The sequence below is a fragment of the Nuphar pumila genome, chromosome 13 (assembly GCF_984573655.1).
Source record: "Nuphar pumila chromosome 13, dmNupPumi1.hap1.1, whole genome shotgun sequence".
In the NCBI taxonomy this organism is placed as follows: Eukaryota; Viridiplantae; Streptophyta; class Magnoliopsida; order Nymphaeales; family Nymphaeaceae; genus Nuphar; species Nuphar pumila.
The window spans coordinates 97,989,640-98,047,482 of record NC_143261.1 but is presented as its reverse complement, the minus strand read 5'-3'; the positions used below and the strand labels follow the sequence as shown (position 1 = coordinate 98,047,482).

Here is a 57,843-nt window from a genome sequence, read left to right as displayed (position 1 = left end):
TCTCTCTCTCTCTCTCTCTCTCTCTCTATATATATATATATATATATATATATATATATATATATATATATATATATATATATATATATATATATATATATATATATATATATATATATATATAAGGTGTAGTTAACCCGTTTTCTAGTTAACTGCCATGTTAATTGGCTTTCAAAAGGTTTCTTCATGTTTTCCTTAAATTTGACCATATGTCTTCTAGATTTTATGTGAACTGAATCTTGGATCATCCGATTTTGATACACAAGTAGGTTTTATATAAAGTTTAAAAAATTGATAGTTTAAGAATTTTTTAAATATTAAAGGCTTAAAAAAACCATATTTTTTATTTAAAAAACATGATCCAAGTGTCGTTTACTAGTAAATCAATTGTGACAAACACATCTGTATAGTCAAATTTAAGCAATACATGGAAAAAACCCTTTGAAAGCCCGGTTAACACATCGGTTTGCTAAAAAAGTATTTAGCAACTACCACTTTCTCTCTCTCTTTATATATATATATATATGAGAAAAAAACTACTAAATGAAAGATGATAGTGGATTTTCAATATTTTTATCAAAATTACGACCCCCAAAATTTACGAGAAATCAACACTTGCGTCATGCATTTTGAATGAAAAAAATGGTATTTGGAACCTCAAAATTTTATAAAAATTTAGATCACATCTGTTCCAGGAAGTAATTCAAATGTTCCAAAAAGTGATCCTTATAAAAACAAGCATATAAAACACATCTATAAGAATTTCGAAAAAAACACCAAAAAATCATGAAAATTCAATAGCATGTTACATTTTGTATGTTTTGTATTTTGTAGGTTTTCATTATATATATATATATATATATATATATATATATATATATATATATATATGTGTGTGTGTGTGTGTGTGTCAGGGGCGGCGGGGTGTGTAGAATAAAAAAATCTGGTTTGGTAATAATAGCTCGAAGCATATAAGTTTAGATATTTTTGAAATTTAAGAAAACAGTAAGGAGTTTTGGGGTAACGAACGATTCACCTTCTACACGTAGCAGCATTAAACTTCAGGCTTATTTTCAAGCGTGCTACGTTTTGATCAGGCATTTCTTTTTAGAAACCAATGTTGTCGGCCCATACGTATCATATCGGTAGAAAATCGATTTTTAATAAATGTAAAAAAAGTTTGAAAAATATTTTTTATTATTATTTTAATGATTTTAACATGTGTCATGTTCTGATTAACCCAAAATATTTTTTATTATTTTTTAGCTGATTCACTTGAGAATCGATATCGGCCCGATTCACCTGAATTTTTGGCCAAACGATTCAGGGCCCATACCCATACTGGCAACATTGCTAGAAACAGTACCTGACTAGATGCTAACTTTAAATGTTTTGGCCTTCCTACCATGGTCGTAAATCTGGTTATCTGGATTTTTCTTGGCAAGGACGATCTTGTAAGATTTTAAAAATTTTGATTTTTTTCAATCAAGTGTTGAAAGAAATATCATTGTGACTCACTTTTTGAAAATAAAAATAAAAATTTGCCAATCAAAGCTGAGTTGCGTGTCCAGTTGTACCTATACCATTGTGACAATAGTTTTCCACCATTGATTGCAATTGGATCTATGAGAAAGTACTCTTTGAGTCAAAGTAAAGGCTACTCTGAGTGCCAATTAAGACTCAACAAATATATAGATCCCATGGTGACCAACAAAGGCTAAGACCTTGGGCTGGGGAATTAGGCCCCCCTCTCTTTTACAGTCATTGTTTAAGCCAACCCAGACAAGACAGAGGCCTGTTTAAACTACCAAGCCGTTATTCAACCACTCTTATACAAGTGGGGTTCTAACTTGCAATGTCCCATCATATGGTGACTTGCACAAACTGGTCCTACCAGATGCATCTGTGAGATAAAGCCAAATTACTTGTGTATTTGGTTGATGTTATTGGTCATTGGCATCTGGACTTGAGGGTGCTGATCAGGTCAAGGGTATTCATAAACTCTGCACAACCTAGCCTGGTCGACTTAGCCTAGCTCACCTATCATAATCATCTCTATTTAGCTTAGTCTAGAACTCAGATCTCCTATCTCACATTTTTTTTCGGAGCCCGTGCCTAACAGAAGTGTTGTTTGTGCTCCTCCATGCTCATCAAACATAGATAAGGTTACATAAACTCAAGGTGAGATTAAGTTTGTTTTAATCGTTATTTTTTTAATTTGATATATTTTTTTTAAGTTTTGATAACCCTAACATTCATATATTTTTTTTGTCTTTTATCTTTTTCCAAGTCTTGGTGGCTTATGTCACCGAGCTCGCTTTTTCTATAAGATTAGTGTACGAGGTACGAGCTTTTGCAATGTTATTGCTAAAAAACGAAGATTGAGAGTTCATGGTTTGGTTGATCATTGCTCAACAGAGGAGGAAAGACATGTGACCTTTGCATAATGGACACCACAACAATCTTAAATTCAGATCTGATTTTTGAACTCTTTCCTAAAACTATTTTTTCATGAAAACCCTTGGTTTGTTTTCAAAAAATTGAGAATCCACGTCATGCCATTGGAACCTTGTGATCAATAGTCTAACATCATTGTTTTGTATGAAAGAACATAGGTTTATTAATATGGGACAAGTGGGGTAACATTGATTTAAGCTAACGTGGCCTTTATAAGGGTTGCATCTTTTGGTATGAGTTGCATCTTTTGTCATCTTACCAAGAGGTGCTAAAGAAGAGTTACACATTTTGGGTAAATGGTTGTTATAGCCCTAGGGTTGCAACTTTAAGATGCTAGTGTCTAGCCATGGTGGGTTAAGTGCCTATTTGTATTAAAGAGGTGCATCCTTTCACATACAATAGGTGTTTTCTTTATGGGAAGATCACTTGTATAATTATAAATAGGAGGGTTCTAGAGGCAGGCATTGGGATGGGCCTGGGCCAGTAAATTTGGCCTTGGCTTGACCCAAAGTGGGCCAGCTCAGCCTAGCCCAAATATTATATATATATATATATATATATATATATATATATATATATATATATATATATATATATATTGTAAAACCCTAAGATTTCAATCTTTAAAAAATACATGAAAATTAAAACTTTTTCTTTCTTTATTAAAATCATCAACGGAAGCTCTTTTTTCTTATTAACCTTTGAGTTCAAAACCTCAGGCGGGTTACATTTCACTCAAAGATTATACAAAATTTAGAAGCAAATAACATTATTCATTTAAAATAGTTAGATTCAAATAAATGGAGTAATGCAGTTTATTCAAATTTAGTGCCTGAAAAAGGAAAATAAATGGCTCATTTACAATACCACAACATCCCACGTTTGCTCTGCATCTATATCATTATTCTACATCTGAAATCATTTGCCCATAAGAAAGGTCAGCGGGCGGGGGTCCAGGGGGGACCGCCCCTGGCGGGGGGTCATAGGGGGCAGCGCCCCATGGAAGTTTTTGTTTTTGTTTTTTTTTTTTTTTTTTTTGGGGGGGGGGGGGGGGGGGGGGCTGTCGGAGTTGTGTTGGGACGTTGCAAATTCAAACCCCAAATGGTTTCTAATTTATAGAACGATCAGGTCATACTTATAAGATCCATTACAACAGTTAAAAACAGAATAAGATAAAAACAGTCAAACTCTCTTGAAAGAATGTAATTACAATAAAAAAAGAATAATACCTATGATAAGAAAAAAATGGCTAAAATACCTCGACTGCAATATGTAAAATAAATACAATTTAATTCGTAAAGAAATATGCAAGCTGGCATTTTAAGAAAATATACACTGTACAGTAAAGAGATAATACCTTGTGTGAGAGACAAGAGGGAGGCAGGGCAGGGGTTGTGCCCCTGCCTGCTGGAGAGATTGAAGAGAGGGAGGCAGGGGGTCGGGGTTACTTGGGGTCTGGCAAAGGTTGCTGGCGTCGCGGCTGCTTTCGACGAAGAGGAGGCCGAGAAGGGAGAGACTGTGAGAGACGAGAGAGAGAGGAGCTGCGAGAGATGAGAGAGACTGTGAGAGAGAGAGAGAGGTGCTGCGAGATAGAGAGGTAGAGACATAGACGAGAGAGAGGTGTGATAGATAAATTAAGCCCCTCGACCCTCATTAGGGTCGGGGGTAACATTTTTATTTTGGTCAAATGAGGGCTTTGACCCTCATTTGACTAGCAACATGAGGCGTGTGTGCCTCGCCTCGAGGCGTATGCCTCAGAGCATATGAGGCGTACGCCTCGATGGTTTTGTGTTTTATGCTTGCGCTTCAAGGCACAAAGGCCCTCGCCTTGAGGCGAGGCACGTTTTTAATAACACTGGTTGGACCCTACATAACATAACATAAAGGTGCCTAGTCCAATAGGCAATAAGTCAGACTATTATAAGCTCTGCCTCCAATGAAACTACACTCAGCACATGGATGCATGTGAAAGGTTTGAATGTTTAAAAAAAGAAAAAAATAGTATATCCCCAAACACAAGCTAAGGGTGAAAATCAGCGTAAGAAATCAAAATTTTCCAGTAGATTATGTTAATGACCATGAACATCTTCAGAAACAGCCAGTTCATCTTGTTGTTACACACAGATGACAAGCACTTACTGTATCAAAGAAACATTTCCAAAATGATAAGAGTAGCCCAAGAAGTTATCTTGGAGCCTCCCATTCTGCAGCTAGAGCTTCTAAAAACATGACCTCTGTCAAACAACAAAATTCAAGAACCTGTTAGAAGTAAATTCAGAAAGGTGAAATTAAGAATAAGCCACTGTGGTCCCAGACAGTCAGTTCCAAAGTGCTGCAGTGCTGCTCCATGGTGCGGAGATCGTGTTATAATGCACTTAAGCTTGCAGGTAGATGTGGACTAATAGTTACCTGAGTGATGGGAAAACCTCAAGCTTTGATATGAATGTGCAAAAATAGCTATATGCTACATGCATTCTAAAAATAATAGGAGAACTATCTAATTTCTTCATGCCTGCATCCCTGCCAAAAAGTAGTCAAACTTTTAACTAGCACATATGCGATCTGCATAAACTTACTAACCATTTCAATTTTCAACCAAATGGTCTCCTAACAGCATGTTGTAGCTTTGAACTAATTTTGCAAATGAACTTGCACCCATTTCTTTAAACCAAGACACCATTAGACATAAAGGCACTTACAAGTAGTGGCACTAAATCTGAATAGAAATGTGGAATATCATCATGTGGTCCCACTACTTGTGGTGGCATTTTCTTTTCTTTCTCCTTGGCCATGCTCTCCTACACCAATAAAAAATATATATCATCAACCAATAACATAATCATATGAATAAACTGGATACATGCAACAGAGAAAGAGTGACCTTCCCTAGTGACAGCAGACAAGTCAGGCGATGAGGACATTATGTTTGCTCAAGCAGGCTTTATAGAGGTCAGCTTTTTGACAAAACTATATTTCACAATATACCTAATTATTAAACAATCTTGAAAAATCTATTGTAAGGCCTCAAATTTTAAACCAATTTTTTTAGATTTTTTTTTTAAATACACATGAATGATTGTATGAAGTTGGAAAATCTTGAGGAATTACAAATCAATGCATCTTGGATCAAATTACTAAAAATAAAAACATTCCAAAAGTTATCACATCAAGGAGTTCCAAATTTAATAAGAGACTTCAAATTAAATAAGGGTGGATCCCCATATCGGCAAGGAAGAGGAGAACACTATGACTCCGGTTTAGCATCTCGCAACAACTCTCATCATTCTTCCTAACCTAAAAAATAGTAATTGTTTGGGGGTTAAATTCCACAAGCCCTATTATAAAAACTTTTTCCAAGGTACGTAAATAAAGTGCCAAAATATAAGAGCACGATGGAGTTAAACAAACCATAAACACATTTGGATTTCAAGCAAATAGTATTTATCACAAACATAACAACAATTATTTTCGTTCATGTAAACATGGTCATTTGTAGAAAATAAAACTAAGCAGTAATAATTATGTTTCACTTGATTAAACCCCTGCGAGTACGCGTAGTTCGAATACATCAATACAAATGCGATCAAGTAGGGTTTATGATTCTTTAGGTGATTTAATACCCCAATTTACTATCTAGATCAGACTCCAAAATGGGCGGTATAATGACCGAGAGGTAACCCCTAAAGGCCTAGATAACATAATGCATTTGACTTCTACAAAAGTTTTAGGACCTACTCACCTAGGATTTAATTTTGGTAGTGCGGGTCCCCTAAATCTTGCAAGCAAAAGACTGTTGAGCCATTGTCACTCGTAGCATGATAAAAAATATTGTATGTTTCAACAACAATAATTCATAAAGTTTGTACCATCTACCATCTCCCATCTCCAAGGTAGTGTGATACTATATGGGTATCCAAATTTTGTTAATTTGATTTGTTTAGAATCACATTACTTGCCTCTATTAGGCAACCCAGGGTTTCAAGAATCCAAGTACCATACTCGGGTACAAAGAAAACATGCTTGTAAGGCAATAAAGTCGACTACTCAAAAGAGTTAGTCAGTCAACCAGATTTTCAGTTGGTATATTAACCACACCCACCTAGTTGGCTCGTGGCGCATTTAAACCAACGAGTGTAAAAATCAATGGCCCAATATATTTAAACCAGACAAACATTTTTATTATATATGTGTATATGCAACTTATCAGATTTTATATCTTGGATGTACCCATGGTACGCCATAAGTCGATTGGTGTAAGTTTTATGAAATAGATTTTTAAAATATATTTTTTATGAAAATGGCTTATGCAAGCCAGACATCAAATAATAAAAACTAGCTCACACTAGGGTGGAGTCAGGGTCGAACTCAGGGAACGGGAAAAATTTTTGTATTCCACACAAATTTACTCTTTATTGCTTTGAAAATAAAAATAATTAATTAACTAATCAAAGAAGAGTACGACCCTTTGCGGAGGGCTTAAACAAATAATAAAAGAATAATTAAACGATCTTATTACAAACCCAAAATGTAAATGAATAAATCCTAAGCTAAAATAAAAGAAAAAAAGGGTCTTCAGTGCTTGAGCTTCTAGTCCCTCCTTTTTTCTTCTATGTTTTAGCTGGGTTTTTTTTTTAGGGCTCCTTGAGGGGCTCAAAGGGACCTTTTGAAGGGTTGTTTGGGGACCTCAAAGGGCTCTTTGGGGGCTCGTTTGAGGGTTCACCGCACGTTCAATCGCTTCTCTGCAAAATAAAAACACAAAGAAACTAAACAAAAATCTAATGTTAGTTTAGGCAAAAATCACAAAAACATGAATATAACTAACCTATAACAACTAATTACATGTAACAACTACTTCATTAAAAGACAAAATAGCAAAACTAACTAACTAACAATCAAGAAACTAATCAATTATGAAACTAACAATCAAACTAACTACTTAACACTAAGAATCAATGTAACTAAATGAAAACAAACTAAACAAATTAATCAAACTAATTAACAAGAAAGAAAATAACTAATGTAACAAACTAAGAACACATTAACTAAAAGACAAAAAAGACTAAATGAATCCAACAAGAACTATATGTGGTCCGAATTTCCAGAATTAATCAATAAAATTGTAAAGTAAAAATTAACCTAAGCTATTCAATAATCAAATGAAATAAGCAAAAATCGGCTATCTATTCATTTAACTAAAAATGCATGATAAATAATAAAAAAAAATAAATCTAAAGTGGTTAACATGAATTGAATCTGATCTAAACTAACTAAAATTAATTAAGAATTACTCTAATAAAAATGTGAGTAATGAAATATTCTACACTAAAAATTTGATAATTAAGAAAGAACAAAAATTGGCTAAAAAAAATCTAATTAAAAATGATAATGATGATTAACACTATTTTCTAAATTAAATAAAAGAAATACATATTGGAATTAAAATAACATGAATAACTGATAAAGAACATCAAATCACATGGTCTCTTAAAATCGGCTGAATAAAAAAAATCTAATTATTCTAATCTACTTTAACTATCAATTATCTAGATTGACAATAATTTAAGTAAGAACTAATTAACCCAATTAAATTTACTAAACTAATATAAGAACATGATCTAACTAAATATAAATTCACCTAATGAACGTAAATACATGCATAAAAAAAATCTAACAATCTAATATTGAAAAGAATCAAAACTAAAACAAGAAACCCTAATCGGCTAACATGATTAAATATAAACTAAATTTTAATTACACTAATTTATGTCTAATGAAAGTAACTAGTTTATTTTGATAAAAATAGCAACTAACGTAAATTTAAAATTATGAATTAACTATATAAAAAATACTACTATCTAACTGGGCATGCAAATCGAGAAAAATGGATACACTAAACTATTTTATATTTTTTTTTCTTTTTATATTTTTAGATATTAAAAAAAACTAATCTAATCTATATGCATTAAATATGCAATGATCAAGTAAACTATATGCAATGATATGATGCATGTATGTAGGAACTAAAACTATGCAACTACAAAGAGACAGGGGAGAAGAAATGTACATTTCAATCTATTTTTGATGAAGGGGTTGAGAAGAAGAAAATGGTCTTACTTTGAGCTGCACGTGCCTCTGTCGAGACAAGGTAAGAAGAATTGGCGTTAGAAAAATATTAGAAGCAAGACAAAACTAGGGGAGAAATGAAGAGAATGAGGGAGAACTGGTTAGAAACAAGGAGGGGGAAGAGAAGAGAAGATGCCTGCATTTTCTCAAGAGGGAAAAATGTGTTTCATAGCTGAAAACATATTATTTATACTAAAAAATTAAGTTACATGCTTTTTTTCAGAAAACTCTAATTATTTTTCAAAAATTTTAAAATAGTACTTCTAAAAAAATGTGTTTCACAAAAAAGACTCTTCTAAACCGAATAAAATACTAATTAAACACTTCTAAACTAATTAGACTAAGAATTAAAAAGTTCTAAACAAAACAAAATACTGAAAAATACAGGAAAGAACTTGAAATATGCGATTTTTTTTTAATTTAAAGCAGTTTCTCAAAAACACTGATAAAAATGAGTTTTTAATACAATTTTTCACTGGATCATGCATAAAATAGTATGAATAAAATGCAAAATATGTGTATGAACAAATTCTCCCATACTTATTGTTTGCTAGTCCTTGAGCAAACTAACCCTGAACAAAAAGTAAAAGACAAACTAAACAAAACAAAAACCTAACTCACTTTCGTAGGAATCATGGTTGTATTTAGCATATGCAATAAGCCCTTTAAACCCCTGGGTTACCTTAGTGGACGAGTAAGGTCTTGTGAGGGTTTGCACTGATCCTACTCACAAATATCTCTATCATGTATGTATAATGATTTTAATTCAAGAAATATTAGATAACTAATGAGTTTGTTTTCACGAATATTTCATGATGTTACACTTTTAAAACATATTTAGAGTTTTTTACATGCCACCATAGAGTAAAACTTTTTCTTTTACTTTTCTAAGAAAAATTATAATCATTTATGCTTTATTCTCAAAAAATCGAATACACATGCCATTGTTTATTTCTCCTCACTTACATGTTTTCTGCACAGGCTTCTCAAAAAATATTCCTAAACAGTGAAATTTATCTTTATGCTCTTGATTTTCTTTGTTTTTCATTTTTTCAAATTTTCAATTTTTTCTTTCTTTTTATTAAGCACTATATCAAATTTCCAGTTTTTATGACCCGTGTAACGAGCTTTGGGTCAGTGACTCTCAGGCCAGACGACCTTAGGGCACCAGATACAAAATATCCCTCGAACTTAATTGCTTGAGTTACTAGACCTTCAATTTTCATAGTTTTACGTATAACTTGCTTCTTATCATGTGCAATGTCAACATCTATTAGGCGCTCTATAAAGTTCATGTAACGGACTTTTGGGCCGATGACTCTCAAACTAGATGGCTTTAAGGCACTAGGTGTAAACAACCCTAAGACTCTACTCATTCAAACCAAATAGGCCACAGATATCAACTTAGACAAAAAAGTGATTTCCTTTGTTATCTTTTTCGACATGAGAATCAAATACTTCAACTTGTATTTGAGCCCAACTATTAGGGAATACTAAGAGATCAACCAACTAAATGTATGCCCTTTTTCACTTTTTGAGCTCTTCTTTTCAATGTTGTTCATTTGCTTAGTTTTCAAAAATAAGTCATGCATATTCATACTTGTGATTCAAGATAAAACTCTAACATGCATCTACCATCATTTCTTTAAAATCCACATAAGTGACCATGTTTTCCTAGATTAGTGTCAGAAAAAAAAAATTTGGGGCTTAAAAATTCTTTTAAAATGTTAGATTGTGTAAAACATTCATATAAGATCAAACTCATTCCTTAAAAACTTATTTTTTATGAGTTTTCATCTTTACAAATACATGGACAGAAAGAAAAGGATTTGGGTGTACAAACTACACCCTCCCCCATGCTTGAATGACACTGTCCTCAGTGACACTCCCCCATGCTTATATGAAACTAGATGAATGCACACTATGGAACAAAAGACATGCAAGGGACGAAGTAAAAGACACCTTATCTGTGCTATAAAATTTGTCCTATCACCTGTAACTCATAAATCATATCCTCAAAAGACTAAAATGTATACATGGTCTATCATACATGCTCATAAAACAAAAAAAAACAAAAATTATTGGATGACTAAAATTACAACAACAGTATGGGCTGCCTCCCATAAAGTGCTAAATTTTACGTCTTCAGCGAGATGGATCTCTAGTTACCCTTCAACATCCATGAGATCAATGGACTGAAGGTCATGCTCAATTGAGAGGTCTGAGATATATGGTCTCATCCTTTGCCCTGTCCACTATGTTTTCTAAAAGTCGACCCCTCTGAACCATAAAATGACTCTTTTATCTGCTAGGAACGAAATTAGCCCCCACGCATATTTGAAAATCTTTTGGACACTTGAGGAGACGCTTCTTAGATAATGAGCCATGAACCGAAGTACCATCCATGTATCTCTCCAACTGTGATGGATCATAATGCTTCCATTGAGGATGAATGTCTTCCACGTGGAAACATTCATTATTTCCTATCGCTCTCATGGAAATATCAAATATGTTAGCCGCAAGCGCTTGTTGCCAAATGAGACATCCATCTCCCCATTACGACAATCAATACATGCATTAGTAGTGGCTAAGAATGGTTTGTCAAGAATGATGGAGGTCCGGTGAACACCATCAGTACCTGCCATATCCATAACTAGAAAATCAACAGGAAAATAAAAGTCATTGACCTTGACTAACACATCTTTCAATATTCCTTGAAGAATCTTGGTAGACCTGTCAGCCAACTATAGGATGGTCGTAGTGGATTTTAAATTCTCAATCCCAAAATGTCATAAAGGGAACCTGACAAGATGTTCACACTGGCTTCAAGATCGAGTAAAGAATGCTCGATAATCATGTTCTCGATGACACAAGAGATGATCGGTGCCCCTGGATCCTTCAGTTTAGGTGGGGCTTGGTGCCAAAACACTGAGCTCACCTGCTCAATCAGGAAGATCTTCTTGGGCAATGATCTTGATTTTCTTTTCTTGGTACAAAGTTCTTTAAGGAACTTTGCATAGGCAGATACCTGTTGGATGACATCAAGCAGGGGGAGGTTTATGTGGACATGCTTGAATATCTCAAGCATTTCTTATATGTTTGCTCCTTGCATGCCAAAAAATTTCAGTCTCTCTAAAGCCTCAGAAAATGGGGCCTTTGGTATATATGATCTAGAAGGCTCAGATGGAGCAGCCCTCCCACTTTCCTGGGTTGTCTCAATATCTCACTCTTTCTTCTACAATCTCCTTGCTTCTATGGAATTCCTTCCCGCTCCTAAGGGTAGTAATAGCCTGGATCTACTCTTGGTGTGAGTTGGTCATGTGCAGGCCAGAATGCATGGGTTCCTTGCCCCTCGGGTTGACCTTTTCACAGTAATGACAAGTGATCATGTTATGAGGGCACGACTGTTCTGGATAGAAACAATTGCATTTTGGACATGCTTAGTTATGTTGTTGTGGCAGGTGATTTCTTCCTTGTGGTTTCTGATTCTTATAGAGAGGTTGCCCCTTTCCGACATTGAATGGTGCCCTGCGGACTCCACCCTTGTTACCAAGTCTATTATTGTCCTTCTTTGACCTTTACCACTCTTCACTCAGAGTGGAAGCTACTTTGATGGCATCACTGAATATAGAAGGTCCTCGATTCAGTACCTGGTATCTTAATCTATCATTGAGTCCTCAAACGAACATTGTAGCTCTGGTCAGATCGACGAGAAAAAAGGTTCGAGTAGTGACATGCCAAACTTTGAAACATGGCGGTATACTCCAGCAATCTGTTTTACTCCCAATAATTGAATCCCTTGGGCAGTGTCCCACCACTTTCAAGCATCTCCCTTTAGTCGATACGTGTCAAAATCCATCTTCCGATCATTTGACACTGATAGAACATGAAAGACTCGCTCAATTTCTTTGAGCTCAGTTACATCAGGATGAACTTTTTTTTAGTATGTAGGTGGGTCCAATTTTAGAAACTTTTCATAAGTCACTTGATCGTTATGTGGGTTCGCTTGTATTGGTGTTGTTGAAATCAGTATTGCCTATCTGGGCTAATTTTGCATGTCTGTGTTCAATGTTTGTGCAACATTGTTGAGAGCCTCAATGACAAAGCCTCTCTGTTGTTGCCATTCATTAGCATTAGTAGCATTCGTATTTGTATTCGTGTTTGCACGTGTTCACATTTCTGTTGGCATTTGCACGATGACCCATCTGCCATTTTAATCAGCTTTCGTCATAAGTGCTAACCATCACACAACTAAGTATTGCAGTTTTAAATCAATAGTTTCATTGATGAAGATAACACGATATCAAATTAAATTTGTCCTTATAAAAAGACTATCATAGATGAATTTATTCATCGTGAGTTCATTCATGACTAGTTTCAACTACTAGTAAAAGAAAATGAATCATTGTCTTTCACAAGCATCATGAGTACGTTCTAAGGTACTCACTTGCATTGCTTGTGCGCCTTTGCTTTGGTGGATATTATTTTGCCTCGTTTGCTATTGTGCCAGACAAGAAAGGTCCTACCGAGTGACTTGAGCCATTATCGACAAGAGTTGCACCGCAATGCACTTTTCCTTTGTGGCCTTCCTTATTTGGCAGTCTAAAACTATGTGGTCTGTCTCATCACGACGAATACATCCCTCCCTATTGTGGGGGTAGACCTATCCCTCCATGTGATGATGACACCAGCAACAACCAAGTCCTGGTTGCGCACCTGACTCAGTCACAGCTTTTGGGTTGGCACTTCTCCAAATTGTCAGTCGTAGGTCCCGAACAGTTGTGGCTTGTTGTTGCACTGTCTTGACCAGATCCTGAATAGCTTGTATTAACATACTCATTTGGATTTTTATAGTCATCCAGAATTTATGAAACAAGATTTTAATGAAGTAAAGTTTTGAATTAAATATAGTTTCTACTTACAGAGTGTTTCCAAGTTGCTTCAACAGGCCATGTGTTCCATCTTTCTGGATCTGGGCTCTAATACCAAGGTTATAACGCCTCAAAATTTAAACCAACTTTTTAGGATTTTTTAAGTACATAGCGAAAACATTTGTATAAAGTTAAAAAATCTTGGAGAATTACATATCGATGCATCTTGGATCAAATTACTAGAAATAAAAATAATCTATTAAGTTTTAAAAGTTATCACATTAAGGAGTTTCAAATTTAATAAGAGGCCAAATTAAATAAGGGTGGATTCCCATATCAGCAAGGAAGAGAACATCACGACTCCGGTCTAGCATCTCGTAATAGCTCCCATCATTCTTTCTAACATGAAAATTAGTAATTGTTTGAATGTCAAATTCCATAAGCCCTAGTAGAAAATCACTTAACAAGACACATAAGTAAAGTTCCAACAAATAAGAGCATGATAGAGTTAAAAAAACCATAAACACATTTGGATTTCAGACAAAAAATATTTATCACAGGCATAATAACTATTATTTATTCATATAAACATGGACATTTGCGGAAAATAAAACTGAGTAGTAATAATTATGTTTCACTTGATTAACCCCTTCGGGTACATGCAATTCAAATACGTCGATATAGATGAGATTAATTGGGGGTCTATTATTCTTTGGGTGATTTAATATGATAATTGACTATCTTGATCGAACTCCAAAAGAGGTGGTATAATGATCGAGCGATAACCCCTAAAGGCAGAGAGAACATGATGCATTCAACTTTTACAGAGGTTTTAGGACCTACCCACTTAGGATTTAATTTTGATAGTCTGAGTCTCCTAACTCTTATGGGAGGAAGACGATCGAGCGATTGTCACTTGTAATATGATAAGGAACATTATATGTTTCAACAACAACTCACAAAGTTTGTACCCGTTACCCTCTCCAAGGTTGCCCAACACTGGATGGGTATCCAAATCTTGTTAATTTAATTAAAATCATAATTACATTAGGCAACCCAAGGTGGTAAGGAAATAAAGTCGACTACTCAAAAAAGTTAGTTAGTCAACCAGGTTTTTAGTTGGTATATTAACCACACCCACCCAGTCGGCTGGTAGTGCATTGAAACCGAATGTCAAAAATAATATATATATAAAATCATGCATTCAATAGGTTCGTGAACGAGACCCGAATGTGCCAAATAATTTTGACATATTAGAAATTAAATTAAACATCACAGTGCTCATAATATAGGTTCCAAAAAACTATTTAAGGAAATATTTCATTCATTTGAGACTAAAATAATAAATGTACCATTTTGCGAAAATACACTTACATCTATTGTTTCACATGAAATGATGACCAAAAATATCATTTTTCCACTTTTTTTTGTCACCTTCGAGAACAAGCATTCTTAATATGTATTTAGTCAACTTTATGCATATTCAATTATTATGCATGCATATTCAACAAATAAAGAATCATTGTTTGTATTATTTTAGAACTTGCCTATATATATGTGTGTATGCATATTTCACACATATTTATACTTATATAATTATACATGTTGCAAATTGATTAGCCTGGTACATGCATATATATATATATATATAATTTGTATTTTTTTATACAGTACAAGTCACGACACACCAACAGAGTGGCACATTCTGCTGGTGGCCAGAAACTGATAAAGAGGCCGGGGTCTTCAGACCCAACTGCTTCATACCAAGGGGGAAGCAACGACTGCCACCCTGTTGGACTTAGCCTGCTGTATTCAGCAAGGTAGGGTCATAGTGGCTGTCAGCCACAACAATGTAAGGTAGCAAGCTATAAATTCAGAAATTCCCAGTCTAGCACCTGCGCTGGATCCTGGCACTCTGACCTGCGTTGCTCAGTTCACACCGAGCCATGCTGCATCACACGGGTGAGGCCTGATCGAGTGGAGTCAGATTGGATTAGATCGAGTCAGATCCGACCAAGTTGGCCACGCTGGACCGGTCTGTCCCACGGTATAGAAGTACCAAGGAATGGGCTGGGGGTCAACCTGACCCTGCCATTTCCTTGTTTCCTCTATGTGACACACACACACACACACACACACACACATATATATATATATATATATATATATATATTTGTCATTAACAAAGGGTATACGCAAAGTGCATGTGTGCACACAATAAAGTGTAAGGACCATATGTCAAACATGGATGCATTACATTTAAAAAAAAATCTTTCAATGATGCTATTCTACTATCATGTATCTAGAGAAGTGCATAGGCGAATCAATGATATCTTAGTCAAAAGAATAATGCTCATGGATTATGCATAAATAATCGTTTTTCATTTTTCAAATGATGAATAGAAAGATAAATGAATTTGTTATATGCAAAATCATTGCAAGGTTTCGAATCCTAAACGTTGTAGGATTTGAATGCACTAGATATGTTGTCGAACCCACCATGAAAAGGAGGATCGACAATCATATTCAAGAGTGGTCCAACATGGTCTTATATGTTGGCCGATAGTCACGCACTCTTGAGAAGAGATCCTACCTTGGTATCCGAAAAGAACGAATGAATTTGGTTCCAATCACGTGCACAAATTCGAATACCCCAAGCTCCATCAATGGAGTCTTTCCTCTAGCCGTCCAGCGTAGGAGACAATCGAGAGAGGGAATTGTTGGATTAGAGTGAAGGTCGACCTGACCCTGCCTGTTCCCTGTTTCCTCTCTGTGACTAACACACACACACACACACACACACACACACACACACACACACATATATATATATATATGTATATTTTTTTTGTCATTAACAAAAGGTATACGCAAAGTACATGTGTGCAAAAATAAAGTGTAAGGACCATATGTCAAACATGGATGTATTACATTTAAAAAAGAAAAACTTTTCATATGCTATTCTAATATCATGTATCTAGAGAAGTGCATAGGAGGTGAATCAATGATATCTTGTCAAAAGAATAATGCTCATGGATTATGCATAAATAATTGTTCTTCTTTATTTTTTAAATGATGATTAGAAAGAGAATTGAATTCATTATATAAGAAATCACACACACACACACACACACACACACACACACATATATATATATATATATATATATCATTTCAAGGTTTTGAATCTTAAATGTTGTAGGATTCTAATGCACTAAATATGTTGTCAAACCCACCCTGAAAAGGAGAATCAACAATCATATTGGAGTGCGGTCCAACATCATCTTACATGTTGGCCTGATACTCACACAACTCTTGAGAAGAGATCCTACCTTGGTGTTTAGAAAGAATGAATGAATCTTGTTCCAATCATGCACACAAATTCAAATACCCCGAGCTCCAACAATGGAGTCTTTCCTCTAGCCATCCAGTGTAGGAGAGAATCAAGAGAGAGAGAATAGTTGGATTAGAGTGAGGGTGTGAGAGGAGAAAGTTATACAAAGAGAGAAAGTGAGAGATTTGGAATGAGGGACTCATCTAAGGTAAGTCTACATTTTGAATTTTTTCTTCTCTTCTACTTTTCAAACTTCCTTCTTTCTTCCCTTATATTATGGTATGTATATTTAATCATTATCTTTCTTTCCTTTTTTTTTTTGAAATATAGATAGAGAGAGGAGGTTGATCCTCTCTTTGAAGGCAAGTGGGTCCCATAGGGGGCGAGCCACCTTACCTTTCTCTCTCTCTCTCTCTCTCTATCTATATATATACCTTATCTTTCTATATATATATGTGTGTGTATTTCTTATTCTTAGGATTTGAAACCTCATCTTTCCTATTTGGATTAGGATCCAAATTAAATTGATTTCATTAAGATTGGGATCACTCTATATTCAATCTTCAATTGAACTCCATATTCATCTGAGATCCAAACCCACACACTGAACCCAATGAATTTTGGTACTTGATCGTGGATCCCTCCAAGATTTAGATCCAATTTATAACCAATAACCAATTTAAGCATGAGATTCGAATTTCAAGTTTTAAATTCCTTAACACCCTTAATTTTAGTCGATCCTTATGATATTTAATAAGAATCATATTTTAGAACGTTGAATAAATTTTCAATTATAAATTTACAAAGTTCGTAGGTCTTACATCTATGGTAGTCAAACACACTTCATAGTACATCATTTTTAACATACACAACAAAATCTATAAAAGCTTAGCTAAAAAAACAAGTTTCATATGGACAAAATACATTAATCTAAAAGGTTTCAAATTATCTCTTAAGACTCCATTATGCCACACATTTTCATATCCAACATCTCGTCAAACTCCATGACCTAATTAATGAAAGAAGAAAATAAATTGTAAAAACCCTAATTTTTGAGAAATTTTCTTTCAAAAAATAAATTCAGACGTTTAGGACCATCAAACCCTATTTTTGAGACTGAGAATGGATTCACAATGAATTTTTGATGAATTTTGACTTTTATTTCGTCAAAATCGGACTTGAATTGATTTTGAAACATCCTCGACAAGTTTCGAGAGCAATTCGAGTAATTCTGAAAGCTTTTTAGGAGTATTTTTAACCTCGAGGGATATAGTCATCTCAACCTTGGTTGACCAGCCAAGTCAACGCCGTGAGACCCATATTGATGTCATGCACTTTGATTAGGCTTTGACTAAGGTAGGATTTTTTAAATTATTTTGTAGATTGAAGTATTTTGAAGAGTAAAAAATTTGGTTTTAAAAATGCTATAAATTTAGATGTCAAATTAGAGTTTGGATACTAAAATCAATTATTTTCTTTCTTTTAATTTTCAATGTTCTTGCTTATTTTTTGCATTTTCCTTTGATTCCTTGCTTTTTCTTAAATTGTTTGTAGTTTTGGTTAATTCTTCTGTAAAACCTATATGGGATTTACATCAATATGGATCGATTGCTCTCTCTCTCTCTCTCTCTCCACGAGTCTAGATTGATTTGTTAATGATGCTAAATGCAATGTCAGAATCACCTCTTTCATATTTAAAAACATATCCAAATCAATTATTTTCTCTCAAATCAACTGAATTAGTTTTCTTTTTTTTTTCTTTTTTTGCTTTTTAGAATAACTATAATATTTATTGGTTATATTATTTGTTTAGGTATTAAATGCATGCTTTATAATTTGATATAATCTAGGTATGCACTTGTTCATGTACAATTAAGATTGCTAAACTTTCACTTTAATATTACTGGTTTACCACCACGCTGGTTTCCCATGTGGTCAGCCAGCGGGTCTTATGTCAAGATGGTTGTGGTGGTCCAGGATCGAATCCGCTGGCACATGGGGCTGTCGTTTCTTTATCACGGTTGGGGCACCTAAGGCTAGGTGGTCGTGTCTTCGACCCCAAGTTTTGCCTGGCAGAGAGGCAGGCCCATTGAGTGACCTGGTTCTCAGAGGGTTCCTTCATCATAAAAAAAAAAATAATATTTACTCATTTCAAGTCTATAAAAAATGTATATATGTAAAAAAAAAAGGTTTTGCTTGGGCCACAAAGTATGAAGCGCATTTAAACATCCTATTTTGGATGTCTATGGCTTGGTTTCCGTAGGCAATGTTGAACAGATGGAATTTGTTTCAGAAACAGAAACGGGTAAATACCAAATCCAACATAGTCACGTACAACTTAATCAGATCTGCTCCAGATTTAGACCCGGCTAGGCCTCAGCTAATCCAGTTCCCATCTTTCCCTTTTCAGATTGGATTTACATGACGGTGCTAGTTCCGTAATTGGATTTGGATTTTTTATGGGTTCAGATCCTGAAACCCGAACCAGATCCTTTGACATCCGGGCAATGCATCTTTCGGGTCTACTAGGAGCTTGCCTTATCCAGGTTCGATCGGATACTTGACCCATACCCGATCCCTCCACAGCCACCGAATTAGTCTCGGAAAATGGCCGGTTCGATTCGAAAAACAATTCTTTGGAGGAATCCGAATGTATAAAAGTCGCCTTCTTACCAAGAATTTTAGGGTTTGCGTTTGCGCATCTCTTCTTCTTCTTTCGCTAAACCCTCTCTTAGCTCTCGAGGTACAATCTCGACTCCCTCTCTCTTTCTGTGTTCTTTCTTGCCTTTTTTATCCTTTTTTTGATTATTTTGTTAATTTTTTGTTCTTTGTGTTGGTGTTTCTTTAGATCTATGGTTCTAATACTTCTGTTGCTGAAGCCTAAATTTCATGTAAAGATATGAATTTGTGATGTTGCTTTCTGTTTTTTGTTTCTTTTCTTATCGATGGGTGTAGAATCTGTAGATTTGTTCTGTTTTTTTTTTTTTCAATAGAGAGTTGGATTAATTATTTCCTACTTTTTCGTGTATTTCCCGTGTTTGGATCTTGATTTTTTCTGTTTTGAATTACTGAAATTATTGTGATTTATAATGGTCCATTTGTGATTTATGGTGATTAGAGGTGTATCTGAATCGCAGCAAGGACCGGTCTACTCTGGTTCAGTTTGTTGAACCATAGGCTGGGATTAAGCTCCACATATTTGATCGTTTTATGGTTGTGTCTATATGTTCAGAGAGTATAGTGGTTAATAGCCAAGAGTTAGATGGTCTGATCTGCATGCTGGTTTAATGAGAACTCTAAGGTCCATGGAGTTCAATCAGGGAACCACACTCTTTTCTTCTTTTAGTCCTGCTTTCTTTTTTAATGATGTAGAACCTGCCCAGTGAATGCATAGTTGCTCTCATTATTGCCTCTTGAAGAAAGAAAATAGAGCATTGAGTTGTGACAATCTTGGTTTACTAATCTTTGGATGACATGGCTACTCCCGCAGTAACTTCCAGTCAAGATCTTATGAGTGGATCTGAGGGGTTTTCAGTTCAGCTAGGTCCAATCATTCACGTGTGTGTATGTGTGCTGGTTGGGGGTTGTTTCCAATTTGATGTTGTTAAACAGATGCTAGAATGTGTGTTGATTGATGAATTGTAAGCTGATAACGAGTTTCTCTTACTAGTTGACCATGAGGTTGCTTGAGTGTTGATTGTTTCCATACCTGACCTCAGAAGCAGGCTTAAGTATCACTCATAACCATGTCTTTCTAGCTTGGATAAGCTGGGTTGAAGTAGGTTGCTTCTTTGACATGCCATATTTCTCTTTCAGGGTTATCCAATTCATGAATTTGAGAGTTTCTCTTCAAAATAAAATTCTGGCACCAAAATCAGGAGAGTTACTGATATCTGATGAATCTCTTAAACATTTACTTGTGGATGATTATTAATGATTGTCTGCATGACAAACTCTGCAGTGTAAGAAGCCACTCTCCAAGTCATTTTGGCTAGAATTTAGCATGAAATATGCTATATCCAAAATCAAATATGCCTAACTGCATCAGGCAAGAAGAATTATGAAATTCCCTGCTTCAGTACATTTTGTCATATATTTTCTCTCCTTTTTCTTAAATCTTATTCTGAAGATAGGCTGGGATCTATTTTATGCTGACTTCTGGTAACAGTGATGTTTAGTGATGTGTAGGACAATTTTTTGTCTGTTTACATACAATACTGTCCTCGGAGCAATTTAACTAATTATTCTATGACATATCTGATTTATGCCTTTACTGCAGGAATTTCTCTCAGATAGTGTAGGGTGTTGATCTTCTAGAGCAACCAAAATGGTATGAGCTTATAGAAACATGGTGTCTTGTGTTTCCTGCCTGTATTCAACAAGCTTCTGATAGTCAAACTTGATTTATCTTTGCAGGTGAAGTTTACAGTAGAAGAGCTTCGTAGGATCATGGATCTTAAACATAATATCCGTAACATGTCTGTTATTGCACATGTCGATCATGGTGTGTAAAATTCTCAAATCAAGATAGTTCTCTGTTAATCTAACTGTAAAATAAATGACATAACTAACTCCTTTTCCTTTCATTTTTCTTCTTTAACACTTGCAGGTAAGTCTACTCTCACTGATTCCCTTGTAGCAGCAGCTGGAATTATTGCCCAAGAGGTTGCTGGAGATGTTCGAATGACAGACACTCGCCAGGATGAGGCTGAGCGTGGTATCACAATCAAGTCAACTGGGATATCCCTTTACTATGAGATGACGGATGAGTCCCTTAAGAACTTCAAGGGGGAAAGATCAGGAAATGAGTATTTAATCAACTTGATTGATTCCCCTGGGCATGTTGATTTCTCTTCAGAGGTTACAGCAGCCCTACGTATTACAGATGGTGCACTTGTTGTGGTAGATTGTGTTGAAGGTGTCTGTGTGCAAACGGAAACGGTACTTCGCCAAGCTCTGGGAGAGAGAATCAGGCCTGTCTTAACAGTCAACAAGATGGATCGGTGTTTCCTTGAGCTGCAGGTTGAAGGGGAGGAAGCCTATCAGACGTTTCAACGTGTGATTGAAAATGCTAATGTGATTATGGCTACGTATGAAGATGCACTGCTTGGTGACGTCCAGGTTTACCCTGAGAAAGGAACTGTGGCGTTCTCTGCCGGGCTGCATGGTTGGGCATTCACACTGACAAACTTTGCCAAAATGTATGCCTCCAAGTTTGGGGTAGATGAGGCAAAGATGATGGAAAGGCTGTGGGGTGAAAACTTTTTTGACCCTGCAACAAAGAAGTGGACCAGTAAGAACACTGGTTCTGCCACGTGCAAGAGAGGATTCGTTCAGTTCTGTTATGAACCTATCAAGCAAATCATAAACACTTGTATGAATGATCAAAAGGATAAGTTGTGGCCTATGTTGCAGAAACTTGGTGTCACCATGAAAGGTGAGGAAAAGGATCTGGTGGGCAAGGCTCTGATGAAACGTGTCATGCAGACATGGCTTCCTGCTAGCAGTGCCCTTCTTGAAATGATGATATTTCATCTCCCTTCCCCTTCGAAGGCACAAAAATACCGTGTTGAGAATTTATATGAAGGCCCTCTTGATGATCAATATGCTAATGCTATCAGGAATTGTGACCCTGATGGGCCCTTGATGCTTTATGTTTCAAAGATGATTCCTGCTTCTGACAAGGGTCGTTTCTTTGCCTTTGGGCGTGTGTTCTCTGGAAAAGTGTCAACCGGCATGAAGGTCAGAATTATGGGACCAAACTACGTTCCAGGGCAGAAGAAGGACCTGTATGTAAAGAGTGTTCAGAGAACTGTTATTTGGATGGGGAAAAAGCAAGAGTCTGTTGAGGATGTGCCATGTGGTAATACAGTTGCCATGGTTGGTTTGGATCAGTTCATAACAAAAAATGCAACTTTGACTAACGAGAAGGAAGTGGATGCACATCCGATCAGGGCCATGAAGTTTTCTGTTTCACCCGTTGTTCGTGTTGCAGTTCAATGCAAAGTTGCTTCTGATCTTCCCAAACTTGTTGAAGGTCTGAAGCGACTAGCCAAGTCCGACCCCATGGTTCTCTGTATGATTGAAGAATCTGGTGAGCATATCATTGCTGGTGCTGGAGAACTGCACTTGGAAATCTGTCTCAAGGATTTGCAGGAGGATTTCATGGGTGGAGCTGAGATTGTGGTTTCTGATCCTGTTGTGTCATTCAGGGAGACGGTATTGGAGAAGTCTTGCCGAACTGTAATGAGCAAATCTCCAAACAAGCACAACCGGCTCTACATGGAAGCAAGACCAATGGAAGATGGATTAGCTGAGGCCATTGATGATGGGCGCATCGGCCCAAGGGATGATCCCAAAGTACGTGCCAAGATACTTTCGGAGGAATTTGGATGGGACAAGGACCTTGCTAAGAAGATCTGGTGTTTTGGGCCAGAGACAACTGGACCCAATATGGTCGTAGATATGTGCAAAGGTGTTCAATACCTTAATGAAATCAAGGACTCGGTTGTGGCTGGTTTCCAGTGGGCATCTAAGGAAGGTGCCTTGGCCGAAGAAAACATGAGAGCCATATGCTTTGAGGTATGCGATGTTGTTCTTCATGCTGATGCAATTCACAGAGGTGGTGGCCAGGTTATTCCAACAGCAAGAAGGGTTATCTACGCAGCGCAGCTGACTGCTAAACCAAGGCTTTTGGAGCCGGTTTACCTTGTTGAAATCCAAGCACCTGAGCAGGCTCTTGGTGGTATCTATGGAGTTCTTAATCAGAAGCGTGGGCATGTGTTTGAGGAAATGCAGAGGCCCGGTACACCACTTTACAACATCAAGGCGTATTTACCAGTGGTTGAATCATTCGGGTTTTCAAGCACTTTGCGTGCTGCCACATCCGGACAGGCTTTCCCCCAGTGTGTCTTCGACCACTGGGATATGATGAACTCTGACCCATTGGAGCACGGATCACAGGCTGGTCAGCTGGTGATTGACATTCGCAAGAGAAAGGGTCTCAAGGAGCAGATGACTCCTTTGTCCGAGTATGAGGACAAGCTTTAAAACTCTAGCTGTTTATTAAGGGGTGGGATGGCTTGTTATAAATTTTTTTTTTATAGATTTATGCGGTTCTAGTTTTTGTTCTGAGTGTACTTTTAGGTTTTCATTTCCATTTTATTTCTTAATAGATAAGGGATTGTTCCATCTTGTATGTCAGTTGTTTCCATGCGGAAACAATCTGATTGCTGCAGCACTAGAGCTAGAATTAGAAGTTCTTTGGTGAAATTCTGCAGAAGAAAATGTGGTTTAAAAGGAATTTGGACATTATGTTTTGCTTTAGATGCATTTTTGTTTAATGAGATATTGAGATGTATTTTTCTGTTTCAGTTCACCTAAGAATTTTTTGATACCAAATCCTCTGGAGTCTGTCCAAACTAGACGTACTTTGTATGAATTGCAGGCATGTATATGTTGCACATGTTTATATTGTTTTTCTTGCCTCTGTTTCTGAGTTTTTCTTGATACCGCAGGCTGCATTTTTCACAGGTCAATCGATCTACTTGTGAATTGTGATTCATTTATTTCTTTGACTGGCTAGAGCTTTAAACTCTCCCCCTTGTTCATGTGATCTTTTGTGTAGACTGTTTGATACTGTTATGCTATGTCACCTGGATTTGGCCAACCAGGTGCATCACCCATGTTGATGCGACATGGGTGCACGTGTGGTCAACCCGATTTTGGGTGTGGTCAACGCACCTAGGGTCATATATGTCTAAATTTTGAACTTAAAAAAAAACTCGATGAAATGGGTTGAGGAGGATTAGGGCAAAATATTTTTGCCCTCTCCTCTGCCTCCCAACCTCGACATTGTGAGTCTGTGACCTGTCTCTAGGCTCCGACGCCTATAAGATGTCACCATTAGACGCCTATAAGATGTCACCATTAGACGATGCTTCATCTCCATTTTTAAGGTACACATTCTCTCCTTCAATCTCTCTCTCCACTTACAGCGTGCCTCTCTCTCTCAACTCAATCTCTTTTTCTTTATGGTGTACCTCTCTTTCTCTCAATCTCGGCTAAACACTGATGTTGCTCATTTTTTGAAAAAAATATTATACCCATTTTAGGAAAAACTCAGTTCTGCTTGTTGCGAGCTGACTTGTTTTCTCAAAAATCTATATTTTAAGAGTTTTTACATGTAAAACTTATGTGATATAAATATTATGCATAATATATCTATTAGGATGTTGCAAGTTCGAATCCTAATGTATGATAGGTATGGGGGTCTATCAAAAAATATTTAGATGCCTTAAGCAGCCATTTGTTGGCCGACTCAGCTCACCAAACCCAATTAATGAGCCGAACTGAGTTTTCACAAACCCAATCAAGCCGAACTAAGTTTTCCTGTGATATATGGTTGCTTATAATGTGTATTATTTGTTGATGACTTGATGTTGGGTAATTACTTAAAATTTGGTTGAATGCTCACATTTTTATTACTAACTTACTACTAGTCTACTATTGTTATTGTTAAATACTTAGATATTTTTAAAATTTGTTATTGTTACTAGTTAAAATTTTAGTAGCATACTAGTTTACTGCCTAAAATTTGTTAAAATTTTGTTACTAGTTAAATACTTAGATAGATTAAGTTGCATTAATGTTATTGTTATATATTTTTCTCGTATATTTTAGTATTTATTTATATGTACGGTACTACTAGTCTACTATTGTATATGTTATTTACCTTGCACTCAATATTTTCAATCTTGATTGTGTGCATAATTGCTTTTAATATAATAATTTTTTATTTTCAGGACAAAAATGATGGATAAAGAGTAAGGACTTGCGTCATCCTCACATATGAGTTATGTTGCTAGTGTTGCTGGTAATTGTTGTGGGAGTGTTGATTTAAGTTTGTTAGTTGCAATATGTGATGATGGGGGCCCATTATGGGCAGATGTGGATAAGCTTGCAAAAACTAGAGGAGATGGTGGAAACAAGAGATTTCGATGCAAGCTTTGTGAAAGATATTTTGTTGGGTCTTACGCAAGAGTTAATACTCATTTGTTAAAGATATCAGGACATGACATTTCAAGATGCAGAAGAGTTGATGAGGCGATGCGAAGAAAATACAAGATGAATATGAGAAGAGGAAGACAATGAGTAATTTTTATGCAATTAGTGTACCATTTTTAAGTCACCAAGAATATGCTAAAAAAAAAAGTAGATGTAGGAGTTAGAGAAAGAGGAACGATACAAGCATAATTCAATATATATAGAAGAGATGTGATGAATAAAAAAGTAAGGAGGTATTTTTATTCTAGTTTACTTCTATTTAATGTAGCTAAAAATTCTTATTAGAATGATTTAGTTACTTATTTGGCAAATTATAATTTGAGTGACTATGTACCTTCAAACTCAGAAAAAACTACAAACCATATTTCTTACAGAAGAGAGGGCAAATGTTGAGAGATTGTTAGAGATTAAGAAATATTCATGGAAACAAAATAAACTTTTCATTGTTTCTGATGAGTGGACAGATATTCAAAAGCGTTCACTGATTAATTTCATTGTTTTTTCATTTATTGCGGGTCTTGTTCTCTATTTAAGGGATGGATGAGAGAGAGAGAGTGTGTGTGTACTCAGAACATTCGTGAAAGAGCGGGGAACTCTTTCTAGGGCACCGTAAGGGTGCAGAGAGAACAAGAGCAAGAAGTGCTGCTACACTTCTTTCAGGACAACTCCGTCAAGCTGGTTCTTCAGATCATTCATTCCTTGTTCTTCAGTGAGGTATATCCTCTTGTTTATTTGTTATACCTCATGTGTTTGTAAGGCTTATGCCCTTTCTTTTGGCCACTTTGTAATCCTTGTTTGGAAAGATAGTGGAAGGTGCTGACCTATTGGTCATTGTGGACATACCTCAGTTGAAAGGGAACTACGTAAATCATTGTTGTTGTTTTTGGCGTTTCTTCCATTGTCATCATTTCTTTGTTTTCATCGATTCACACTTATGGGGAAGACTCGATCCATCCATTTGTTTCTGCAAGTCTGTGTTGTTATCCCCAACATATGGTATCAGAGCTCTGGTTCGTATATTTGTATGTGAAGTCATGGAGAACATGGAAACATTGGTGGTTACAGTTAGTAACTTTGCACCTAATAGAATGGTAACTATGAGTCAAGTTACCAGCAGTCTGTTGAATGAAGGGACCAGGAGAAGGTCATCAGGTGTTGTTTCTACCTCCGAGGTTCTTGTGATTGAAAATAGGAGGAGAGGCAGGAGTAAAAATAAAACTTTGCACTTTCATAGCAAATCCAGAAGCCACTCATACTCGAGCTCTAAGAAAGACGTCGAGTGTTATTATTGCCACAAGAAGGGACATATGAAGAGTGAGTGCAGGAAACTCAAACTCAAGGAGCGGAGCAGAGCAGAGAGAAGAGCCAAGAAGAGAAGCAGAGTGCCACAACCGCAGTCACAGATGGAGAGTTCATGGTTATCTTTGATGGCACCAACATAAATTTGATCGGTCAAGAGACTGATTGGGTGATTGACTCTAGAGCTTCATTCCATGTTATCTCACGGGCTGATTTCTTCACTTCTTACTCGCAAGGAGATTTCGGGAATGTCCGAATGAGAAATGAAGATGTGTTAAAGATTGTTGGCATAGGCGATATTTGCTTGGAAATGAGCGTTGGCTGCAAGTTGTTGTTGAAAGACATAAGACATGTGCTAGACATCTGACTAAATCTAATCTCTGCCGGAAAGTTGAATGATGAAGGCTACAACAATACCTTCAGTGATGGAAGGTAGAAACTAACCAAAGGCTCATTGGTGGTAGCCAGAGGAACAAAGACATGTTCCCTTTACACTTTGCAAGCAAAGGTCTGCAAGAGTGTTGTGAATGTTGTGGAGACTGACTTGTTCACAGAGTTATGACATAGAAGGCTCGGGCACATGAGCGGGAAAGGACTGCAAGTTCTGGTCAAAAAAGAGCTCCTGGCAGGTGCATCAGGTACATCTTTGGAACCATGTGTTCATTGCTTCCATGATAAACAGAATAGAGTTTCTTTCTATAGAAGCATTGCATCTAAAAAATCTCACGTTCTAGATCTTGTACATTCTGATGTATGTGGACCCTTGAATGTCAACACTTGGTGGTGCATTGTACTTTGTGACTTTCATTGATGATCATTCAAGAAAAGTCTGGGATTATACACTGAGAATTAAAGGCCAAGTTCTAGATATATTCAAGCATTTTCAGGTTATGGCCGAAAGATAAACTGGCATGCAGTTGAAGTGTGTTCGCTCGGATAATGATGACGAATACCTTGGGTCATTTGATCAGTATTGCACCAATCATGGCATCAAGTATGAAAGGACTGTAAGGATGACACCTTAACAGAATGGGGTTGCTGAAAGGATGAATCACACCATTTTTGAGAGAGACAGATGTTTGTTGTTACACTTTAAATTGCCAAGATCTTTCTAGGGTGAGGCAATGAGGACAGCAGTTGATCTTATCAACTTGTCTCCTTCTATTCTCTTGAAGGGAGATGTTCTAGAGAAAGTTTGGACATGAAAATAACCTTCCTATGAACACTTAAGAGTGTTTGGCTGCAAAGCATTTGTTCACATTCCGAAAGAAGAGAGGTCCAAAAGCCAAGCAGTGCATATTTCTTGGCTATAAACATGAAGAATTTGGCTACAGGCTGTATGACCCTGCTGATAAGAAGGTGGTCAGAAGTTGAGATGTTGTCTTCTTAAAAGATCAGACAATTGAAGACATTGGTGAGTCTGAGCCATCAGAGTCCAGTAAAGGTGATCTTGTTGATATAGATCCCCTTGATGCACCGGTTGTTCAGGATCCTGTGAAGGAGATGCCACCTTCTCATGATGACGTAGAGGAAGAAAGTACCGAGACAGAAATTGAAGGGGAGTCAGCACCCCAAGAGTCACTTTCTCAGACTCTGATAAGGAGGTCTACCAAGGAGAAACAATCATCTAAGAAATACTCATCAAATGAGTATGTGATGCTTACAGATTAAGGTGAGCCAGAAACTTTTGAAGAAGTTTTGGAGGATGAAAACCAAGATGAGTGGCTTAAGGCAATGAATGAGGAAATGAATTCATTACATAAGAATCACACATTTGATCTGGTAAAGACACCTAAAGGGAAGAAGGTGTTGAAGAACAAGTGGGTCTTCAAGCAGAAGACTGATGGGAACAACTCCCAACCTAGATACAAGGCACGACTTGTAGTGAAAGGTTTTGCTCAGAAGAAGGGAGTTGATTTTGATGAGATCTTCTCACCAGTCATAAAAATGTCCTCCATCCGAACTGTGCTCAGTATAGTTGCAAGCATGAAATTTGAAGTTGAGCAGCTTGATGTGAAGACTGCATTTCTGTATGGTGACTTAGAAGAAGAAATTTATATGGAGCAACCTGAGGGCTTCATTGAAAGGGTAAAGAGCACCTAGTCTGCAAGTTGAAGAAGAGCTTGTATGGATTGAAGCAAGCACCAAGGCAGTGGTACAAGAAGTTCAATTTCTTTATGACTGAGCATGGATATTCAAGAACCTCCACAGACCATTGTGTATTTGTGAAGAAATTTTCAGATGGTAATTTTACCATTCTCTTGCTCTATGTGGATGACATGTTGATTGTGTGCCAAGACATCAGCAGGATAAACAAGCTGATGTATGCATGATAAAGAAGGAATCAAGATGCAGAAAATTCTCTATACTTCGGCAATATGTTCGTTGATGTATGCTATGGTCTGTACTCGACCAGACATAGCCCATGCTGTTGGAATTGTTAGTCGATTTTTGTCAAATTCAGGGAAGGAACACTGGGCAATAGTGAAATGGATTCTCAAGTATCTTCAGGGCACTTCAAAATTGAGTCTGTGCTTTGGAAAGGGTGAACCTATTCTTGGAGGGTTCACAGATTCTGATATGGCTGGTGATGTAGACAATAGAAAGTCTACTTCTGGGTATTTGATTACTTTTACAGAGGGAGCAGTTGCATGACAGTCAAATTTATATAAATGTGTAGCTCTCTCCACTACAGAAGCTGAGTTCATTGCCATCATAGAAGCCAGTAAGGAATTGTTGTGAATGAAAAAGTTCTTGCAAGAGTTGGGCTTGAAGCAAGAAGTGTATGTTCTTCACAGTGATAGCCAGAGTGTGATTCACTTGAGTAAGAATTTCTCGTTTCATTCAAGATCAAAATATATTGATGTTCTATATCACTGGATTCAGGATGTCTTGAATGAAAAATTATTGCAACTGGAGAAAGTGCATACTGATGACAATACATCAGATATGTTGACCAAGTCATTGCCCAAGGACAAGCACGAAAAGTGTCGATTCCTGGCAGGAATGGAAGAAGCCTCCACATAAGTCGGAAAGGGGAAGAATTGTTGGGTCTCCTTATTCATATTCGCTGCACTCCATGTACAATCCGTTGTACTCCAAGTATAAACCGCAGCAGAATTCCAAGTATGTCGCCTGATCTTGTCGATGATGTTTTTCGTATTCGCTGGCTAGTGATTTGTAGAAGTCCTCTCAGCTGAATGATGATTCAGCTGTTCATAAGTTTGTTGATCAGCTATTTGTCGGTGACGATTTATAGTTAGTGCATGAAGCTGTGTAAGTCAATTTCGTATTCGCTGCATAGCAATTTGTGGTTATCGCGGGATAGCGATTTGTGCTGTCTGTCGGACAACGATTTATGGTATCACTGGATAGTGATTTGAGGTATCGCTGCATAGCGATTTGTGGCTTTAGTTGAAAGTCGATTTGTGGCATCACTACATGGCAATTTGTGGTCATCACTGGATGGCGATTTGTGGCATCGCAGCATAGTGATTTGCAGTACTCGCTGAAATAGCGATTTGTGATAAGACGCTTCATAAGTTGTGAAAGACGTTTAGTCTTTTCGCATTTATTGCGGGTCTCGTTCTCTATTTAAGGGATGAATGAGAGAGCGCGAGAGAGAGTGTGTACTCAGAAAATTCGTGAAAGAGCGGAAAACTCTTTCTAGGGCACTACAAGGGTGCAGAGAGAACAAGAGCAAGAAGTGCTGCTACACTTCTTTCGGGACAGCTCCGTCAAGTTGGTTCTTCAGATGATTCGTTCATTGTTCTTCAGTGAGGTATATCCTCTTGTTTATTTGTTACACCTCGTGTGTTTGTAAGGCTTATGCCCTTTCTTTTGGCCACTTTGTAATTCTTGTTTGGAAAGATAGTAGAAGGTGTTGACCTATTGGTCGCTATGGATGTACCTCAATTGAGAGAGAACCACGTAAATCGTTGTTGTTGTTTCTGTTTGACGTTTCTTCTATTGTCATCGTTTCTTTGTTTCCATTGATTCACACTTGTGAGAAAGATTCGATCCATCTGTTTGTTTTTGCAAGTCTGTGTTGTTATCCCCAACATAGTGGTCAAGGCCCCCTCCTGCCAAACCCTTTGGGGCTACGAGAGTAGGGAGTTTAGCCTGCTATAATCGTGGGAATCCAATTTGTGCAAAGGTTCATCTGTCGATGCAAAAATGGACTATTGTAAAGGCATCAATCTTTTCCTATTTAAAGAATTATTTTTCATTGAAAAAACATGATCCAATCCCCGTTTCCCACTAAACCGAGTATGTTTTCTACAAGGTTAGACTGAATCATGCATTGGCGAGGGTTCTTTGTAAAAAAAAAAATACTTGCTTTGTGAGATTCCAAGTCGAGTGTACCTACAATCGACTATATATATATATATCCCCCTTAAATGTGCACAACCTTTTAGTGGTAAGTGAAAGTGCCACTAAAAACCTCGTTATTTGCCACAAATGGTCAAGCAGCAGTTCTATCAGAGGCAGGATCAGGTGCAATCACATTGCACAAATGCAATATACCGCTGCACCTGATCACCCTCCATCTTCTGTTGTACAGCCTGTGAGTGGGGCCCAACAGCAGATGGATGGTGATGGGGCACATTGCATGTGATTGCACCTGATCCCAACACCTACCAGAGCCCACGAAAGGTGCCGTCCTACTGACTGTAGTTGTAGTTTTTGGCCACTATAGTGGCAATTGCGCGTGTAATAAACATCCGATCTATAGTGACAGTTTATATTGGGAATATATCTGTATTGGAAATAAACATCCGTTTTGGTGCCAATTGTGGCGTTTGGATTCCCAGCTAAATGTCAATAGTGGCAAAAAAATCGACACTGTTTCCCTTTTAGTGGCAACAAAAATTGCCACTAAATCATTTACATGCTGCTAGGTTGGGATTAAGGTATAGTGGCAGCTATGGTTGCCACTACATACAAGTAGCAGCAATTCTAACCGCCACTATTTTTTCACTTTTTTTGTTACAATATCACGATTTGTACTGGCGTTGAACCCCTACATACATAATAATAATAGCGCAAAAAATATAAAACCTTTGCGAATAAAGCTCTGTTTAGGAGACTGTTGGAAAGGAAATGAGAGGGGGTGATGGGAGTGAAAAAGAAAATGAGAGATGAGACTGGAGTTGTCAATTACATCCTTAAAATGACCCATCTCCACTCACAACACCATTGTCATCAACCAAAACAAGGTTCCCCAACAATTGTGACGGTAGATGGCATTAATTAAACTTCATCAAATACCATCTCTGACTCCCCCAACAGAGACTAAATCAACACAGAATGGAAAGCAAAAAAATAACAAGATCATCTGTACTGAATACTGATAACTACCAAAAACTTCAATTAATTTCATTTTAACAAAAGTTCCACATGTCAAACAAGCCCTTATCTGAGACGCAATATGCAGAGAGATTCAGTTGAACAGAGACCACCAGATCATAGAGTTTCATAGACTGGTACTGACAAAGGCAAGTACAGGCATAAAAAATAAATTACACAAAATTAAACATCGGTGGGTCTTAGATGATCCATAGTGAGCACAAAATCTAATTCCAAACTGCGGACCAGGCATGCATCCATACCCCGCAACACGAACCAAGATTCATGAAGTATGCATATGCATGTGCAAATATACATAAGCCCAAGATCCCTAATCAACCATGATATTACTGACCAACTGAGCGTCATGCTTAAAGGTGCACAAAGAGACAGGCAACCCAACCGGCCAAAAATAAAACATCTCATTAGATAATTATAATGATCAATAATCAACAGTTCACCACCATCCAGTAGAACACGTCCAAAATCTAGGCAAAAAGGAGAAAAATAGGGATGCACTCGGTCCCGCAAAGAAATTCTTAAAAATGTAACAAAAGTAAACGTCAAGAAAATGGTCTCTGACATACCAATCCAAGTTACCACAACAGATAACTTTCTCAAAGCTTGTCTTCAAACTCAGACAAAGGAGTCATTTGCTCCTTGAGACCCTTTCTCTTGCGAATGTCAATCACCAGCTGACCAGCCTGTGATCCTTGCTCCAATGGGTCAGAGTTCATCATATCCCAGTGGTCGAAGACACACTGGGGGAAAGCCTGTCCGGATGTGGCAGCACGCAAAGTGCTTGAAAACCCGAATGATTCAACCACTGGTAAATATGCCTTGATGTTGTAAAGTGGTGTACCGGGCCTCTGCATTTCCTCAAACACATGCCCACGCTTCTGATTAAGAACTCCATAGATACCACCAAGAGCCTGCTCAGGTGCTTGGATTTCAACAAGGTAAACCGGCTCCAAAAGCCTTGGTTTAGCAGTCAGCTGGGCTGCGTAGATAACCCTTCTTGCTGTTGGAATAACCTGGCCACCACCTCTGTGAATTGCATCAGCATGAAGAACAACATCGCATACCTCAAAGCATATGGCTCGCATGTTTTCTTCGGCCAAGGCACCTTCCTTAGATGCCCACTGGAAACCGGCCACAACCGAGTCCTTGATTTCATTAAGGTATTGAACACCTTTGCACATATCTACGACCATATTGGGTCCAGTTGTCTCTGGCCCAAAACACCAGATCTTCTTAGCAAGGTCCTTGTCCCATCCAAATTCCTCTGAGAGTATCTTGGCACGTACTTTGGGATCATCCCTTGGGCCGATGCGCCCATCATCAATGGCCTCAGCTAATCCATCTTCCATTGGTCTTGCTTCCATGTAGAGCCGGTTGTGCTTGTTTGGAGATTTGCTCATTACAGTTCGGCAAGACTTCTCCAATACCGTCTCCCTGAATGACACAACAGGATCAGAAACCACAATCTCAGCTCCACCCATGAAATCCTCCTGCAAATCCTTGAGACAGATTTCCAAGTGCAGTTCTCCAGCACCAGCAATGATATGCTCACCAGATTCTTCAATCATACAGAGAACCATGGGGTCGGACTTGGCTAGTCGCTTCAGACCTTCAACAAGTTTGGGAAGATCAGAAGCAACTTTGCATTGAACTGCAACACGAACAACGGGTGAAACAGAAAACTTCATGGCCCTGATCGGATGTGCATCCACTTCCTTCTCGTTAGTCAAAGTTGCATTTTTTGTTATGAACTGATCCAAACCAACCATGGCAACTGTATTACCACATGGCACATCCTCAACAGACTCTTGCTTTTTCCCCATCCAAATAACAGTTCTCTGAACACTCTTTACATACAGGTCCTTCTTCTGCCCTGGAACGTAGTTTGGTCCCATAATTCTGACCTTCATGCCGGTTGACACTTTTCCAGAGAACACACGCCCAAAGGCAAAGAAACGACCCTTGTCAGAAGCAGGAATCATCTTTGAAACATAAAGCATCAAGGGCCCATCAGGGTCACAATTCCTGATAGCATTAGCATATTGATCATCAAGAGGGCCTTCATATAAATTCTCAACACGGTATTTTTGTGCCTTCGAAGGGGAAGGGAGATGAAATATCATCATTTCAAGAAGGGCACTGCTAGCAGGAAGCCATGTCTGCATGACACGTTTCATCAGAGCCTTGCCCACCAGATCCTTTTCCTCACCTTTCATGGTGACACCAAGTTTCTGCAACATAGGCCACAACTTATCCTTTTGATCATTCATACAAGTGTTTATGATTTGCTTGATAGGTTCATAACAGAACTGAACGAATCCTCTCTTGCACGTGGCAGAACCAGTGTTCTTACTGGTCCACTTCTTTGTTGCAGGGTCAAAAAAGTTTTCACCCCACAGCCTTTCCATCATCTTTGCCTCATCTACCCCAAACTTGGAGGCATACATTTTGGCAAAGTTTGTCAGTGTGAATGCCCAACCATGCAGCCCGGCAGAGAACGCCACAGTTCCTTTCTCAGGGTAAACCTGGACGTCACCAAGCAGTGCATCTTCATACGTAGCCATAATCACATTAGCATTTTCAATCACACGTTGAAACGTCTGATAGGCTTCCTCCCCTTCAACCTGCAGCTCAAGGAAACACCGATCCATCTTGTTGACTGTCAAGACAGGCCTGATTCTCTCTCCCAGAGCTTGGCGAAGTACAGTTTCCGTTTGCACACAGACACCTTCAACACAATCTACCACAACAAGTGCACCATCTGTAATACGTAGGGCTGCTGTAACCTCTGAAGAGAAATCAACATGCCCAGGGGAATCAATCAAGTTGATTAAATACTCATTTCCTGATCTTTCCCCCTTGAAGTTCTTAAGGGACTCATCTGTCATCTCATAGTAAAGGGATATCCCAGTTGACTTGATTGTGATACCACGCTCAGCCTCATCCTGGCGAGTGTCTGTCATTCGAACATCTCCAGCAACCTCTTGGGCAATAATTCCAGCTGCTGCTACAAGGGAATCAGTGAGAGTAGACTTACCTGCAAGAAGAAAATTGAAAGGAGTCGGTCATGTGTCATCTATTTTAAAATTTGTTGAATGGAAAGCTATCTTAGTTTAAGAATTTTACACACCATGATCAACGTGTGCAATAACAGACATGTTACGGATATTATGTTTAAGATCCATGATCCTACGGAGCTCTTCTACTGTAAACTTCACCTGCAAAGATAAACCAAGTTTGACTATCAGAAGCTTGTTGAATACAGGCAGGAAACACAAGACGTCACGTTTCTATAAGCTCATACCATTTTGATTGCTCTAGAAGATCAACACCGTACACTGTCTGAGAGAAATTCCTGCAGCAAAGGCAAAAACACACTAGGTCATAGAAGAATAAATTAAATTGCTAGTAGGTCAATATTGTATGTAAACATGCACAAAAAGTTGTCCCACATCAACAAACATAATCTGTTACCAGCAGAGAGCATAAAGTATATCCCAGCATATCTCCAGAAGCATATTTGAAAAAAAGGGAGAGAAAATAGAACACTAACTACTTTATATGACAAAATGTACAGAAGTAGGCAAATAGTATCCCTTTATTGCCAGATGTAATTAGGCATATTTGATCAACATCGTGTTAAGACATATCATATCTAATTCCAAATTCTAGTTAAATAACTAGGGTGAGAGACTTATTACATGCAGCCTATCATTAATATTTATCCATGGGTAAATATTCGAGCGACTCATCTGATGTTAATAGCTCCCCCAAAGTTTGATGCCAGAAGTTTATGTTCAAGAGAATTTCTCAGATTCATGAAGCCAATAACTTTGAGCCAGACATATGGCAGGTCAAAGAATAAATCTGCCTCAGCTCAGTTCATTCAAGCTAGGAAAACATGATTATGGATGATGCTTGAGCATCTAATCAGGTCAGATTTATAAACATTCCAAGCTCAAGCAACATGATGGTCAACTAGGTATGAGAAACTCGTTACCTGCTTAACACCAACAAGCTTTCTACAACCTGTTTAATAACGTCAAAATGGAAACACATACACCCACACAAACACACACATGCTAACGCACATGCATACCTCCATTTCATATAATTGCACACAATTCCATCAATAAAACCAGGAAGGATACCTCTCACAAGTGAGACGGAACGGTTAGACCCAGCTGAACAGAAAGGAGAAATTGCAGACTCAAACCCCTCAGTTCTGCTCGTAAGATCTTAAGTGGTATGTAGGTACAGTAACCCTATCATCCAAAGTTTTTTTTCAATAGGACTATCATCCAAAGCTCAAATATGTCAAGATCGGTCCCTGTCTACGGTGTGACTGCCAGATCCAGAGCAGACCGGTCCTTTCTGGGATTCATATATACTTCTAATCACTATAGAATCAGAGACAGACCATCTTCAATTTTGAGAATATGCTGGAAAGAAGGAAAGATGGAAGACAGAACTATATCATATGAAAAAGGTTGTGAACATACTAGGCATCAATTTTAAATTGCAAGATAACGTGTGAAACACTAAATTTCCAATCTACAAAGATACCGGTTCAGTTTTGTTTTTTGAAGACCAAACCTTTCATTGGCACCATCCAATGTTTCAGTTCAGGAAACCAATCAGTGACAACAAAGTCCACGCTCAGCAAATTTACTTAAACAACGGATGCAATCGATCACTCAAACACTACTCAGTTAGCACATAATCTCCAGTTCACACGTAAGGGAACCGTAACTTCACTAACTTGAAACAGAAAAAATCAAAGATCCAAACACGACAATTACATGAAAAGGTAAGAGATACTGAACCTAACTCTAGATTTTTTAAAAAGTACGGATTCCAAACCCACCGACAGAAGATAAACGATAAAAACAGAAACCAATATCACAAGTTCATATATTTCCATAAAATCTAGGATTAGGCTTGAGCTACAGATATAAGAGAAGAACTATAGATCTAAATAAACCCCAATACCAAGAATAAAAATCAAGCAAAACAACCAAAAAAAAGGAGAAAACAAACAAGAAAAACAATTCAGAGTGGAATACAAGAGAGATCCATGGACTACAAAAATCGAACGACGGATCTGAAACAAGAAATCGGAGGAGAAGAATAGGGAAAGGGAGAGGGCATCGAGATCTTACCTCGAGAGTTAAGAGAGGGTTTAGCACAAGAAGAGAGGCGTACACGCAAACCCTAAAATTCTTGGATGGGAAGGTGTCTTTTATACATTCCGATTCTTATGTTTCGTAGATTATCGGATCGTTTTTTGAATCGAACCGGTTATTTTCCGAGTCAGATATCTTTTGATGGTTTTGGAGGGATCGGGTTTGGGTCAAGTATCCGACCGAACCCGGATACGGCCAGCCCCTATTAGATCCGAAAGCATCTAGGGATGCATACGGATCAGTATGGGCTGGATCATGGTAGATCGGAATCTCAAACCGAAATACATGCAAAGGTTTCAAATCTGGGTCTGGATCCTAATGAGATCCAATGAGGTATGGTTGCGGTCCAAAACGAAATATACAGAGCAAAACTTGTTCTGGAGAAAAAGACTAAAATGCCCTGAGAGGGTTGGCATAGTGGAGATGGGCCTAGGCCGTCATATGGGCGGTTGAGGTTTGAATCATGTGGACGCCATATCCTCTTGCATATACCGATGCCCAACATAGGCCTTTGGGGCTAGTGTCCTAACCACATAGTTTTACCCATTGGAGGGTCGATCTATGATCTACTTGCTACTAGGCTTTGGGTTTTCCAGTGTAGCTAAAAATCAAAAAGAGTAAGAGCACGTTTGGAAGCTTGAAAAATTTTCACAGGAAGAAAATTTTGACCAATGAAAGCTCCGCATGGTTGGTAGGAGCTGGGAGGGAACGTCTCTTTGTGGTGGGACGCTGCAGGTTGGTACATTTAATAACTGGTGAGGTGAGGCCTGCCTAACACCAGCTTCCATTTCAAAAAAAAAATGACTACGAGAAGTTTGATATGATAACTTTTCTAAATGAAATTTTTTCTAATGCTTGTTTACCATGAGAATAACGGAGTAAAAATGTAAGAAAAATGTGAGAGAGATGGCGCCGATCAGCACCATCTTAAAAAAAACAGAGATGGAAATGATGGTGGGCGGGAGGAAGATGAACGTAGAGAAAACTCTTCTTATGTCAGCCATGAAATGAGATGTGTTGTGGGTGAATGGTTGCCCAAATGCAAAAGGAATTTTTAGTAGAAAATTTTCTATCAAAAGTCACACTTTTTAGAAAAGTTTTCCTTTCAAAAAATTTCTTTCATTTGGAACAAACAGTTGAAAAAGTTGTCATTTTGTACCTCCGGCAAGTAAGGGAACCTCAAGGTTTTTACTGATTATGGTTGGTGATGGAAGTGGGGTCCTGTGTCAGGCTGAAGGCCCAGGATGGAATCCCTCTGCCACATGGGGCAGCTGTTGTTCTGGTAGGGGTCAGTCTAACCCCAACTTGCCTTTAAAAAAAAAAAATTTATGGTTGATGACGGAGGAGAGAGAGATGCAAAAACAAATTGGATTTGATCAGAATCTGAATATAGATCCAACATGAAACATTGATCAACATTCAAAAATAATTTGATTAAGCAAATCTGAATCGAATGCACATTTGGATCTTATCTTAGGGATCCATATCTGGATATAATGTGTTGGATCACTGCTACATGTTACCCGGGTATCAAAGGATTGGGTTTGGGGTTTCCCGATATGAATCCATAAAATAACTAAGTTAGTTCTCTTTTCCCATGTCAGGGTCCAGTGTGTAGCTCTCTCTCTCTCTCTCTCTTGTCGGAAAGTATCTCCGTTGTGCTTCATGGAAATATTTTCCCATGGCACTAAATCCAATATGAAAAGGGAAAGGAGTTGAGGCCATCTGGATTTGCTGGGCCCCAGCCTTGTTCGAATCTAGATGCCGATCCAACTAAGTTGTGTGTGATTATGTAGGATTTTGCATTACCAGTATCTGAACCAAATCCGATCTGTTCACCATAGGGATCCAGTATTAGAATGGGGTCCAAAGATAACCTTTTGAAATGGCTGTAATTTGTACACAACTGGGTCGAGATATGGCTTGTATAATGGGTCGGACCAAGGGTTGGGATATGGTTCTGATTTTGGCATTCTTCATGTTTAATTGAAAAAAATGAAGATGGGTTCGTGCATCTGAATCAGATCTGGATCGAGTGTGCACTTTCTAGGGCACTAAGTATGGAATCATTTCAAGTTGGAGCGATTTTGTGCCTGAATCGGACCCATTCACAGACCACACTTGCAGCATGCTATGATAAGAGGAATGCAGTTTGGGACTACATAAGGGTTTCCATGTAAAGTTTCTTCCTCACTCTACACTTTTGGTGAGCCTTTTCTAGCACAATAAGTTCAAAAAAAATCTTTGGGCACGTTTGGAAGCGAGAAGATGTGATTGTAAAAGAAACGTTACAATTTTTCCAAGGGCACGTTTGTATGCCAAAGAAAAGGCCTCCACGCGGAGACTCTCTCCATGGAAACGAAGTACGACCTACCCGTCGGACTTAGTTTCCGCTGAAAAGGGGGGGCTCCCGTTGAAACACGGGCCTCTTTCTTCCCTGAAAGTGAATCCCGTGTTTCAATGGGATGTTGTGGGGCCCCGGAAATGCATAGGGTCTCGTGCATTTCAGCAAAAATGACCCATTTTCTGTGGCATGCAAACATGCCCTAATTGTTTCAAATGAGATAAAAAAAATTCGCATCTAAAGATCTAAGTTTTTCTTATGAAGGCGGTGGACACATGGTCATAAATTAATACATCGGCAACTTAACCTTTGCCGTTCATATCGTATATCGGCTATATACAGCCTATACATTGTTAATTTATAGGCAAACAAGTTGCTATTAAACATATAAACAAATCAACTTCAGGCACTAAATCTATAATTTTCAATTATTATTGAAAATAAACAAACATATAAGATTCAATGCAATTACATGTAAACATGCACTACAAGGTATGAAGATGATCACCCATGTGGGTATGGGGATCATACTAAAAATCTTTCTAAATTGACCCCCCCTCCCCCCCCCCCCAAAAAAAACTCTAGTTTTGCTTATCTACATTATTTGAACGGTTAGATTTGCAAAAGAAAGAAAAGAACAATTAAAAATTTGATTTTTAGGCAATAGGCATCGTGACATATCGGAGTAATTTTTGTTTTTGCCTTTTTTTTGGAATATTTCTAAGATTTGAATTGAATGGTGATATAAATGCTAGCAGGGTAGGGCTGCACAACGATCCGAGCTAGCTCAAAGCTCGACTCGTTTAAACCCTACTCGGACTTGTCCGAGTAACTAAACGAGCCAAACTTGATTAAGCTTTGTCTAATTGTCATATGGTGATTAATTTTAGGATATGTATTATTTTTGTTGACTTTTAATCACAAATCCTGCTTTTAGCTGTGGTATACTGTGTGTGTGAGGTCTTGGGTTCAAATCCCATCCTCTATGCAATTGCTTTTTTTTTTAAGTGTAAGTTAATGAGGCTCGAGCCAAGCCAGGCTCTCAAGCCAAGCTTTTTTATCATGAGCTCGGCTCATGTGCACCCCTATAGCTGGGTTCACACACATCTTGGTCACGGCCATGAGAACTGGGATTTCCCTGGGCATAGCAAAAACAGAAAAAATTGCAAAGCTTTGATTGGTTACTTTATCTTGGACTCAGTATGCCACGGAAAAACAAGTTTTGAAAGATTCAACCATAAAACTTTAGACTGCCATTTATCCACATTGAATATATAATCAGGAATTCATTTTTCTATCTCAATTCATCTTCTTTGATTAAAAAAAAGCGTGTACTGAGGATACAAAAATGAGTTTATTACTAATAAGATCACAGAGAAAAAAAGGTTTTTACAGGAAATAATAGAAAAATCTAAATTAGTGATCAAATTAATGAGTTGCATCATTCTTTACACCTGGATAATTCATTAATCCCTCACAATCCTTGTGGCGGCCAACACACGCTTCCTATGATATTTGAATATATGGGCCTATAAATTCCCTAGTCATCTATTTCTGACCAATAACAGCATATCAAACGGATGAAAATATATTTGGTTGATCTTTCATCCAAATCAAAAGATTTGGTGTAGGTTGCACTCATGGACTTCAGGCAAAGCAGTGCTGGGCATTTGGTATTTTCTGTTGCATGGTTGATAAGCTATAACTCGCCTGCATTTCGTCGAGAACTGACTATACATATGCAATCTTGTAAAAAACGTTTTGACAAGGGAGTTTATGTATGGTCGGTTCCTGAAAACTGACTGGCTGGATAAGCCAGACAGGCCTGCTGTCCAAAATGGTGACAAGCTGATGTTTTTGAAACATATAGTGTTTTAATGAGTGTCAATGAACCAATGCATCTACTAACAAAATTGCAAAAACAAAGACACCAAAATCTTACAATTTAACACTTTTATTAGGATAAACCGTGAACAAGGGGTGCCTTTCACATTCACCTGCCTCGTACACTGGTTTCAAAAATAATAGAGAGAGAAAGAGATCACATAATCAGCCAAAATCTTTGATTTTTACAGTATAGAGTAAGCTCGAATCACCTCAACAATGGGTGCACGACAGAGTGGGCACTTGCCCCGGCCTCGAACCAACTCATTTGCACATTTTAAACATGTGCACATGTGCCCACATCTGCAAGCAAAGAACCAAAATTGAGAAAAACAAATCCCCATTGTCAATCCAAGATGCAAAAGCAGTGGAGACATTCTAAAGGGTTAAAGAGAAGGCATACCTGTACAACAGAGAATCAATATGATTATCACCACAAACACAACATATCCCTTTTCGAACATTTCCCCACTTTGAGCCATCTACTGACGACTCTCCCCCTGATTCTGCAACAAAGACATATCAGGTATCTTGCTTTTCCATTGCTCAAGATCTGAACTACATGCAAGGGACAACCTCCACCCCAACAGTTTGGAAAAGAGTTGCTACTTGCTACTAGAATGTTGCACATAGTCATCAAAATCGTGTGCTGATATAAAAGGGCATAACATGAAAACATCAGTGTTGTTTAGTTCCATATTCCATAAGCATGTGGCATTTGTGCACATCTTAGAACGAGAGGAGCAACTATAAAATGCAGTAATTTCGAATATTCATTTCACAATTTTTATTCATGTAATTCCTGACTAGTTTTGATTCTCACAGCAATGAATAGACATCTAAATTGACACTTTGCAAAACTGAACATATGTGCCATTATGAATAGATGAATTTCCTGTGGGAGTGTGATCCCTTCAAGGGGACCACCTATAGCTGTGCTTATACACACACACACATTTAAAAGAAATCTTTAGTATGATTTATGTCCATGTAAGCAAAAATCTATATTTTGTTTCTTATTATTTACTTATTTATTATGATTTTGAGAAACTTTTTTTTTTAAATCCAATCTACTGTATTTCTATTTTCAGTGTTTGATATGATTGTTTATCATATTGTTCACATAAATAATTATATTCATATCTTTTGTTATTCAAATTTCTAAGAAAAGAAAGATCTGATCCTATTTTCTCAAAATTTACGAACACCACTCAATTTGGACCTTTTTGATTTCTAATCTGATCCAACAATTACAACATCTGGATGAACTAACATCTCCAAGGAAATTCAGGGATGCAGGATAAGCATAAGCCAGCAAGTTAGCCACACTTCCAGAACAGAATTTCTTCTTCATATTCCCAGATAGAACTCTCGTGAACCAATAAATAATAATAGTAAGAATGCCCCATACCTTGAACCAAAATGATAAGTCTACCTTAAAGCAATAAAATGCAGACACAGGACAAACATAAAACCAAGGTTTTAAAACCCGGTGACTCATCACTCGGCGCGTCCTTGAGTGACTCGTCACTTGGCCGGGTCATGTTAACTTTATATTTTATATAAAATATATAAATATATGTATATATTATCTATATTTTATAGTATTTCACCAATATATTATATATAATATATATTATATGATATTTTTATAATATATTTAATGTATAATTTTATTAATACATATATAATCATATTTTTATATATAATATACATAATATTTATATTATATTTCATATAATAGATGTAATTATATGTAAAATATATTATATATGTATATATATGCATGACTCGCCCATGACTTGGCCGAGTCAGCCCATGACTCGGCCGAGTTTTGTTAAAGCCAAGTTAAACATATTTTTTGACCCAGTGTGACTGGGCGATCCAGGCCAAGTCAACCAAGCCACCAGGTCAACCCAGCGACTTTTTAAACTATGCATAAAACAGAACCGTGAAATCAGGCACAATCTCTAGCATGTGAACATGAACATGAGACAAATGGAAACTCCATAGAACCGACCTTTCCCCTCACTGTATCGATTTAAAGCTGCAGAGACTTCCTGCCTAACAGAGCGCTGCAACTCTAATTGCATATCCATACAGGCTTCCAACATGCGCTGCATGTGGTTCATCCCTTGTTGAAGCCTAGCCATGTCAGCTCTCAAGTCATTAATTATTTCCCACTCCTGCAGGAAAAACGACAATCACCACTTGGCTAAAGAGATCAACTGAAAATAAGAAGTAACCAATAAAACTAGAATGGGGCAAGCATAGTGCAACCCTCAAAACCTCAGATCATAAGCATATGATTCTCTATGTAATGCATGAAAACTAACTAGGGAAAGAAAAACATAGATATGATTATCCACATCCAGCAAACCACAAAACCAATGAAACAGATGCACACTTGGTGGTGGATCCGTGGAGCAGCAAGATGTGGTAGTTGCCCCCTTAGTTGCAAAGATTTTCTAATTCTCAAAGAAGTTTTTATGTTTATGGGCATGATTTTTGTCTGCAACATCCTTAACATACAACAAACTTACTAACAGTATCTGACATGATTTTGTTTTGCATTTTAAATATGTAGAATTAACTCAGCAACACCTGCAGTTAGCAGGCATTATCTGATTAGATATTTTAACACACATTAACATAATTCCAACCACAGAGAGAGAGAGAGAGATGTTTGGCTATACCACATGCCATTCTCCAATGACCCAGGCAGCCATTCTCCGAAACAAAGAAAAATACAAGAAAATTTTAACTCGCTATTGAATACGCTATGAATCAACCACCCATTGTCCATCTTTTACCATATATCCCAAAAAGATCTACCTTTTCAAAAAGTGCATTTAAAACCTATACTTATTCAAAAATAGAAAAAAACTGGACCCTGGTTAGGTCAATTCCATGAGCTCGGATTATTTAATTTAACATTCACAACACAACAACAACAACTACGCCTTCATCCCAAAACAATTGGGGTCGGCGATATATGAAAAAAAGAGTGCAACACGAGGACTTCCCAGGAGGTCACCCATCCCAGTACTACTCTTGCCCAAGCAAGCTTAACTTCGGAGTTCTGATGGGATCTGGTGCTTTAGTGCTGGTATGATAACCCTAACAGGAGTTAATCATTGGTTCTTTTTTTGTCCATTTTTGTGGAAAAAACAGGTCTTAAAAAGTACTTTTAGAAATGTCATATTTGTTTTGGAATATAAGGCAAAAGAGGGGCTCTGCGTAAAAATCTCCCTTCCTAAAATACTGTAGATTCAAGGAACAGACGGCAAGTATGTACATATGCATCCATGCATTAACCTTGCATGATGAGTTTAAATTTATGCATGTGAGCCGATTTTGGTTTTCAAGGGACCTTACATGAGCAGCATCCAAATGGTAATAACCATTTTGTCCTATAGTATATGGATTTAGTATTTCTTACCATAAAACATCCACCTATCCCAAAATAAGGGCATCAGTTGTTACAGCTGCACACAATGTACAAAGTTGATAAGAAATATACATACCATTTCAGAACGGTGCAACCTTTGCCTCGGCCAGTTAGTAGCTTGCAGATTCTGATGCCAAAGAGGTTGCGGTGGTGGTACTGGAGGAGTTGGCAGAGTCATTATAGGTCTAAGGGTAGGGTTAGACCGATCCTCAACCTGACCACCTTCTCCTGGCTGCTCCTGGGTTTGCTCCTCAGAGGCATCATGGTGATCGAGAGCTTGCAAATCCAAGTCAACTGGGTTTTGACTTTGTCTTTGAATATATGACTGGATCAATTGATCTAAGCTTTCACGAAATCCACTTCTAAGAAGATTTGAAACACTTCGCCTGCAAGAAAATATCAAAAGATGTAAGAAAGTGGGTAGAAGGAGGGGGTACAGAATAGGCGTTTAATCATTATCTTTGCAAAATGTATCCTAATCAATGAGACAAATTAAAAGGCTCAAGAGAAGACACTGAAAGGGCATAACAGTAAGATAACAAAACCTGCTGAGGAGCTCCCTGAGTTCCATACTGTAGACACTATCATCATCAGGAGGCTGAAATCCATCAACTCTGTGAATGGAGGAATTTCTCTGAGTTCTTGAAGTATCACGAAGCTCTTCTTGCCAATTATCTACTGCATCCTGGGGACTTGCTTCATTCCACAGATGATGTTCTTGCAAAGGGCTGTAATCCCTATCTTCCAATGCATCTACTTCTGCTTGATCTTGAATTTGACCTTGCCAATCTCCATGAAGTTCTTCCACAGCCCCATCTTGCCCTTCATTAACCCGGACCACAGAAGATTCTTGCCAATCCCTTCTCATGTCTTCTGTGGATCCTTCCTGTAAATTCTCTTCCAGAGCATTTAGCACAGATGTGTTGCTTTCTACAGCCTCCATATGTTCTGAAAATGGATGTGCGTCAGATTCTTCATCTCTTGGCTGAGACTCATTCTGAACTTCATCTGGAACCACCAAAGCTGGCCTTGTTTGATCAATTCTAGAAACATTTACAATATTACCAGCAGCAGAATCAGTATGATTGCTTGCTTGACTCCGAACAATATTTTCCAATCTGTACCAAAAATCATCCCTAATCACATAACATATACATCATTGTAATTTCAAACCAAAATTTATAAAAACAGCACAGAAATGCAAATAAACTTGAGAGGATACATTGTTACATTACATTATGGTGCCTTAGGTATTCAATTCATTCACATCAAAAGATCATTTTGAAAATTACCAGCATACATCTGAAAGGTCCTGAAATTTTTTTGGGCTCTCAAGCCCTTCTAAAATCGTATGCCTTCATCATGCACTTTTAGTATCATGTTCAGGGAATTCAGCATAAATAGGTTTCTCTCAAGCATCAGTTGGATCAATATCCACAAAGGATTATCAGTTGGTGATTGATCAACAAAAAACTTTAACATGACAATTTATTCCAGGGCTCATGCTATAAGTTGAGAAGGAAAGAGTGACTAGGACTTACTAGTTCATGCAGAACTATAGGTACCATTTCATTGGTGCCTCCCCTTGGCTAGGATAGTTACAATACCCCAGCTAGTACTGCTGTAATTTACTTCTCTACACCATCATGGTACTGTGTTGTTTTACACTCTATTATAAAAAAACCTTCTAGCCTAAGAAAACCCAGTATTTAAGTGCATCTACAGTTCTGTGGTACTTCTGCGCTCCAGGAAGTAACTCATAATTTTTTCTGTAGCTTTGTAAGAGTTGGGATTGCAGTTGACCTACAGTACTATACAACATCTTCATTCCTTCTGGTAAATCAACAGAATTTTATGTGCTTAACTGTGAAAATAAAAAAAAAATCCCTTTCCAGTATCTCATTTTGAATTTGTCAGTACTCAGTAAATCCTCAATTGAGAAGGTCGAACTGACAATAGCATCAAGATATCCAAATTATGGTAACACCACAGCATATCTTTCCAGGTGTTCTTAAAACAATTACTTCAATAGATAAAGGGAGAATGTACAACCCGGACTCGATGAAAATCATGTGCCATTATGGGCACATTTAGAACAGTAAGTTGAAGCACACTGACTCATTTATTAACTCTTTACATCAAGCTTTCATTGAGGGATCACAGTAGCAGATCCTAGACGATGCTACATAGAAAATTCTTGTTCTCTCCAGAAAGAAATGCAGATTTGACATCTACTTCTTTTAGTGTTCATCCAGTAAGAAAGAAAAAGGAAGGGCAATACAAATAATAGTATAATACCCATCTTCAATGACCAGGTCATGGCCTTCATAATATCTTTTGGCAACAATTGCTCATGAAAAAGAAAAAAGGGAAGAGGACAAATAACTTTGTTTTCCTTATATTTTATCTTCAAAGTCCACTTGGAGCCAACACTATCAGTGTGGTTGGCCAATTGAGATCATCTTATATTTGTAATTAATGGATGCATCACAGCCTCACAGCTCACCATTCATGGTTTGAGTTCCTCTAAGCAGTTTATTAATTGATTTTGCATCTGCAGATAAAGAAGGAACAATAGATAGGATGGCAAAGCACAGAATATGTACACCAAATTCCCGACAAAAGAATCTATAAATGCAAATGATAGTGAAGCATCCACAAGGGAAGGCTATGAAAATGATGATAAACCAGCTTGAGCATGCACATAGGGCTGGTAAATGAGCTGAACAGGGCATGTTCAGGCTCGGTTTGTTTATCAGTAGATTGAGCTAGTGGCTCGGCTCGTGTTTGTATTTAGCCAAGCCAAGCTTGAGCTCGGTTTGTCCATAAATGAGATGAGCCAAACATGAGCTGGCTCGTCTAAAAATATTCTATGTTATTTATACATGGAATATATATTTATATATTTATGTATTATTCTTAAAATATATATTTTATATATTACACAATAATTTTTATTTTATGTATATATTTTTCATTCATCCTTCTCTTTTTTATATATATTTTATACATTCTTCTTTTTATATATTACATGTACTGACTTACATATATATATTATGCATAATATATATTTTATTTATATGAGCTCTCCCTAGCCAAACACCCTATGTTTGGGCTTGACTTGTTTAAGCTAAACGAGCTGCTCGTGACTCGGCTCACCAGCTACATGAATGAGTTTGTGATGTGACGAACTGAGCTGAGTCACAATCTGCTCTGTTCGTTTACCAGCCCTACATGCATGGTTATGGACAATTGAGAACATCAATCTAGCTGATGCTCATAACTGCATCAGAGATCTTCAGTAATAGTTGTTACAGCAGTAATACATCAATAATATGGAAAAAGATTACTTCCATTTGTCCCTAGCTAGATGTGGCAGACTGACAATAAGACCTGCTGTCTTATACTCTTGTGCATCACGCTCATGTGTGTAACATGCAATAATAGCTGAATACAAGATGACTGTTTGAATGGAGATGGGACATTAGTATATTATAAATTCATTTTAATTCTAGCATCACACAGATTAAGGAATAAATTCTAGTAAAAGATAAATTCAGCATCAACTATATAGATTAAGGCAATGGTAGCCTCTACAATCCTTTACAGAACCTGCAAAATAACATGCCTATGGTAAAAGATAACTTCAGCATATTAAAGCAATGGTAGCCTCTACAATCCTTTATATAACCTGCAAAATAACATGCCTATGTAATAAGATAGAGCCTTTTACCAACAAAATTTGGAAGAACACCATTAATAGATTACCTACAATAATCCACATAATACAGCAAGACTCCATCAGATACTTTCAGTGACATCCCATATGTTCAAAAGATACTGACCTGTAAATGTTTCACTTCAAGGAGAAACAGGAAGGGCATTGTAACCAGCATCAGAAATGTAATCTCATTAATGCAACGATTCTTTCTTTTAAATGGACTCAACACATTCAATGATGACATTACAATTCAGTAGCCTATGTAAGTGAATGTGCATTCCCCTCCCCCACTGCTTTGAAGAGTATTAGATACCCAATGGGTATCTATATGCTTTGACTGGGCTTTGATTTGGTACAGTTCTTTATAGTGAAAAGGCACAGTTTCACCAATAGCAAAGAAGGACGAGATGCCATCTAAAGGGTGCATGAAATAATGTACAAAAAAATACAAGATATATGGATCACATGCATTAATGTGCAGAGAATTTGATCCCAATCCTACAAGTCAATCAAAGAGAAATCCATGCCCAACCAGTGGACGTTTGCCCAAGTGCAGGGTTCTCTTTGCAAAAAAATAATCTATAGCAACCGAAAACATGTACTGCAAAAATTACTAAGTACAATTATTGAAACAAAGCAAAATTTAAATACTACTTACTACCTCATTTTCCAGAGATTGCACTATGCTTTTATTTTTGTTTTTTTTTTAATTCTATTAACAAACTTCCCCTAGTCCTCCCTAGTCCTATCCTTAACTTCTGAAAAAGAATCATCAGAAAATGCTTCAAGTTGGTAACTCCACTAGATTCATAAAAGAACGAGGAAACTGGATCATACCCATCAGAGACAATTTCTTGTTCCAATGGATAATCATCAGAATTGAAAACATCCATGTTGACCATAAACTTAGAAAGTTTGTCCCAAAAAGAGAAACGGCTAGACCCAGTTACCAGTAAAAGAACTAGTATCCAACTTCATAATGGTTCAAGAAGAGTAGTGTGAGGAAGGCGGAGAAAACTAGAGCCTACCTTAGACCAGAAACAGTATGGCGTTGCCTTAATTGGCCCAGTTCTCTAGCAGCCAATGAAGGTGGCCTTTCTTCATCATTGAATCTTCCATTTCGTAGAAACCTGCCTCTGAGAAGTGACTGACAATGAACTCCACATCAGAAAACAGTATACCCAACTTCAAAAGAACTCATTTCATGAAAAGTTGAAAATGCTTGTCATAATTTCTCAGAGAACATTGTTCACTACAAAGCAAGTACAGCAACTATTCCACCTTACAGAATCATTTTCTAAAGATCATGAGCAACCCAATCTTCACAAGATATGTACAAGAGGAACATATAACTAAGAATATAGCTTCCTAAAAAATAAACTGTAAACCAAGAACTTAAGGTCTCGCTTGATGAAAGTCTATTTACCTGGATACGGTTGCGGTGAGCAAAGTCTGAAACAGCCCGATGCTCCAGTAACCGCTGAAGTTCTCTTTGTCTTTCTCCCTCAATCCGCACCAGTAGATCAAGTAAAGCCTGTCTTCCACGCAGTCTTAATAAATCTCTGCGTATATGCTCCGGTTGGCTTTCATCAGTATCAGCAGGAAGCCCTTCTTGGGCTGCTTCCATTGCTTGCCTCTGTATGCTGTTTGTCTCAACAGCAGAATCCAGGGATTGCAACCTCCTATTAGCACGAGCATCTCTCTGCTGGCTTGCCATATGTACCCACTCTCTCACCAATCTCACTCTCTCACGCTCAGTTTCGCCAAGTAATTCAGTCCTGGGCCTGTTTCTTCTCGACATAGTAGAGGCTTCATTAGCGTTTTCCATCATCCAAGCTCGAAATATTTGCCTCACTCTCTCTCTTTCACCTTCACCGAGATCTGGGGACTGCTCCCTGCTAGAGGTTTGATCAACATGTTCATCATTCTGGGAATCTGCTTGACCATGCAACCAGATCCCATACTCATTCTCACTTCCACCCCTCGGCACCTCAGCAACACTATTCTCATTCTCCAACCACTGAGTTTCCTCAGGATCAAGGCCTTCATCCTCAGAGGGACCTCTCTGCTCGCTCACTTGGCTTGCCGACATATTTGTACTAGTAATTACACTTTGACTATCTTCATTTCCATGGTGCGCCCGAATAACATTCCCAGGCCTTCTGTATCTAGGCGAGTCAGTATCAGAATGCCTAGCATTTGTGCTCTCACGAGCATGGTTGATCATATTCTCATCCTCGAGCTCCCTCCACATCTGACGGATCAAGGACGCCTGAGTGCTCGGCCTCTCCACTGCCCTCTGCCCTCTCGACGTTGTCGACTCTCTCAGAAAAGATGAATCCAGCATAGAGACAGCATGTAAACGAGAAAGTGCCATTAGCTCCATCTCCCGATTGTGCTGCTCTATCGTGGTGATCATATCCTGAGCCTGTCGGGCCGCCCACCTACTGAGAATGCGAGAATACCGTCTCCTCGCAGCAGAAGACTCCGCCACGTCGTCGCCCTCAAGATCAGACCGCCGCCTCCGGCGCACCAACTGATCGCCCTCTTCATCCTCATCCTCCAGCATATCCTCATGAAGGCACTCGTACTGCATTCGATCCCCGACGCACCTCCGGCAACACCGCTCGCAGCTAACCCCGGAGCCAGGCCCACCGCGTGAACTGCTACAGGAAGCAAGCGACATACAAGAATCCAAGTGATCCCTGACGAGCTCCTCGAAACCTCGCCTGAACTCCTCACAAGCATCATGCGATTCGACCAATTCACTCGATTCCTGTTTCTGCTGCAGCGTTTGGATATCACTCATGGCTTCTCAACAAAAAAAAAAATCTGTTCTATATCGATAAGCCACCGCCGAACTCACTCCGCCGCACAAGCATCAAAACCTCCAAAAATCGAACCTCCTCCACCATCCCTAAACACAATCACAAAACCATCAATCCACATCCCTGGATACCACCATCACCACCCAAAAAAGAAAAAATCACGATAAATCCAAACGAAACACTTAAAACCCCAACCACCTAACAAAACCAACCACGTAAAAAAAACAAAAAAACAAAGAAAAACCTAATTACGGCAGAAAGTACAAACCCTAGCTTTATCAATACACCAATTCAACTAAATCTCCCGTTCTACTGAACCATCCAAAGTTCCAAACGCAATTTCAACGAAAATCAGCGGAAGAAGAGAGAAACTCCGAAAGCGATTAAGGCACGGGGGAAAAAAGAGAAAAAAACGAACCACCGTATCACGTACCAGCGTTTGCGTGAGACCGAAGGAAAACGGAGAGGGTTGCGTAACTGGCCAACCAAACCCCTCCTACTGCAAAATTCGCGCAATAAGAAGCGAAAATTATCGCTGTTCTTCTGCAATTCTGAAACGGAAAAGAACAACACGAAAGAAGCAGCAGAAGGATCAATGAGAACCAGCAAAGCATGAGGTTCTGTTGATCGATTCATTCGTGATTCATTCCTTCATTGGCTTAAAATAAAGAAAGAGAACGAAAGGTTGAAGACGAATTAGAGAATGACGCCGTTTGGAGTTCGTCGCCTTCTCTTCCATTGCGGGAATTGGGAACGCCGCACCGCCGATCCTAATGCAGGGGGGAGGGACAAAGAAGAAGAGAAAGGAGGAAAAAGAAAGAGAGAAATGCGTTGGCACCGCTTCGTATCTTTCCTCTCTCTCGTTCCCTCCACGTAACGTTTTCCAAGGAGCCACAGTGACGTGCCACGTGGCGAATTGTCTCATTCTGCTCGCCCCCGGCTAAGGAAATGCTCCCTGTCTTTCCAAAATTTACGGAAATGCCTCCAGTTGGTTGCAGCTCCAATCGGATGGACTGGTACCGGAACGAGTTGATACGAATCGGATGGATGCGGGTCGGTCCCTGCTGTGGACCTCAGGTGCGAAATTTGGATGCGGGATGAAAGCTTTAAACTAGGTTGTCAACGGGTCGGATCTATCTTGGACCCAGGTAGATCCGAACCTATATCTGACTTTGAGGTGCGGGAACCAGGTCCAGACTAAAGTTTGATCAGGTCCACCATAAGGAAAACCATATCCGGGTCCTCTAAGAATTACATGAAGCAGACCCGATCCATTCCAGATAAAATAATCTTTTTTAATTTGAAAAATCATGAATCTTAATTCCGGTCAGCTCGGGGTCTGGTATGAAATTTAACAAACTATACTCGGATCCATATACTAATCGGATCCTTTGGGCCCAACTTGGATTCCAATCGGATATTATTCTTTATCACCAAACCCTGACCATATAGGGTTTGGTACGGGTTGGGTCTGGGCAATCCCAACCCATTGACATCCCTAGGTGTAAGGGATAATGTGGATCTGGACATCATCAGATCAGGTTCTGGGTCAGTCATTTATGAAGCTATTTTAGGGGTACCAACCGATTCGATGTGGTTGGATCTTTGCTTTGAGTCGCACCCAATGTCTTTTGAATATGAATCTTAAAAGTAAAGTACGGATGACTGTTCAAATTGCATTTGGATTTATTTCATCCTTTTTTCCTCTGATTTGGATTTGGATCTGGACCGTTCCCAATTTTATGTGCCACAACAGATCTGGTTTTGGTCTAAGCTAGGATTTGGACCTTCTGTTTAGATTGAGAATCGGATTCTGATACATTATATATGGCTATCAATTGGCGGAACATCCGACAACTTAAGGTGAACCCAAACCCAATCCAAATAGCTTGTAGTCAGGTTCGCTTTATGTCTGGACAAGAAAATGGATCCCAAATTGGACCTGTGTAATTTTAAGAGATTTTAAATATACACTTTTTTGGGGTTAGATATACAAAAATCATAGATCAAACTTGACAATTTTTGTGTCCAGACTCAAAATTTTCCCAAGGACAGACTTATGCTATCATCCAATATGTATCTGACCCGCTTGCATCTCTAATCAGGCCGAAGGAATGTAATTGATCCTATCTGATCTAGATAAGATGACTCAGATATGGTTAACTGGACCCACAACCAACCGGTTTTCTATTTAGACCCATATCCTATCCAGACTCTGTTTAGGGATGTCGACTTTGATGGGTTCTGGTTTGGATGTCTCACCAACCAATTGCCCGTTTGCTCATATTGGATACCCTTTGAGATCCAATGAGCTATATAGTTGGATCTTGTTTGTGGTTTTCTTTTTTCTTTTTATTATTTCAAATCGGAGCCCGTGTAAAATTAGAACCAAAATGGTGTGAAAATCTAATCAGATTTGTGTAGTCCAAGTCCAAATCCAGTTACACCAAAACAGGTGATTCAGAACTCGTTAATTGCACACGTCTGATCTGGATCTGACCCGTTCATTTACATTCCTAACTTGGTTTATCTTCCTTCACTAGATTGTGGAAGGGTGCTTGAGTTCGTGCAAATTGGACCCTGATTTTTCCTGGTTTCAATTGACTATAGAGATCCGGTCCAAAAACTTCTCAAGCAATGGTATGGGACAACTCAGACCATTTTAGTGATTTGGATCTAATTAAGTGAAAAAAATAAGTCACATTTGTGCAACTACTCCTGACAGTATTAGGCCCTGAACTTACTACGGTAGGTCCAATTAGCCAATCGGGTTGGACCCACAAGGTCCGAGTAGTATATGAACCCATGATGCTTGAAATTAATGGATCTGAGATCCATTTAAGATGTAAAACTTTTACATGTCACATATTTTAAAATTAGGGATCTTACCTGGTCTGTTGTTGCTATCCAACCCTAAATGGTGCACCTCAACAAATCCTGAACCTCAATTTTGGATCTGGATCTAACTCAGGTTCGACCCATGGTAACCTTAGCTCTGATATTTCCTGACTCAAAAACAAATCAACTACATTTAATTTCCCATTTTCTGTTGGATGCTTGATCTGACCTGAACCTGAACCTGAATCCGGAAAATCCAAATATTATTTGGGTCCACCCGAATAACATGCCGACCGGGTTCAAGGCTTCAAGCTATGATTTTTACCGGATATCCAGAACTCTAATGAGTTGGATGCCCGACCCGTTAACAGACCTTTATTGCTCAGACAACCTCTCTTTAAAGGAGGGCCTGAGAACCGACTCGGAATAGATACCCGGTCTAACCCACAACTCTGACTTCAGAGAGGGTATTTTGGTCACGACAAGGAAATCAAGGACTTGGCCGTAGTTTTCAGCAAAAGCTGTTGGCTTTTCTCGTCGTACCCATCCACTTTTATGAAAATTCCAAAAATAATCTCTGATTGGCCTTTTACCGTCCGTGATTCTGATTGTCGGCCACAAGACTAAGCGGCGAAACGAGACGAGCAGCTCGGATTCGCTCGTGAGAAGCTCAGCTGGAGAGTCGAGCTACAAGCCAGCTCGTTCGGTAAATGAGCTGAGCACCACCATGACAAGCTCGCCTGGGCTCAGCTCAGCTGGTATAAGCTCGTTTTAAATATTATATACAACAACTAAAACTACAACCCCCAAAACAATTGGGGTTGGCCATATGAACCAAAAAAGAAAATCATTTTGGGTCTTCCACATGAATCATTCTCCTCCAATCATTTTTATCCAATGCCATGTCCTCGGTGAGGTTCAAAGCATTCATATCCTTTCTTATCACCTTCATTCATGTCTTCCTAGGCCTACCCCGACCTCTTTTAACTAATACATTTTCCCATTTCTCCATCCTTCTAACTGGAGCATCATTAGGCTTTCGCCGAATATGTCCAAACCACCGTAAACGATTCTCTCTCATCTTATTTTCAATGGGTGCAATGCCCACCTTCTTACGTATCTCCTCGTTCCGAATCTTATCTTTTATTGTATTTCCACACATCCATCTCAGCATACGCATCTCAGCTGCACTCATTTTTTGAATATGATGTCTTTTGGCAGCCCAACATTCCGTACCATATAGTAAAGCGGGCCTAATAGTCGCCCTATAAAACTTTCCCTTCAACCGCAATGGCATTCTACGATCGCACAACACTCCAGTTGCACTTTTTCATTTCATCCACCCAACCTTTATCCTATGATTTACATCTCTATCAATTGCTCCATACTTTTGAATGATAGAGGAGGAGGGTTGTGGTAGGCCTTTGACAGCCAGCATAAAAACTTAGTCATACCCTATGAATATGAACCAATATGAGAATTTCGTTGGGGCGTTCCCTACTGAGCGACGCATTGTACTCTGTAGGCCCAGAGGCAGTGATAAATGGGCAAGGGTTGTTAGGTTGTCGCCCGGAAGCGACGCGTCACACCGGCGCCCGGGTGTGGTGTCAAATAGGCAAGGGTTCCCTCACTTTGTTGGACGAGTGGGGGTAAAGAAGTTAGTCCAAGACCATAACATTAGGTTAGCCACTTGGAACATAGGGTCTTTAACTGGTAAGTTGGTAGAGTTAGTAGATGTTATGTGTAGGAGAAAGATTGATATTTTATGTTTACAAGAGACCAAATGGGTAGGTGAGAAAGCAAAAGTGATAGAACCTTGGGGATATAAGATTTGGCATACAGGAATAAATAGGAATAGGAATGGAGTAGGGATTGTTATGAGTCGTGAGTTTATAGATAATGTAGTTGAGGTCCGTAGGAAGGGTGATAGGATTTTACTTATTAAATTAGTATTAGGTACAGATATTATTAATATTATTAGTGTTTATGCACCTCAAGTAGGTTTAAATGATTCCATTAAGCGTCAATTTTGGGAAAATTTAGATGGAGTAGTACAAGAGATATCTTATGAAGAAAGGCTTTTCATAGGCGGTGACCTTAATGGGCATATAGGCATTAGTAGGGATGGATTTGAGAGTATCCATGGAGGTTATGGTATAGGAGAAAGAAACGAAAGTGGAGAAAGGATTTTAGATTTTGGTTTGTCCTATGATATGATCTTAGCAGACACTTGGTTTAGGAAGAGGGAGTCTCACTTAGTAACATTTAAAAGTGGGGTTAATACGAGTCAGATAGATTTTTTCCTACTTAGAAAGAGAGATAGGGGTTGTTGCATCGATTGTAAGGTTATACCGGGAGAAAGTGTAGCTACACAACATAGAGTCTTAATTTTAGATCTTAGAATTAGACTATACCGCAAAAGGGATAGACATATGATAGATCCTAGAATTAAGTGGTGGGCACTGAAAGGAGCTAAACAGGGAATGTTTGTGGAGCAGGTAGTTAAGGAAGTTGATTGGTGTCTCGAGGAGGATTCAGAATCAATGTGGAATAAGATAGCGGGTGGCATGAGAAAGGTGGCTAAGGAGGTATTAGGTAAGTCTAAAGGCGGTGCACCGCTAGGTAAGGATTCATCGTGGTGGAACGAGGATGTCAAATTAGCTATTAAGGTTAAAAGAGAGTGTTATAGAAATCTAAGTAAGAGTCGTGATAATGAGAATTTGGAGAAGTATATGATCGCAAAGAAGGAAGCTAAAAAAGTAGTTCGGAACGCGAGGGATAAGGTATATAAGGAGGTTTATGATAAGTTGGATACCAAAGAGGGCGAGAAGGATATTTATAGGCTTTCAAAGATGAGAGATAGAAAATCGAGGGATCTGGGTATGGTTAGATGTATCAAAGATGAAACACAAAGGGTTTTAGTCAAAGATGAGGAGATTAAGGAGAGATGAAAAGATTATTTTAATAAGCTATTTAATGAAAGCATGCTCAGGATCTTGGAGACTTGTCCATTCCTTTTCATGAGATGAATCGTGACTTCATGCGCAAGATTCAAAAGAAAGAAATTGCAG

General features: G+C 38.2%; 3 protein-coding genes and 1 pseudogene across 6 annotated transcripts; 1 reads left to right on the top strand and 3 right to left on the bottom strand.

Moving 5' to 3' along the window:
• Positions 1 to 19,461: 19,461 nt before the first annotated feature.
• Positions 19,462 to 24,157, top strand: LOC149819377 (elongation factor 2-like). Its single transcript, XM_089984151.1, has 4 exons — positions 19,462 to 19,528; positions 21,065 to 21,115; positions 21,202 to 21,289; positions 21,395 to 24,157. The coding sequence occupies exons 2-4, from the start codon at positions 21,113 to 21,115 to the stop codon at positions 23,833 to 23,835; spliced, it is 2,532 nt and encodes an 843-aa protein (XP_089840277.1). The 5' UTR covers positions 19,462 to 19,528; positions 21,065 to 21,112; the 3' UTR covers positions 23,836 to 24,157.
• An 8,745-nt stretch (positions 24,158 to 32,902) lies between these two features.
• On the bottom strand, positions 32,903 to 37,740 carry LOC149819376 (elongation factor 2-like). The gene is made up of 4 exons (XM_089986436.1): positions 37,683 to 37,740; positions 35,825 to 35,875; positions 35,651 to 35,738; positions 32,903 to 35,557 (listed from the first exon to the last, which is right to left on the bottom strand). Exons 2-4 carry the CDS (start codon positions 35,825 to 35,827, stop codon positions 33,117 to 33,119), a joined length of 2,532 nt encoding a protein of 843 aa, XP_089842562.1. The 5' UTR covers positions 35,828 to 35,875; positions 37,683 to 37,740; the 3' UTR covers positions 32,903 to 33,116.
• Positions 37,741 to 41,981: 4,241 nt separating this feature from the next.
• On the bottom strand, positions 41,982 to 52,775 carry LOC149819374 (uncharacterized). Of its 4 annotated transcripts, none has more exons than XM_089984555.1 (8): positions 52,368 to 52,775; positions 50,533 to 52,023; positions 50,135 to 50,253; positions 45,931 to 46,503; positions 45,462 to 45,771; positions 43,955 to 44,120; positions 42,338 to 42,440; positions 41,982 to 42,237 (listed from the first exon to the last, which is right to left on the bottom strand). In XM_089984555.1, the coding sequence occupies exons 2-8, from the start codon at positions 51,913 to 51,915 to the stop codon at positions 42,120 to 42,122; spliced, it is 2,772 nt and encodes a 923-aa protein (XP_089840681.1). In that variant the 5' UTR covers positions 51,916 to 52,023; positions 52,368 to 52,775; the 3' UTR covers positions 41,982 to 42,119. The 4 variants fall into 4 exon arrangements, with proteins under 4 accessions (XP_089840681.1, XP_089840682.1, XP_089840683.1 ...); XM_089984556.1 differs by having other exon boundaries at positions 45,931 to 46,428; positions 52,368 to 52,699; XM_089984557.1 differs by lacking the exons at positions 41,982 to 42,237; positions 42,338 to 42,440 and adding an exon at positions 42,467 to 42,583 and having other exon boundaries at positions 52,368 to 52,699.
• Positions 44,939 to 45,057, bottom strand: LOC149819375 (5S ribosomal RNA; annotated as a pseudogene).
• Positions 52,776 to 57,843: the final 5,068 nt, after the last annotated feature.

Bases quoted from the DNA above. Each gene is read 5' to 3' on its own strand.
- LOC149819377 (XM_089984151.1), top strand. The intron at 21,290-21,394 runs GTGTGTAAAATT...TAACACTTGCAG, and splicing joins TATTGCACATGTCGATCATG to GTAAGTCTACTCTCACTGAT.
- LOC149819376 (XM_089986436.1), bottom strand. The intron at 35,558-35,650 runs GTGTGTAAAATT...TTCTTCTTGCAG, and splicing joins TATTGCACACGTTGATCATG to GTAAGTCTACTCTCACTGAT.
- LOC149819374 (XM_089984555.1), bottom strand. From the start codon at position 51,915: ATGAGTGATATCCAAACGCTGCAGCAGAAACAGGAATCGAGTGAATTG. The intron at 45,772-45,930 runs GTTTTGTTATCT...ATTTTCTTGCAG, and splicing joins CTCAGGGAGCTCCTCAGCAG to GCGAAGTGTTTCAAATCTTC. The intron at 42,441-43,954 runs GTCGGTTCTATG...TCTTTGTTGCAG, and splicing joins TCGATACAGTGAGGGGAAAG to AATCAGGGGGAGAGTCGTCA.